General features: G+C 40.1%; 11 gene segments (V, D, J or C); all 11 read left to right on the forward strand.

Moving 5' to 3' along the window:
- The window catches only part of LOC131982969 (Ig heavy chain V region 5A-like), a 434-nt gene extending 272 nt beyond the window's left edge, over positions 1–162 (forward strand). The window contains 1 exon segment of the V gene segment in view: positions 1–162. This exon segment is cut by the window's left edge and continues 146 nt beyond it. Within this exon segment, the coding sequence occupies positions 1–162 (162 nt within the window).
- Positions 163–7,829: 7,667 nt separating this feature from the next.
- On the forward strand, positions 7,830–8,259 carry LOC131983214 (Ig heavy chain V region 6.96-like; the record flags this gene model as incomplete). The annotated part of the segment is given in 2 exon segments: positions 7,830–7,884; positions 7,964–8,259. Coding segments are annotated over 2 exon segments (351 nt in total), but the record flags the coding sequence as incomplete, so codon positions are not given.
- A 3,882-nt stretch (positions 8,260–12,141) lies between these two features.
- On the forward strand, positions 12,142–12,591 carry LOC131982970 (immunoglobulin heavy variable 3-30-3-like). The segment is given in 2 exon segments: positions 12,142–12,190; positions 12,278–12,591. Coding segments are annotated over 2 exon segments (363 nt in total).
- Positions 12,592–15,442: 2,851 nt separating this feature from the next.
- Positions 15,443–15,894, forward strand: LOC131983211 (Ig heavy chain V region XIG14-like). The segment is given in 2 exon segments: positions 15,443–15,485; positions 15,587–15,894. Coding segments are annotated over 2 exon segments (351 nt in total).
- Positions 15,895–17,700: 1,806 nt separating this feature from the next.
- LOC131982972 (Ig heavy chain V region 5A-like) lies at positions 17,701–18,192 on the forward strand. The segment is given in 2 exon segments: positions 17,701–17,740; positions 17,831–18,192. Coding segments are annotated over 2 exon segments (402 nt in total).
- Positions 18,193–24,425: 6,233 nt separating this feature from the next.
- On the forward strand, positions 24,426–24,877 carry LOC131983212 (Ig heavy chain V region XIG14-like). The segment is given in 2 exon segments: positions 24,426–24,468; positions 24,570–24,877. Coding segments are annotated over 2 exon segments (351 nt in total).
- A 1,783-nt stretch (positions 24,878–26,660) lies between these two features.
- On the forward strand, positions 26,661–27,107 carry LOC131983213 (Ig heavy chain V region PJ14-like). The segment is given in 2 exon segments: positions 26,661–26,703; positions 26,800–27,107. Coding segments are annotated over 2 exon segments (351 nt in total).
- Positions 27,108–33,287: 6,180 nt separating this feature from the next.
- LOC131982973 (Ig heavy chain V region 6.96-like) lies at positions 33,288–36,197 on the forward strand. The segment is given in 3 exon segments: positions 33,288–33,336; positions 33,424–33,732; positions 36,136–36,197. Coding segments are annotated over 3 exon segments (420 nt in total).
- A 3,697-nt stretch (positions 36,198–39,894) lies between these two features.
- LOC131982974 (Ig heavy chain V region 3-like) lies at positions 39,895–40,976 on the forward strand. The segment is given in 3 exon segments: positions 39,895–39,940; positions 40,076–40,475; positions 40,970–40,976. Coding segments are annotated over 3 exon segments (453 nt in total).
- Positions 40,977–41,191: 215 nt separating this feature from the next.
- LOC131983215 (Ig heavy chain V region XIG14-like) lies at positions 41,192–41,643 on the forward strand. The segment is given in 2 exon segments: positions 41,192–41,234; positions 41,336–41,643. Coding segments are annotated over 2 exon segments (351 nt in total).
- A 1,199-nt stretch (positions 41,644–42,842) lies between these two features.
- LOC131983216 (immunoglobulin heavy variable 3-23-like) lies at positions 42,843–43,278 on the forward strand (the record flags this gene model as incomplete). The annotated part of the segment is given in 2 exon segments: positions 42,843–42,891; positions 42,980–43,278. Coding segments are annotated over 2 exon segments (348 nt in total), but the record flags the coding sequence as incomplete, so codon positions are not given.
- Positions 43,279–62,290: the final 19,012 nt, after the last annotated feature.

Below are 62,290 nucleotides of genomic sequence, written 5' to 3' on the forward strand. Positions count from 1 at the left end.
TGGATTGGAATGAAATATACTGGAGGTTCATACTACAAAGATTCACTAAAGAACAAGTTCAGTATCGACGTAGACTCTTCCAGCAACACAGTGACTCTAAACGGACAGAATGTGCAGCCTGAAGACACTGCTGTGTATTACTGTGCCAGAGAGCCACAGTGACACAAATCTATTTGTAATTTTGGTCTAATATTATAAGACATATTCCAAACAGCAGAAGTTACAAGCCACATGACACAAATCTTTAAACTTTGAAGAAAAATAATTTCAGGAGACATGAGGTGTTTTTATTTATTTTTTTGCCAATAAGTGGATTTTCATATTAATTGACCTGAAAACAGAATAATCATAATAACATTTAATAAGCTTTAATTTACAAACAGTAGCAAAACTGTGTTGTGTGTATGTTGAATTGGGTAATTATCCACAGATAAAATTAAGTTAAGTTATTACAGTTAAGTAAGCATTATAATATAATGTTATAATAACTTGAGTTAAAAAAAAAAAAGAATGAGTTAGAAGGAAGTGAAAGGATAAAATTAGTTTTGTGGAGAGATTGAATGGAAGACACTGATCAACCAGAAAGGAGGAGTCAATGCAAAACTCAGATGTCTTCCACCTCTACTTATCTGACTGCAGAGAGGAGGACAGAGGACAGTGGACACACAGTTTAACATGATGGATTATAGGACAGGACTGCTGCTTCTAACTGTCTGCTGGGCAGGTGAACAGTTTCTCAGATATTAATAACACGTTTCTTCTATTAGTGTCACCCGCTTATTTCACTCAATGTTTTTTGTTCTATTCACAGGTGTTGATGGTCAGACTCTGACAGAATCTGAACCAGCAGTTAAAAGTCCTGGAGGATCTCACAGATTGACCTGTACAGCCTCTGGACTTGATGTTAGTGGCTACTATATGGGCTGGATCAGACAGGCTCCTGGGAAAGGACTGGAGTGGCTCGCTTTGAATCATGGTACCACCAACTACTACTCTCAGTCAGTCAGAGGGCGGTTTACCATCTCCAGAGACAACAGCAGACAGCAGCTGTATCTGCAGATGAACAGTCTGAAGACTGAAGATTCTGCTGTTTATTATTGTGCTCGAGAGCCACAGTGACTGGAGTTGGTTGAGCAGCTGTACAAAAACCTACAGTCCTCATTCTTACTGGGCTGATAGAACATGAAGTGTTTTTCATCAATTGTTTTTAATTAAATTATTTGTGTTAAATTTAATATAAAAGTGATTTGTATTAAAAATGAATTCATAATTTTCCCTGCATACACATCGTGAAAACCTAAAAACACAGAATAAAGACGACAACAACAACAACAACAACAACAACAACAACAACAACAACAACTTGATTGTTAAATTGAAACAACTAGAAAGTCTTTACATTTCGACACAAAGACACAATAATTTGTGTAAATAATGTGAATCTTATGATTCTGATGTTTGTTTTGTGATTGATCACTTTATTTATGGTCCAAAGTATCCACTATTGTTGTCAGTAAATATAACAGCTTGGTTGGCATCAAGCTCCTGTATATGTGTTTTTACAGGTTAAAACTCCTTCATGAATCTGACCGAGACTTTTCTTAGGATCTTTCTTCAGAACAAATATAAGAAAATACTTTCAGAAGATGTTGGTGAAGAGGCCCATTGTGCAAATCTTTTTATCTTTTTTATGATTAATAAATCATTACTTTCTAACCCTTAAACACACAATTATATAAATGTCTTTCTGTAAATCACTTGGTAACCAATCAGTGAAGTAAAAAGAAAAACAGCTGAATGTGAATGTGGAACCAGTTTCAGGTCATTTGCTCTCTGCAGTCTCCCCCTCTCTGCTTTCATAGTCAAGAACCACGTTTACCCCTTTAATATTTCTGATGTATATAATATATGTTGACCAGTTTTACCTTGCAATATAAATATCTGCATCATAAAATTTTCACATTTCTTCGATATTAACCTGCACTAACTTCACAAACTTTAAGACAGTAAATCAAATCATCAAATTAACTAGACAGATACACCGAAATCGATATATGATAAATTTTTCTTACACCCCAACATAATCTAGACGCTCTGAAGGTAATATAAAAGAAATGTAAATACATGCACATAAATGTTTCTTATAAGGAAGTGTGTGTGTGTGTGTGTGTGTGTGTGTGTGTGTGTGTCAGTGAGAGGACAGAAGAGCTCACATCAGTTCAGCTTCAACATCAACCATGTTCTCTGTAGCTCTGATACTGCTGCTGGCAGCTGGATCCTGTGAGCAGCTTTCACTGGATTCACACTAATGAACACATTAGAAACACTGAATATTCGCATGAATGATGGAGATCATGTTGATTTGTGTTTCCACAGGTGTGAACAATATTGATCTCATCCAGCCAGACATCAAAATAATGCTCTGAAGAACAAGTTCAGCTCCAGCAGAAACACGTCTGCTCTAACAGGGACTCTAAAAGACAGAATCTGCAGCCTGAGGACACAGCTGTGTATTACTGTGTCCGTGTAGCTCCACAGTGATACAAACCACCAACAGACCTGCACAAATACTCAGCAACCATGTGACTCAACCACAAAAACAAGTTCTAAATGTGAACATTAATAAAATAAACACTCTTTACTCAGTATAGAAGAAACTTAAAATAACTTTTGTTTTACCCACAATGCAAAATGTACATGACACATTTAAAAAAATAAATGCATCTGTTGTGTATTTGTAGAAGAGATGAGGAACCACTTTTCCTGTTTTCATGGGGAGCAATAACATCTGATAACTTCACTATAACCTAAACAGCAGCTCTGTCTCCTCACAAATACATAATGAGAGGTAAATCTCACTCTTGTAATTGGGCCAATGTGGAAAATAAAGCTCTAATCAGCTTCACCGTGAGTTAAAGATTGTCATTGTAGATCGTTGTAGTTTAAATATTTTCCATCAGTTCAGAAATTAGTTTCCAGGGCTTTGATATTTGAGTTTCCTCTGCTGTTGTAGAGATACTCTACTGATAGAAATGTGTCACATGTTCCTTTTTAAACCTGCAGAGGGAGGTCTATGCAAACTCTTCCTCTCTTATAAACACACCATCAGAAACTGAGAGCGTTTCTATGTTTCTGAAACACTCAGGTCAGAAAGCTCTGAACTACAGTGTTCATCACAGAATGGACAATACAATTATCTGGAGTTTATTATTTGCAGTTGCTATTCATGGTGAGAAAATCAATGGTGCTTTTTAAATGTCCGACCTGTGATTTACAAGTTTGATGGATAATAATCAAAATGTTTCTACTTCCAGGAGTTTGGAGTGAGATCAAACTGGAGAAGTCTCCCTCTGAGGGGAAGAGACCTGGAGAGACAGTGAAGATGTCATGCATCATATCTGGTTATAGCATGACAAGCAACTATCTCCACTGGATACGACAGAGGTCAGGGAAAGCTCTGGAGTGGATTGGGAGGATGGACACAGGCAAAAACTCTGCTATCTACAGCAGCTCCTTTCAAAGCCGTTTCATCATGACTGAAGATGTTCCCAGCAGCACTCAGTACCTCGAGGTCAAGAGCCTGACAGCAGAAGATTCTGCTGTTTACTTCTGTGCTCGAAGAGACACAGTGACTGAAGACAGTAGAGCAGCTGCACAAAAACCTCCACAGACAACAAACAGCAAAGTGATCTCAATGATATCTGAGTTTTCTCACCATAATCCAGTTAACATCATCTGTGGATTGTAAACACCTTATATTAATGTGTTGTTTGAAATGTCTTTATGGTGTTATTAATTATTTGGTTCTTACCAACAGACAAAAAAAACAACTTACATTTAGAAGTGTTAGATGTGTCTTTCTTTCTTTTTTAGTGTTCAACATGCTTATTTCTAGATTTAACAATCTTAATCCAAAAAATCTTGTCTGGTGAAATTATCTGTCCATGCAGCAAGATCATTTCCCTCAGATTTAGTGTGTTTAAATTTTTTTATCTTGTTTTTAGACACCCCATTTTTGTCGTGCAGTTATTCATGACTAACGAGGAACAAGGAAATGGTTTAAATATTTAATAACACTAGAACCGACAACAGGTGAAATTGACCTGTGGCCATTTTTCAACTGTACGTTACATTGTTTCATTAAAATATTTTATCCTCCCAGTCTTTGACTTTCCCTAAAAGTGCATTATGTAGCAGTCCTGATTGTTAAATTATCAAGATAAAGCTATCTTGATAAAGATAGCTTAAATATAAGATATAAGATAAGATAAAGCCATTTTAAAAAAATGGCCATCAGCCGGTAGAATATGGAAAACATAGCAACAAACCAAGTCATTATCACACTTGAGTTTTTTTTTGTTTTTTTTAATTAAAATTGTATATTATGATGGAAACAGCTTCTGTCTTCTACTGTATCTAACAGAGCTTCATCATAAATCATAGGCTAACCTTTGCTGTGGACAAGAGAAACAGATTCATGAATACTTCTCAATGCTTTCAGTGAAGAAGAGTCAGGTGGTGGGGAGGCCTCACAACTGAAGAAATTACTAAATATAATATATAAGCATATATTGGACATGAATCATGAATTTGTTTTGCTTTACAGAGATACATAGCAACATCTCATGGTTTTAATGAAGATGCTAAACTAATCAAACAGCTTTTATTTTTCATGATTATGCAAATTTGAATGCACATTTTTTAAAATGTATTCAAATTCAAATTGACTGAAGACAGTGGAGCAGCTGCACAAAAACCAATACAGACAACAAACAGCAAAGTGATCTCAATGATATCTGAGTTTTAACAACACGTGCAAAATCACTTGAATATATCCACATTAAATTTTAAATACTTTACTATGAAGTGAGTTTATTGTTCTCCCCGTGATGTTACATCACTCACAGAAAAAGACAGAGTCCCTTTAATTCTCTCAACATTATCTAATCCTGAATTATATCTGTCATTAGTAGTAAATGCTGTAAAATGGTCACATAAGAATAAACAGTGATTTCCTCCCTGTGAGGAGGAGTCAATGCAAAACTCAGATGTCTTCCACCTCTACTTATCTGACTGCAGAGAGGAGGACAGAGGACAGTGGACACACAGTTTAACATGATGGACTATAGGACAGGACTGCTGCTTCTAACTGTCTGCTGGGCAGGTGGAGACTTTCACTACAGTTTGATCCTTTTGATGCTTATTTTATTTAAAATATGTCGTGTTATGATTACCATGTTCTGATCAGACTGTTTCTCTCGCCAGGTGTCAGCAGTCAGACTCTGACGCAGTCTGAACCAGTGGTGAAGGGCCCCGGAGAATCACACAAACTGACCTGTACATATGCAGGAATATCTGATAGTGGTGCTGATATGGCCTGGATCAGACAGCCTGAAGGAAAGGGACTGGAGTGGGTTGCCTTCATTTCTGCTCCGAGTGGAGACACTAAAACTTATTCCACATCAGTCCAGAATCGCTTCACCATCTCCAGAGACAACAACGTGGACCAGGTGTATCTGCAGATGAACAGCCTGACTGCTGCAGACTCTGCTGTTTATTATTGTGCCCGACAGCCACAGTGATGCAGGAAGCCACAGAGCTGTACAAAAACCAGGACAGATGTGACAGAGACAGTCACTGACAGAAAGTGTTGGCTGTAAAGGAGGGATGGACTGTCCTGTCACAGGTAGTCAAAGCTTGGAATTATGTTGAGAGCATTTATTTTTTAATAAACACACGTGAAGGACAATTTATTGGTTATTACAACAAACTCAAAGATTTACATTGACATTCAGATCAACAGGATATTTACCGTTTCATTGACACCATGTTTCTCTGAGTGTGTTGATGATGTTGAACTGAAGTTAATTTCTGTGAATGTGAAAAGCAGAAAGCAAAGATTTGACTTGTTCTGACATGTTGAGAGCAGAGAGGCTCTACAAAAACCTCAAACTAGTTATTCTCACAAGTACCAACAGGTGGCAGTAGAAGATAAGAAGTCAAACTAGAAAATTTCCTCTGGGGAAATTCTGAAAGGGCCACGGGGTCTACTGCCGGTGTGTGTACACTATGATGAGATTATTCAGAGATTTCAAACAATTAATACTAGTAATGTTATGATACTATATTATATACAAGGAGCACACCTACAACAAGCATTCCTTTTCTAGTATTTATTTATACAGCAACCTATGCCCTTAAACCTCAAAATGTGTGTGTGTGTATTTGTGATTAAAATCACACAACATTACCTGTGTGTGTGTGTGTGCGTGCTTACGCGCATGTGTGTGTGTGTGTGTGTGTGTATCTGTAACTGTAATCACATCAAAGATCAAAGGCCATCAGATCAAAGCAATCAACAGAATTAACTGACACCTCCCAATGTTCCGTAATAGAGGTGGACAGAATGGAATTTCTGGCCTCGAACAGAAAGCATTTTTGGCAAAACCATAATACCTATAATTGATCCGACTTCACGTCCTGAGTTCTGCCTGAACAGCTACATATGTTTTTTTTTTAAGAAAAATGAAAAAATTGCTTTGTTAGAGTGATCTAAAAAAACTCATACATCTCCTTTTTTCAGATATCATCCTGTGTTTTTAATATGGGAGCCAATGAGGCTGTTGGTGCGTGTTGGTGGTGCATCTATGCGTCCTACGCCCAAACTATAACTCTGACAGCTTTACCAGAGGATTGTGAGTGAGAAGACAAATTTTCCTACGTTTCTATGTATAAATTATTTCTGTAGAGTGGAATTTGCGGCCTGGAGCGCAGTTTTCAAATTTATTTTTTGACAATTGTTTCTCTCCCTCTACACTCTGGCGATGATGTCACACACTGTGACACGAACATTCCGTGCAATACACACCCATTATAACCTCAGAATTTCTCCAAAAATGATCATGGTCATTGAACAGGGATTGATAAAAAACTATATGACCTATCGAAATGTGGATTAATACACCGATACACAAGACTTGTGTCTACTGTTTTAAGTTTAAATGGTGTCTCTAGGTGAAATTATGCCGGAGAAGTAGACGTTCAAATATCTCCAATTATTGTTCTTTTTTGCTCATTTTTTGTCGGCCGTCCCATTAATTTCAATGCAAAATTTTGGGCAGTTTTTCGCGACTTACGTCGTATTCTCTCAAGAAAAGTAATAGCACACCGATCCCGATCAAACCGCACGTTTTGATATATAATTTGTCCTGCAACTCTTCAAGTTGTAGGACTAGTAGCGGGACGAAATTGCGTCCGGAAGAGGAAGAAGAAGAAATCCACAGTATAACAGTAGTGCTCGGGGCTGGTCCCTACAGCTATTGCTGTATGGGACCAGTGCTCGGTGCGATTGCCCCGAGGCCCTAATGACACGAAAGAGAGTCTCTAAACACACACACACACTATAAGCAACAGTTGATGTTGTTGTTTGTGAGATCCTGTTTCTTAGTGTTATATTTACCAAGAGCTCATTAACATTTTCCCGTTATTGATTGGGGGAATGAAAATTTGAACATGTATCCATGATATATCCAGTAGAAGTATGACTAATTATTAACTGGTGAGCAGCATAAACAATTACAGTCTAAGTTTGGTCTAAAAAAAAGCTGTTGAAAGAGAAGAAAAAAATATCTTGATGAAAAAATATGAAAGAATGGTACAAATTCAGTATTTTTTAAACACATGCATGAGATGTGGTGTTTGTCTCTGAGGAGGGGTCAATGCAAATCTGTGACGTCTTCCATCTCTACATATGTGTTGCAGAGTGAAGGACAGACACTAAATCACTGACATACACACTGCAGACTGGACAGAGACAACTGGCTTTCACAATGATCACACCTGATTATTTGCTTGTTTTTCTCATCCTGTCAATTAACTGGACAGGTAAGAACAATAACTGTTTTTCTGACAAAAACAATATGTCTGCATCACAGTAACTAATGATGTGTTTAAATGTCTGCAGGTACTGAGGGTCAAACACTGACTGAGTCTGAACCAGTGGTTAAAACACCTGGAGAGTCCCACAGACTGACCTGCACATATTCTGGCTTCAGTAGTGATTACTGGAACGCTTGGATCAGACAGGCTGCTGGAAAAGGACTGGAGTGGGTTGCTACTATTAGCGACAGCAGCAGCAACATATACTACTCTCAGTCAGTCAGAGGGCGGTTTACCATCTCCAGAGACAACAGCAGAAAGCAGGTGTATCTGCAGATGAACAGTCTGAAGACTGAAGATTCTGCTGTTTATTATTGTGCTCGAGACTCACAGTGACTGGAGTTGGTTGAGCAGCTGTACAAAAACCTACAGTCCTCATTCTTACTGGGTTGGCAGAGCACAAGCATTAAGAGGTGCTCGGAAGATTTCTATTATATTTTTTAGTTTATTTATTAATTGTATTAATCTATTAATAATTTATTTGCATTATACACATCATGATAACACACATCTATAATGTTGTGGTTTCTAATATAAAATCACTAGAGGGCAGTCAGTGTCAAGTTTCTCTCTCCTCTGTTAGTAAAATGAGACACAAATCAGCTGTTCTCATTGATCTCAACACAAACTCAAACACTGGACTGGACTACAGCTTAATGCTTGACACAGAGAGTTTTTATATATTTTAGGAATAGTAACAGCAATCAAATGATCATTATTTTATACACACACACACACACACACACACAAACACACACACACATACACTGTGAAAGCAACAGTTGATGCTGTGGTTTGTGACTTCCTGTGTTGTCGGGTTAAAAATGGTAAAATAATTGCTGAGCAAGACCTGCATCCATGCGACAGGCTTGGAGAGAGTTGCATCGATGATGGATTTAGAGGATATATAGAGATAGACATCACTGGTGTAAAAGCTGGTGAGAGAAAAGTGGAGACCATGAAGATAAGATTACAGAGGGGTGGCATGTAAACAGCAGAGGACCAAGCATGGAGCCCTGTGGGACGCCTGTTCATGCTGATGAACTGTTGTCTGTCTGTGAGACGTGACTTAAACCAAGAGAGGCCAGTACAGGTGATGTTGAGAGAGCATTCAAGTTGCTGGAACTTCATCCATCCTTCCATGTCAACTTATTCTCAAGGTCACAGAGGACTGGAACCAATCAGAGGTGACATTGGTCTTCTGGACGGACACATTCTGGACAGGTAGTCATTAGAATATACATAAATATTCAAATGTCATGAAATAAAAAAGTATATTGCCAAACCTAATCGACTTGTTTTGGGTTACATTAGATTCCTAATCTGAATTATTATCACAGTGCAAAGGAACAGATGTTGAATTTCAAGAAATATGGATGGTATTGATTGTTGATAAGATGTTTCTCTTCACATTTCACACAAATTAAATTGGCAAAACACATCTATTCCAGTTATGTCCTCCCTCTGATATTTATTTGACATATTTCTTATGTTCTGGTTGTCTTGTGAACCCACTAAACTCATATGATGTATTTTTGTATCAGGTGTTGATGGTCAGACTCTATCACAGTCTGAACCAGCAGTTAAAAGTCCTGGAGGATCTCACAGATTGACCTGTACAACCTCTGGATTCACATTCAGTGATCACAGCATGCACTGGGTCAGACAGGCTCCTGGAAAAGGACTGGAGTGGATCGCTTATATCAGCAGTGGTGGTGGCACACAGTACTACTCTCAGTCAGTCAGAGGGCGGTTTACCATCTCCAGAGACAACAGCAGAAAGCAGCTGTATCTGCAGATGAACAGTCTGAAGACTGAAGATTCTGCTGTTTATTATTGTGCTCGAGAGACACAGTGACTGGAGTTGGTTGAGCAGCTGTACAAAAACCTACAGTCCTCATTCTTACTGGGTTGGCAGAGCACAAGCATGAAGAGGTGCTCGGAAGATTTATATTATATTTTTTAATTTATTTATTAATTGTATTAATCTATGCAAAAGCATAGATATGCATAGCATAGCATATGACATGCAAAAGCATGTCATATTTTTATTGTATTTATATGATATACTATATTTTAATATTCATATTATCTTTTTATATGTTGCCTTGAATGAAATCTTTTACTATATTTTACTATACATATTTTTTCAAACTAATAAATGACCCCTGCATTACACTGCATTCCTAAGAATATTTCCTGAGAAATACTAATAAACTAATAACCATTTCTGTCTTTGTTCCTCCTCACTGGGCGACTAATCAAAAGATCATTGTTGTGTTTTAACAGCAGAGAAATATCTTAAAATGAGAGAATATTGACAGTTTGATGCAAACTGTTTCTGAATATAAAGAAAATGTAGTTGCATCTATTCATGGACAGGAATAAGTTGGCCATAATAGAAATCAGATCATATTCTACTTGACTTGACTTGGACAATAAAAACCTTCAGTATAACACAGACTGCCTGATATTTGACATAGACTTGTTTTTATTTGGGACACAGATGAAAGTGAAATATGCTGATTATTATATAAAAGAACTTCTACATGTCTGAACTACCATAGTTGTCACTAAGCTAAAGGATTTAGTTTTCTGCAGTTTGTCACTTGTTTCAGTTCCTGATCAGCTGTTTGCTGCTCGATGCTTTTCTCTGTATGTCTGTCTGCAAACACTGAAACTATTAAAAGTCTTTTATTCAAACCTGCAAACAGCAGCATCAGACTTAAAGTGTTAATAATATTTACATGATCCTGGCTGCAGGCTCGTTCTCTCTTTGTAGCCAATACAGTAAGTAAGAAAAGTGAATAAATAAATGCAGCAATAGCACAAAACATTTTAAAAAATCATACATTGAAGATAAACATGATTATAATGTACAGTAGGTGGTCACATGTAAACATCTCATTGTGTTTAAATAATATATCATATGTTTGATTGTATGCAAACTCAGTGAGCGTCCTTGTTCCTCAGCTATAAAAACATCCCATCAGGCTGTCAGTGGAGTTCACAGCACGTCACTTTCTACATAAACCATGTTCTCTGTAGCTCTGCTGCTGCTGTTGGCAGCTGGATGTGAGTCTCTCTGCATTTGGTAAAGTCATCACTTCTTCTTTTGCAGATTAACTTTATCATTTGTTGAAAAACATTTTCTTTTTCAACAGGTGTAAAGTGTGAAACGCTGACTCAGCCAGCCTCTGTGACTTCTCAAAGGACTGTTACCTTTAACTAAATCAAACCAATTAATTCTTGATTCTTTGGTTTTCACCAGCTGAAAATATTTGTATCAGAAAGAACAGATTAAAAAATGTATTTGGTGTTTGGAGCATGATCACTCTTTGTGTTTTCATCTGTTGCTTCTTACAAGTAAGTAACTATAATGTTAATACTCCTCCGACTATGTCTAATAATATTTATTATTGTGCTCGAGAGCCACAATGACACAGGAAGGAGCAACACTGTACAAAAACTGAACAAGTCAAAAACCTTTCCTTGTCTCATGAAGCCACCAGAGGAGCCCTCAGACCACTAATGATTTCAACACCAGCTCACTCACACATCATCACTGTATATTTTCCAACAATTGAAACTGAATAACACTAAAATTGTTAAATATAATATGTTTTGTGATGTATTTACTAAGACCTTATCAACATTTTCCCATTATTGTTTTTTTTAAAACATTATCTTTACTGTTTTTCATAACAAGCCAAGGGCTGGATCATCATATTGTGCCAATACATTATCAGATAGAAACCATTCAGCTCTCCCCTCCCCACCATAAACATTTACATGTTCCTCTCTCCCTCTCTCAACCTGACTATCTCAAGGGGAAAGAACATTTCAACAATGTTATTAATACATTTAATTCATGATCAGTAGCAATATACCATTACATATTGGTTGCATTGGACAAAAACATGTAGAATACATAAACATGTTCAAATGTTACAAAATGACTGACAGTAAAATGAAGACAGTGATGACATCAGCTAAAATATTTTAATGAATAAGAAATTATCAGATACAATGATGATTATTTTAAAAAAGAACTCTAAATATAATCAGTGAGGTGAAAGTCATGGCATAAAATATGTTTCCTTCAATCAGAAAGGAGGAGTCAATGCAAAACTCAGATGTCTTCCACTTCTACTTATCTGACTGCAGAGAGGAGGACAGAGGACAGTGGACACACAGTTTAACATGATGGACTATAGGACAGGACTGCTGCTTCTAACTGTCTGCTGGGCAGGTGGAGACTTTCACTGATATTAATAAAACGTTTCTTCTATTTGTGTCACCCTCTTAATTCACTCAATCTTGTTTCTTTTCTTCACAGGAGTTGATGGTCAGACTCTGACAGAATCTGAACCAGCAGTTAAAAGTCCTGGAGGATCTCACAGATTGACCTGTACAGCCTCTGGATTCACATTCAGCAGCTACCCTATGAGCTGGATCAGACAGGCTCCTGGTAAAGGACTGGAGTGGATCGCCTTGATCTACACTGATGGCAGCCAACAGTACTACTCTCAGTCAGTCAGAGGGCGGTTTACCATCTCCAGAGACAACAGCAGACAGCAGCTGTATCTGCAGATGAACAGTCTGAAGACTGAAGATTCTGCTGTTTATTATTGTGCTCGAAGGCCACAGTGACTGGAGTTGGTTGAGCAGCTGTACAAAAACCTGCAGTCCTCATTCTTACTGGCTGTTTGAGGAAAACAATGTCATATTTTTATTGTATTTATATGATATACTGTATTTCATTATGTATATTATCTTTTTATATGTTGCCTTAAATTATATGTTTTACTATACACATTTTCTCAAACTAATAAATGACTCCTCTGCATTACACAAATTACTAAGGGTATTCCCTGAGAAATACTAATAAATTAATGAACATTTCTGTCTTTGTTCCTCCTCACTGGGCGACTAATCAAAAGATCATTGTTGTGTTTTAACAGCAGAGAAATATCTTAAAATGAGAGAATATTGAGAGTTTGATGCAAACTGTTTCTGAACATAAAGAAAATGTAGCTGCATCTATTCATGGACAGGAATAAGTTAAAGAAAAACTGACACCCCCCTTATTTTTTTATTTTGTTCTAATAACTACTTGATAAATGAGTCCCTCTCAGATATAAATCAGTTCCTTTCACATTTTGGGGAAACCTTGCTGTTATTTTCTTGTGACAGCAGGTTAGAACAGGCACAGTGGGGGACAGACAACTTGAGCCTGTGTTGTCATGTGACCGGCAGAATAAAACATGGCGCCAAGTTGATCACAAACACATCACGTGTCTCTGTCCTTACTGCTTCACAGGTATGTTAAATGTGGTTAAAACAGCATAAAATGAGTAAAAATAATGTGTTACATACATGTTCTGACAGTGATATGAGTGAGATGGGCACTCAGAGAAGGTGTGGGTTAATTGGTTTATGTGTTCCACTGCCTCGCTTTAATCTGCTATGTTTCATAGTGTGGAAATAATATGTATTAATGTTACTGAATGTATGACCATATATTTGCTAAAAGTAGTCTGTTTTGGATCCATGAGTTAACTGTAAAACTGTGGTAAATTTGTGGTGTTTTGGAGCCCTGTAATTGTTGATAACGTAGCTACCAAATCATTTTGTCTTATGTAAACAGACTGAAACAGTTCTCAAGGAAAAGCCAAATATATGTTAATGTGTTTTAATTGTTATTTAACTGTTTTGTTTCATTATTGTCATGCATTTGACATTGTAATAATATTCTCCTTGCATATAAGTATTTTTCAGCTACAATGCTGGCACTTTCAGTATTTGCTTTTGCTAAGGAGGTCAGTAAATTTTACAAGTGTGTATTTAAGGCCAGTTGAATGGTTAATGACATTTTGTGACCGGCAGAATAAAACATGGCGCCAAGTTGATCGCAAACACATAACGTGTCTCTGTCCTTACTGCTTCTCAGTCCCTCAGGACTGTGCAGCAAACTAGCTAGAGGCCCAGGTCCCCCTAGACTTGAGGCCGGTAACATAGCTCAACATGGTTAAACTAGAAATATTGTGGATTACACTGTGTGTGTAACTAAAGGGTGTTACATATATATTAGGTCCTCCTCTTTGAAATCCCATGCAAATCTGGGGTTTTCAGAGGGTATACATCTGTCCTCCCACTGACTTCTTCATTAGTGTGTCGTGGTTCACATCCTCAGTCTCAAGATGATGGACAAACTTAGTGTTCTGCTGACAGTGCTCTGTCTGCCATGTAAGTCACTTCATGCTGTAATACCGATCCAATAATGTATTTTACCACTTTTTTTCTCACTCACCTCTTTTAACTTCTGGTTCTTTGACAGGTTTCAATGGCCAGGCTCTGGAGTCCATTCCATCCACTCCTGTGTTGAAACAACCTCAAGAAGCCCTCAGTCTTTCTTGCAAGGGAATTGGATTTGATTTCAGTAATTATGGAATGCACTGGATCAGACAGCCTGCAGGAAAAGCACTGGAGTGGATGGGGCTTATTTACTATGATGCAAGTAAAACAAACTATGCAAGCAGTGTGCAAGGACGAATAGAAATCACCAGAGATAACAGCAAAAGCATGACATATGTGAGACTGTCCAACTTACAGCCAGAGGACTCTGCTGTGTATTACTGTGCCAAACACACAGTGTGTATTTGATCAGAGAGGCTTTACAAAAACCTCAAACAACTCATTTTTACAATCACCACCAGATGGCAGCAAATAAACGGTGTCATACACACACAAACAGAGAAAAAAAAACAAAGTAATGTGAAAGCACCAGCTGAGGCTGTGGTTTATGACTTCCTCTTTTTTAAAATAGTTTTTAACAGCATGTGCTTTGAACATCAAATAACTGGTAAATGATATTCCCATCTGTTATTGTGTCAGGCAGGTGTGAAGGATTTTCTGTTATATTTTAACTGTTAAAAGAAGAAACTGTGATAGAAATTGTAGTGATTGAAAGAACACAAATTAACTAAGCATATAAAATGATTAGACACATATTGAATGACAGAACAACTGTTAGGGACATAACTGATTGTTAAGCATAACAAATTGGCCCTGTCCAGGAGGAAGAAAACTGATCACACTGTAGTATTCAGACTGTTTTGGCCCTAAACTCCCTAAACTTTAGGGAGTGTTGCTGTGAGGATAATTTCTGTAAATATATGCAGGTGGATTTATAAATCCATCAAGTTCAGACTGCAATCATCACCTGCCTGGTCTCTTATTCACAATAAATTCCAACCCCAAATGAAGCATGTAACTATTTGCATGTATTAGATCCATAGACACTGTAAAATTATTATTTTTTTTATTTAATTGTTGATGTTGACTACTTATGACAGGACAGTCCATCCTTCCTTTACAGCCTGTCAGTGTCCTTCTCTATGCAAAGTGAACTTCCTCACAGTCTGCTATAAAGACTTGATATCATGCTGTCATTTGCAGCAGAAGAAGAGAAGCTCCCATCAGATCACCTTCAATACCAACCATGTTCTCTGTAGCTGCGCTGCTGCTGCTGGCTGCTGGATCCTGTGAGTCTCACTGAGGCAGAGACACTGACAGTATGATCACAGCACACTGACTGTTCACTCTTATTACACTCATTCAATATTCAACATGTTTTCCTCCACAGGTGTAAAGTGTGAAACGCTGACTCAGCCAGCCTCTGTGACTGTGCAGCCAGGTCAACGTCTGACCATCACCTGTCAGGTCTCTTATTCTCTTAGCAGCTACAACACAGCTTGGATCAGACAGCCTGCAGGGAAAGGACTGGAGTGGATTGGACTTCACTGTACTGGATGCACTGCATATTACAAAGATTCACTGAAGAACAAGTTCAGTATCGACGTAGACTCTTCCAGCAACACAGTGACTCTAAACGGACAGAATGTGCAGCCTGAAGACACTGCTGTGTATTACTGTGCCAGAGAGCCACAGTGACACAAAGCATCAGTAGAGCTGAACAAAAACCCCTCAGTGCCTGAACACTTGTAACATGAAGCCACCAGAGGAGGAGCCCTCAGACCACTAATGACTTCAACACCAGCTCACTCACACAGCGTTGTTTATTTCCCCACAATGATCTATAAAACTTGTTAAACATTAAACTTTTTATGAGATGAAATAAATTCAGCTGAACTTACTTCAGAAGTTGAATTTCTGCTCTATAAACAGAAGCTACAAGCCAAAAACAAACAACTGACAACATGTTGGATGTCAAAGTTTCCTCCAAACAAATGCAGATAAGTCTGTCCTTATTGTTGTGACACAATGTCTCAACCTGACTATCTCAAGTGGAGGTTCACACTACATGAATAAAGATTCAAGCAATATTATTAATAATTTTGATCCATAAACAGAAGCTATATGCCATTACTTATAAGCTAAATTGAAAAAAAAAACATGGAAAAATAAACATGTTTAAAAGTAACAAAGCGACTGTCAGTAAAATAAGGATAGTGATGACATCAGCTAAAAAATGTAAATGAAATACAGATTTTAATTTTTTTTTTCGTCCAACCAGAAAGGAGGAGTCAATGCAAAACTCAGATGTCTTCCACCTCTACTTATCTGACTGCAGAGAGGAGGACAGAGGACAGTGGACACACAGTTTAACATGATGGACTATAGGACAGGACTGCTGCTTCTAACTGTCTGCTGGGCAGGTGGAGACTTTCACTGATCTGACATTTCCATTTGTGACTAGTTGACAGATTTGACATGTTTTCTTGTTGACTTCACAGGTGTTGATGGTCAGACTCTGACACAGTCTGAACCAGCAGTTAAAAGTCCTGGAGGATCTCACAGATTGACCTGTACAGTCTCTGGATTTTCACTTAGTAGCTACTGGATGCACTGGGTCAGACAGGCTCCTGGTAAAGGACTGGAGTGGATCGCTGCAGAGACCAATAGTGGCAGCAAATACTACTCTCAGTCAGTTCAAGGCCGTTTTACAACCTCTAGAGACAACAGCAGACAGCAGCTGTATCTGCAGATGAACAGTCTGAAGACTGAAGATTCTGCTGTTTATTATTGTGCTCGAGACTCACAGTGACTGGAGTTGGTTGAGCAGCTGCACAAAAACCTACAGTCCTCATTCTTACTGGGTTGGCAGAGCACAAGCATGAAGAGGTGCTCATAAGATTTGTTATATTTTTTAGTTTATTTATTAATTGCATTAATCTATTAATAATTTATTTGGATTATACACATCATGAAAACACACAATAAAGATTCCTCATACATAAAAGGGTCAAGAGACAAGAATCTGAATCTATAATGTTGTGGTTTCTAGTATAAAATCACTAGAGGGCAGTCAGTGTCAAGTTTCTCTCTCCTCTGTTAGTAAAATGAGACACAAATCAGCTGTTCTCATTGATCTCAACACAAACTCAAACACTGGACTGGACTACAGCTTAATACTTGATACAGAGAGTTTTTTAAATATATTTTAGGAATAGTAACATAGCAATCAAATGATCATTATTTCATACACACACACACAAATATATTAATGTACATTGATATAATGTATTCATATTGGTAATTATAGTGATAACGATACTGATTGTTGACACTGCAGTTATATCAGTGAACAGACTCTTGTATTGACTCCATTCAGACCAACATTGATGCTTCATATGTTTGATTGTATTCAAACTCAGTGAGCCTCCTTGTTCCTCAGCTATAAAAACATCCCATCAGGCTGTCAGTGGAGTTCACAGCACGTCACTTTCTACATAAACCATGTTCTCTGTAGCTCTGCTGCTGCTGTTGGCAGCTGGATGTGAGTCTCTCTGCATTTGGTAAAGTCATCACTTCTTCTTTTGCAGTTTAACTTTATCATTTGTTACAAAACATTTTCTTTTTCCAACAGGTGTAAAATGTGAAACGCTGACTCAGCCAGCCTCTGTGACTGTGCAGCCAGGTCAACGTCTGACCATCACCTGTCAGGTCTCTTATTCTGTTGGTAGTGCTCCAACAGCTTGGATCAGACAGCCTGCAGGGAAAGGACTGGAGTGGATTATCAGAGGAGGTGTTGGATACAGCACATACATCAAAGATTCCCTAAAGAACAAGTTCAGTATCAGTTTTGATTCTTCCAGCAACACAGTGACTCTAAACGGACAGAATGTGCAGCCTGAAGACACTGCTGTGTATTACTGTGCCAGAGAGACACCGCGACACAAAGCATCAGTAGAGCTGAACAAAAACCCCTCAGTGCCTGAACACTTGTAACATGAAGCCACCAGAGGAGGAGCCCTCAGACCACTAATGACTTCAGATAAAAGATCCTCAATTTAAATACTGAGACAAATAATCACTGATAATATGCTGCATGCATTTTCCACAGTGAAAACTAAATCACACTTAATCAAACATAAAACACTCAATTAATTAAAATATTCAGCTGACAACTTTATTTAAAGCTGCTCTAATCTAACTCATCAAAACTTCAGCTTGACGTCACATACAGTACAGGTCAATCAAGAAACTTTGTCATCCAACACTTTTGTCTGACTTTTTTGAGAAATGGAAAAAAAAAAGGAGGAAGAATCAATATAATATTAATCTGGAAAAAATGGTACAAATGATGGATTTATTTTACACATATGCATGAGATGTGGTGTTTGTCTCTGAGGAGGGGTCAATGCAAATCTGTGACGTCTTCCATCTCTACATATGTGTTGCAGAGTGAAGGACAGACACTAAATCACTGACATACACACTGCAGACTGGACAGAGACAACTGGCTTTCACAATGATCACATCTGATTATTTGCTTGTTTTTTTCATGCTGTCAATTAACTTGGCAGGTAAGAACAATAACTGTTTTTCTGACAAAAACAACATGTCTGCATTACAGTAACTAATGAGGTGTTTAAATGTCTGCAGGTACTGAGGGTCAAACACTGACTGAGTCTGAACCAGTGGTTAAAACACCTGGAGAGTCCCACAGACTGACCTGCACATATTCTGGCTTCAGTGGTGATATACACGCTGCTTGGATCAGACAGGCTGCTGGAAAAGGACTGGAGTGGATCTCCTTGATCTACAGTGATAGCAGCGGCATCTCCTACTCTCAGTCAGTCAGAGGGCGGTTTACCATCTCCAGAGACAACAGCAGAAAGCAGGTGTATCTGCAGATGAACAGTCTGAAGACTGAAGATTCTGCTGTTTATTATTGTGCTCGAGAGCCACAGTGACTGGAGTTGGTTGAGCAGCTGTACAAAAACCTACAGTCCTCATTCTTACTGGGTTGGCAGAGCACCAGCATTAAGAGGTGCTCGGAAGATTTATATTATATTTTTTAATTTATTTATTAATTGTATTAATCTATTAATAATTGATTTGGATTATACACATCATGATAACACACATCTATGATGTTGTGGTTTCTAGTATAAAATCACTAGGAGGCAGTCAGTGTCAAGTTTCTCTCTCCTCTGTTAGTAAAATGAGACACAAATCAGCTGTTCTCATTGATCTCAACACAAACTCAAACACTGGACTGGACTACAGCTTAACTTGATACAGAGAGTTTTTTATATTTTAGGAATAGTAACATAGCAATCAAATGATCATTATTTTATATACACACACACACACACACACACACACACACACACTCACAAACATACACTGTGAAAGCAACAGTTGATGCTGTGGTTTGTGACTTCCTGTGTTGTCGGGTTAAAAACGATAAAATAATTGCTGAGCAAAATAAATGGGTAACACTTTATAATGAGTACACACTATTAGGCATTAGTTAAGCATTAATAAATACTCAATTCATAATTTATAACGCATTTCTCTGACATTACCACACATTAGTATGTAGTTTATAAACACAGTTAAAATATTTTATTCATTATTGATAAGCACATTAGTTATGGATTAGTAAATACTGAATTCATCATTTATAAAGCATGTTTCTGCCGTAAATACTCATTACTATGTGGTTTATAATGACAATTATAAATGTTTTACTCTTCATTAATAAGCTCATCTATAATGTCCTAACGATTGCATTTTCATATTTTATATATGATGGATTCAGCATTTCTAAATCAAGTATTACATCACTTACTAACCAGTTATATAGGATTTGTCAGTGGTTTGTAATATCATTTAGAAAGTGTATGTAAATGATGAACAAAGTATTTAGATGTACATTTCTGCATGCACTTGCACATCCACTATTCAGACATGTATTAATGATTAGTGACTGTGTTAGCAGATCCTATAAACAGTTATTAATGCAGGAATTCATGAATTGAGGCTGTTATGAAGCACTAACTACTCGTTAATTAAGTATTTTGTGTGAGCTAATCTGAAGTGAGCACTATCTATGGCTTATGAATAAAAAGTTGCCAACATCAACAGTGGATCACAGACGTTTCAAATATGACAAATAAAATATATATATTTTTTTAATTAAAAACTTTCTGTATCAAAAATAAAGTCAGAAAATATTTCAGTGTCACAATTTAACATAATTCTAAATCCTATCTCAAAGAAATGTCTAAAAATTATTTGAGACTGATAAATAAATATGTTCAACACATGATAAAATAATACAGGAAAAGGAATTTTACGACACTACAAAAACAAAGTGCACTGATTTCTTGGACTTTGTCTCACAGAAAGACAAATTCTTGCAAACAACGGTTACAGTGACTGCATATGACTAGTTGTATTTTTTGGAAATGTCATGAATCAGTCTGCCAAATGCACCCTTACAGTGTTTCTTTGAGAGCCATTCATGCCACTCAATCACTGAAAGGTGGTCGGAAAGCAAACTGATTTCCCCTAAGCCTCCAGATCTGCTCCTTGTAGGATCTCCAGGCCCTCTCAAGATGTTGGGTATGGGCACCAGTTTGGGAATCTACATACCACCTGCTGTGGTTGACAGTGTGATGGTTGTACCCTAGTGCAGAGAGTATTCGATAGGCACGCTAATATGAACTCAAAAGGGTTGGAGCAGTGCTCACAGCGCAGACAGGGCAGTTCTTCTCCAGAGACGACACCTTTTCAGCAAAGTAAACCATCTTGTTGCGCCTGGGGCCGATGTTGGGGCCTCCAGAGAACGAGGAGAAGCTGGCAGCTTTCACTGGTCCACACGCTGGAGCTTTCTTCATCTCCCCTCGTTTCCCATCCATTTCCATGGAGACAGGAGCAGGGGCTTCATTGGCGGGAGTGTCCAATCCGGATCAGCGCAGGGGAACGGGGCAGACCAGCGGCTGGACTCACTGCAGCTCACACACACATAGAGCATGGAGGGGCAGCAGTACACTACAGACACACACACACACACACACACACACACACACACACACACACACACATACACACACACACACACACACACAGGTTACTTTATGTGATTTTAGTTACACACACACAAATGCGCGCATAAGTGCGCACACTCCAGATACATATACTTCACACACACACACACATTTTGAGGTTAAAGGGCATAGGTTGCTGTATAAATAAATACTTGAAAAGGAATGCTTGTTGTAGGTGTGCTCCTTGTATATAATATAGTATCATAACATTACTAGCATTAATTGTTTGAAATCTCTGAAGAATCTCATCATAGTGTACACACACCGGCAGTAGCCCCCGTGGCCCTTTCAGAATTTCCCCAGAGGAAATTTTCTAGTTTTAGTTACTGTTCTTCCACTCAGCCTGAATCAGTGCTACTGTACTTCTTACATGATGCACTGATGACCTATGCTCAATCAGAACACTTTTAGTGATGTCTGCTGTCTTTCAAAAGGATACAGTCGCAGTTCTCTAGCGTCACCCCATGTGAAATCCAAATGTCTTCAGGAACAAAAAAGTATAATGAATTTCACTTGATGCTCTTGGGAAATGCGCTCGCTATACTGTCACAGGAGGCTGATGAGTGGACTGCAATAGGTGTGACAGCTGCAAACTGTAGGAGTTTCAAGTTTACTCATCAGCCTCCTGTGGTAGTAGCGAGTACATTGCCCAGAAGCCGCAGCAATGAAGAAGTGTTACGTTGTGCTTTCAGTGGCTGTCTTGTGTTTTCTGCCATAGAAATTCAAGGTGACATCTGATATGTCATTTTGGTGTTAATGCTTCTATTGTTGTTAGGACTGCGAAGACCCAGACATGTCTCATACCCCCATCGGGATCCTGACCGTCATTCCTGAGGACAGACAGACCGCCCCTGACTCGTTGCACCTTGAGTCTCCCTCAACAACTGAAGTACACCTTTGACTTCAACCAAAGGGTGCTTCTCCCACTTGGACATAAATCCCTAAAACCAAAAATACAATGACTCAAAAATCTTCTGATGCAATGAGTGAATGTGTTCACAATGTGAATGTTACGTGACATTATGGGTCACGTTGATACCTTTAGCCTTATTGGAAAAGTGATATTTATTTCTTGTTTGATCCTTTTTTGTGGGAGGGAGCCTCATCACACTTTCAGACGACTAAATGGTTTTATGTTCATGAGGAGAAACATGAACACCTACTTTCCTTCTAGCTTTTTTTCCCCTTTTGTGTTAATGCTGACATGATTGTGGTGATATTGAATACCAGCATCAGGCTCTTTAGCCAGTTATCTCAGACTTCATATCTGTTGAAAGATATATCTGTTGACTTAATATCTGTTGAAAGTCAATCTCTAGTGCAGTTCTAAATTCATCCCCTCAGAATTTAAATCAGAACGCTCTGAGCAGGTTTCAGCAGGAGCTGTCTTAAACATCAGCATTACAGTTGCACATTCAGTTGAAATAGTAATCTTATTTTGCAGTCATGCAATAGGTGGATTGAAAGCAGTTGAGCCATATTTGCTGTTCACTTTATTGATGTTATGATAAATGTTAAGCCCTGTAATTGAGAATTGAGTTTTTCTACAGTTTGGTTAACTATTGACCATAGTCAACAGAGACATTTAAGCAGGGATTCTCAAAGGTTTAAAGACTGAGGGCCATTTTAAAGATTTAATATTAGATTGAAGGCCGCCCTAGAAAAAAGTCACGTGTCATTTCTTTCTGAAAAAGTCTATGGAAAAGTTTGTTTCCGGACCAGTGTGTATGTTACCACACTGTATTTAAGGTAAACTTCAATAGTTTTCAGCCTGGACCCTATTTCTCCATGTATTTGTGTTCAGAACAAAAAAAGTTTAATCATTAAACTTTGTTTTCCATTCAAACTGTTATCTGTTGTCTCTTCGTTTCAAAAACTTATCACTTTCAGTTCAGCTCACTTGAACATATCAAGGCAATCGGTTTCCTGATATTTTGCTAGTAATGTGAACGCTGAAACTTGTAAGGATAACTTATTTTCATGAGTACTGCTTGATTAACATAACTCACAAGTTTAAGTAGTCAAAACTGACATTTTAAAGCCAACCTAACTAATGATTTTGAGTTAACTATTCTCAAGTTTACTGCCATTGTATGACTTGTCTGAACTTATATTTTCTTAGTTAACCCAATTAATGATTTTGAGTTAACTTAACTCATGTTTATTGCCATTATCTGAGTTGCTTAAACACATTTATTTTAGCTATAACACCTTGAAATGAATTAGCTACTTTACTTCGAGATTTTGATGCAATCAGTTTGCTACTGTTTTTTAAGTAAAGTGAAATTATAACAATTTACAGTGTATTTACAACGATGCAAGTAAAACATTTTACTCCAGCAGTGTGCAAGGACGAATAGAAGTCACCAGATATAATAGCAACAGCATGACGTATCTGAGACTGTCCAACTTACAGCCAGAGGACTCTGCTGTGTATTACTGTGCCAAACACACAGTGGTTAAAGGAAGCAGAGAGGCTCTACAAAAACCTCAAACTAGTTATTCTAACAAGTACCAACAGGTGGCAGTAGAAGATAAGAAGTCAGATGACACGAAGGAGAGGATGTCTCTAAACACACACACACACACACACTGTGAAAGCTACAGTTGATGCTGTGGTTTGTGACTTCCTGTGTTGTTGGGTTAAACATGGTTAATAATGTTCCCATTGTTGATTTAATGAATAACAGCAGGTATTGATAATATATTTGGACATTTATACATGATGTGTCTAGAACATGAATGGACCACCATATATGACACAACGAGCAGACAAAATTTTGCTTGTTTTTTTAACCCTGTCAATTAACTGGACAGGTAAGAACAATGAATGTTTTTCTGACAATATGACAATATGTCTGCATTACAGTAACTAATGAGGTGTTTAAATGTCTGCAGGTACTGAGGGTCAAACACTGACTGAGTCTGAACCAGTGGTTAAAACACCTGGAGAGTCCCACACTACTTATGACAGGACAGTCCATCCTTCCTTTACAGCCTGTCAGTGTCCTTCTCTATGCAAAGTGAACTTCCTCACAGTCTGCTATAAAGACTTGATATCATGCTGTCAGTTGCAGCAGAAGAAGAGAAGCTCCCATCATATCACCTTCAATACCAACCATGTTCTCTGTAGCTGTGCTGCTGCTGCTGGCTGCTGGATCCTGTGAGTCTCACTGAGGCAGAGACACTGACAGTATGATCACAGCACACTGACTGTTCACTCTTATTACACTCATTCAATATTCAACATGTTTTCCTCCACAGGTGTAAAGTGTGAAACGCTGACTCAGCCAGCCTCTGTGACTGTGCAGCCAGGTCAACGTCTGACCATCACCTGTCAGGTCTCTTATTCTCTTAGCAGCTACAACACAGCTTGGATCAGACAGCCTGCAGGGAAAGGACTGGAGTGGATTGGACGTCACTGTACTGGATGCACTGCATATTACAAAGATTCACTGAAGAACAAGTTCAGTATCAGCCTCGACTCTTCCAGCAAAACAGTGACTTTAAACGGACAGAATGTGCAGCCTGAAGACACTGCTGTGTATTACTGTGCCAGAGAGCCACAGTGACACAAAGCATCAGTAGAGCTGAACAAAAACCCCTCAGTGCCTGAACACTTGTAACATGAAGCCACCAGAGGAGGAGCCCTCAGACCACTAATGACTTCAACACCAGCTCACTGTTACAGTAAAGAGAGAAACAGTTTTTTCATTTTATAAATGGTTCTCAGTTGAAGTAATTGTATCTTATAATCATATACATGAATATATTTCATCCCATTAGAAAAATGAGTCAAATTGTTATACATCATTAAAAAAGAAAACTATCATGTAATGAAAACCATTCACTCGACAACATTTTTAATACTCAGCATCTAACAATGGACAGTCTATCAGTCAGTGTCTCTTTCAAAATACCATTAAAAAGAGACTAAAAAGAGATATTAAAAAGAAACAGCAACACATGATTGTTTTCAGAGTCAGTCAAATGTGCAAAGGAGTGTGGGTGTGGAGGTTGGTGAGATAAGAGGAGGCCTGGTCATGGAGGACTTTGTGAGTGAAGAAAATGAGGAAAAGTTGAGCAGTTTTTGAAATGTGGCGTCCATACATGAATTAACATGATGAGGTTGTTGGTCAGGGTGGAGATAGGTCAGTGACGATGGAGTCGGAGGAAATCTAAAGGTGCATATAATCAGTGGAGATCATGATGACAAATGATATCACAGAGGGGGGCATGTAGAAATTAAACAGCAGAGGACCAAGCACGAAGCCCTGGGGGATGCCTTGGGACAGAATAAACATGGTAACGATTAAGTTGTTAGGCTGATGTACTGATGTCTGTCAGTGAGATATGGATTAATAATCAATATTGATCACAACCTTAATTCAAGGTGATGATGTATTGAGGACAAGTCCAGTATGATTCTGTTTCTCTGAAAGAAACAAGGCTGGCATCTTCATATCTGGCTTTTAATACAAATTTAAGCAGTCAATGTCAGACAAGTCTTTACGTTAATGTGCAGACTCAGAAGAACGTAAAATTAACATTCCATCGATCAAACTATGCATTTGCAATATTAATTATTCTTGAGTGTAATACAGGCTGCAGTTAAGTCCAGGTGACACTGGGAGAGAAGCGGTTGTGTTAGCAGCTACGACACACATTGGATCAGACAGCCTGCAGGAAAAGGACTGGAGTGGATGAGTAGGGACACGTGAAAGATTCACTGAAGAACAAGTTCAGTATCAGCCTCGACTCTTCCAACAACACAGTAACTCTAAACAGACAGAATGTTATGAATGTTATGATAACATTATATTATATTATTGTGCCACACACCCACAGTGACACAAAGCATCAGTAGGGCTGAACAAAAATAAATAGGAAGTCTACGAACAAAGGTTCTTAAACTCATTTTACAGCAACATTTTATATAAAAAAGAATTTGAAATTATAATATTTGAGCCTCAAGCCTTTCCAACTACAGTAGAAATTAACCCTTTAAAGTCAGCTTCTCTTCCATGACAGTTTTGTTTCAAGAAAATGTGAATCATGTCTGCTTAAATGACTAAATCAATAGTCTTTCGCCATTTTCATTGTGATCAAAGTCAAACCTAACAATCTAAACTGTCAGAGATTGAAGTTCCCCCTTGTCTTTGTTTGAGATGAAGAACAACACCTGAAAGTTTCATCTTCATTTGGAATTATTTGAATATACTTTAGTCAGCTGATTTAGTGTCATCAGTATGTAAATCCGCCTCCTTGTGTTGCCTCATAAAGAAGTGAAGTGAAGTGTGTGTGTGTCAGTGAGAGGACAGAAGAGCTCACATCAGTTCAGCTTCAACATCAACCATGTTCTCTGTAGCTCTGATACTGCTGCTGGCAGCTGGATCCTGTGAGCAGCTTTTAGTGGATTCACACTAATAAACACATTAGAAACACTGAATATTCACATGAATGATGGAGATCATGTTGATTTGTGTTTCCACAGGTGTGAACACTATTGATCTCATCCAGCCAGACTCAATGGTTGTGCAGCCTGGACAGTCTTTGACCATCAGCTGTCAGGTCTCTGGTTATTCTCTGACTGATGACAGCTATGCAACAGGTTGGATCAGACAGTGTAAAGGAAAACCCATGGACTGGATCTCCCATCAGTGGGGTACAAGTGGCTTACGTCAAAATAATGCTCTGAAGAACAAGTTCAGCTACAGCAGAGAAACGTCTGCTCTAACAGTGACTCTAAAAGGACAGAATCTGCAGCCTGAGGACACAGCTGTGTATTACTGTGTCAGATGAGACACAGTGAGAGATTGTAATAGCAGAGTCAAACAAAAACTGCTTCCTCTATTTTTCCACAGGGCACACTCAAGTATATATTTTACATCTATAAAGCATAAAAGCAACAACTCTTTCCACTATGAAACAAGAGACCAAAGCATGACTCACTGCTCTCATTGTTCTAGTCAAGTCAAGTCACGTAAAAGTTTATTTATAGGGCACATTTAAAACAACCTCAGTTGTGCTGTACAGTAATTTAAAAAATCATACACAAATATAGTAATACATAAAAAAATGAAAGCAATAAAATACTAAAAACAATAAAACAATGAAATAGTAATAAAAACTCAATCTAAAAAAAGAGTTAGAGTTAAAAAATAAATAAATGAGTAAAAAGTAAAAAAGCCATGGATTCTTGCCTAGCTGGGACTGAACGCCAAGGAGAATAAATAGGTTTTTAATAATGTTTTAAAGTGAGAAAGTTTGCTTCCATCCATGACTGAGTGTCTTTCAGGCAGTCTAATAAGACCTGCACAGAGGTTTGGTCATTAATTTTTAGCAACAAATATATTTTGACATCATCCGCATATCAATGAAATGAGATGTTCCTGTGACCAGGACCGCAGAGTTACCAGAGTCCACTGTTAAAAGAAGGTCATTTAAGATTCTTAAAAGCTCCGTTTCTGTGCTATGGCGTGACTTAAAACCAGACTGGAACTTCTCAGAGATGCCATTAAGATCAATAAAAGACTGCAGCTGTTCATTGACCACCTTCTCCAAAACCTTAGAAAGAAAAGGAAGTTTAGAGATAGGCCTAAAATTAGATAAAACTGTGGGATCTAAATTATGTTTTATGAGGAGGTGCTGGACCACAGCATGTTTAAAGGCAGCTGGGACACATCCAGACATCAAAGATGAATTAATCAGATCCGTAACAAAGGGCCCAATAACATTAAAAACATCCTTAAAGAGACGGGGAGGGATGCTGTGAAGAGGACAGGAAGAAGGCCTGAGACGCTGGACAACATCAGTTAACTCTGAGACAGACACTGCTCAAATGTGTCCAAACCTGCAGGGCTAGTGGGGGAGACAGCAGGATCTACTGCAGATGGCAAAAGGAAGAACTTAATATCCAAGATCTTGTCAATAAAAAACCTTAAAAAATGTTTACAAAGTATTGAAAAGAAACTGAGGTTTGTGACTATTGACTGATATAAGATTTGATAAAAACTGAATCTTGGCAGCTTTAACAGCTTTCTGATATCGATGTAGACTGTTTTTTAAATGTCCAAAGAAGCGTGAAGGCGATCTGTCTTCCACTTCCTCTCTGCGCGTCTACATGCACGTCTTAAAGTGTGAGTGCTGTCATTAAGCCATGGCTCTGCTGCTGGCTTGGAGCGCTTGCATCTAAAAGGGGCCACCAAGTCTAAAATGTCAGTACAAATACTCTTGAAATGGTTGTTTAAAAACTCATCAGGAGTTAAGACCGCTTAACTTGAGAGTGAGGCAGTGTTACATTAAATAAGACAGCCAAGTGATCAGAAATTTGCGTGTCACAAATCTCACTGACATTTAACTGCAGCCCAAAGGATAATATCAGGTCCAGAGTGTGGCTCTTCTCATGTGTTGCATCACACACAGACTGAGTACGGCTAAAAGAGTCAATAAGATTAAGAAAGTCTTTCACCAGGGGTCCAGATTCACAGCAGACATGGATATTAAAATCTCCAACAACTAAAAACCGATCATAGTTCACTGTCACTCCTGCCACAAAGTCTGTGAGGTCCTTTATAAAATCCTTATTGAACTGAGGCGGACGATAGATTACGGAGCACAAAACGGGTGTGTAGCCCTCCCAACCAACTCCATTTTATTACAGCATTGTCATGGTAAAACCCCTTATACCGAATGACACCTCAAGCATGGGAGCTGAATTGGAGGGAGTCCACGAAAATATTAATGTGTTTACCTCAACCAGAGCATATGAATGAATGAATGAGTTTATTTAAAGGACAGCATGTAATACCATAAATCATTGTCACTTCATGAACAACAACAACAAGATGGTTACATCAGATTTAGCAGTGGTGCTATTTTCCATCCGTAGTCCTTCATTGGGGGGTGGGGTAGGGGGGGATGGTAACATCCTAGAATATTTTTTTCAAGGATAAAACTTTTAAGAGCATTAATAAAATCATGGTGAGTCCTACAAGGGTAAAACTTTTCCTAATTAAAATTAAAATCATGGCGCACATCTGCTCGTAGGTGCATTTTTGTTTAGTTGAGAGCCTGCTTAGAACGATAAGCACGTCTGAATGTAGGTGAATATGGCTCTGACTAGGGTGCAGAGAAGCCTGGTTAGCCTCTTTTATTGTTATTGTGAGCTTTAACACTTCCATGCATACACCTTTAACACACTGTCGCCCTAATAACATCACATTCAATAAACAGCGTGACTGCAAATACACATTGCAACAGAAAGAGTGTTCATTGCACAGGAAGAAAATATAGGCACCGTAATCACCCTTTACTTTTTGACCTGGTGACCCTTTGAGTCAGATAAATAAAATAAACTAAATATACCCGGGTTTTGTAAGTTAATTATGGTACCATAAGTTGGAGCTCATGTATCCTTGTGAAAGTGTACTCACGGACAACCACAGTTTCCTCAAACCCTCAGTTCAGAGGTGTAAGGTGAGTGGAAATGAAGAAAACTAGTCCTGCTGACACGTCCTCCTGCCACAGCAGGTTCTCTGGCGACAGCGTGGATCCTGAGCACCCTCTACAGCAGCAGCAGACCAGCGACAGGCATGCTGGCAGGCATGTAGGTCCGAAGGCATGGAGGCAGGCACACTAAGCATAAATTCAAACACTAATAAACTCACTGTTCGTTCTCATACATTTTCTTATTGTTACCAGTTCAAATAATGTTCATACTCACTCAGGAAACTCAAAGCAAAATATTTCTCCCTCCCACACACGCGGTCTCCTTCCAGCTAGCGGGGACAAGGCTAACTCTAGCTCGATACACAACGATAATGGCGTCTCGGACATTCACTACAATTCCCAGCTGAAACAGCTTTGAACTCGGCTCACTTTCACATTTAACACCGGTAACACACAAACAGACCTTCCGGTTTAAGGTTTTTTTAACAACAGTAACTTTAAACGGTTTCAAATAGCTTACAACTACTTTTCCATGGTGTTGTCACTCTTTTTCCTCGTCTCTCCCCGTTACTAGCCTACGGAGCCCCAGACATGACATGGTAAAAAAAAAAGAAAAATTGTGGCCACAATATAGCTATAACGTGCGCACGAAATATCAGGGCTTGAAGACCTCCGAAGAAGAAATCCGGCTCGGGATTTTTTTTGGTGTTTTTTTTTTTTTTTTAATCATGTTTAAATATATTTAAAAAAAACCCACCAAAAACCCTTAGTTAGATCTGGGTATGACCGGGGAGGGCGGCATTACGGTGGATAGCGTACAGCCTGCCGGAGAAGAAGAAGGCGGCTCATCGGCGAGGGTGCTTTAGACCCACGTCATTACTATTTCTCAAGAAAGTGACAAATCCAGCGGCGACTCCTTACTCTTTTTAACGACCTGCTAACGAGCCGGAGGCCGGCTCGTTAAGAAGAGCCGCCGTTAGCGGCAGTTAGCTCTATAGCAGTACAGTGTGTATCTGCTGCTGCTGCAGGAGAAACAGCGATCTGTTTGTTTACAACAAGCACCGGACACTGTGCGCAGATAGCGCGTACCGTTAATTCACGATCACTATGTTTATGGTGTGTGGCATGAGACTTTCCCGGTGGTAGTCGAAACACGGCTATACGGTCCGTGCGTGCACTCTCCCACATTTCTACCGGGCGCGGAACGGCTCCGCCGCGGGTTTGCTCCGTCCTCTGCCCGGCGTCAGTTCCCACCGGGCGCGTAACGGCAGCGTAGCGAGCCAGCCATATACACGCGAGATAACGAGGACACGGATAATCCTGACCATACGGGAGAGCGCGAGATCCCGTGATAAACTGTGTATAAGGTAAACAACAACAACAAACAGCTTACTTTGCTTCTCCAACGTGGAAGATCTGTTGATCTGACCATCTAGCCTTATAGAAAGAATGTGTTATGTCATCAGTGGCGGACTGGTGGGGGGGGGGGGGGTGCCCTCTAGAGTGGTGAAAATGAGAGAAAGTGCCTTATTGGCTGCCCTTTACACATGAAAAAACTTGCCCTCTACAGTTCCCCTTTATACAATAAATTATGATGTGCTCTCTAGAGATTCTATAATACAGTATCACCGAACTGTGAAAAATGTTATGTGAGATGTTTGCTCTCATTTAGCTCTCAAAATGCACAAAATAGATGCATTTTACTTAAAAATGTACAAATTTTCTCCCGGGGGGGGGGCATGCCCCCGGACCCCCCTACATGGTTCGGTTCGATACTTTTAATTGTCAGTACCATATCATTAATGACTTTGATCTGGATCTCCTTTTAACTTAATGCTAATATTTCATCATACATGATGCATCAGCACTTTTTGTGTGCTTATGGGGCCTCATGTTGTGCAGAATGGGCCCTTTTCATTTTTTTGCCCCTGCCCCTACCACAGTTTGAGTCCGCCACTGTATGTCATAAATGATTGATGCTGTTCCACTTCAACAATCCGACCCTTGTCGTCCATGTCTCCGACCCTCCGAGACCCTTTGATTGATTGATTGATTGATTGCTGATCTGGTGCCAAGACGTAATGTTGATGTGAAGTTGTTTTAGGCTGCATGAAGTGCATATTTTTTTATTTTGAAAGGATTCTGTATTTTCATCTCGTTAACAAGAATGTCAGTTTTCCAGTTATGCCGCCCCCCCCCCCATGCATAAAAAAAATTCAGGCACAGGATTTTTTTCTGCTTCAAGCCCTGAAATATTAATTTGTGGCCACAAAATACAAAATTGTGGCCACGAAATACTAATTCGTGGGAACGAAATAAGTATAACGTGCGCAGGAAATAATAATTAGGGCCTCGGGGCAATCGCACCGAGCACTACTGTTATACTGTGGATTTCTTCTTCTTCCTCTTCCGGACGTATTATGAATTATTATTGTTATCATATAACATCATAATCATCATCATCATCATCTCTTCAGACTTTTGAAAGTTAATTATTTCAAACAAAACGGGTAAATCCTGTGCTTCTCAAAGGATTGTTACCTTTAACTAAATCAAACCAATTAATTCTTAATTCTTTGGTTTTCACCAGCTGAAAATATTTGTATCAGAAAGAACAGATAAAAAAATGTATTTGGTGTTTGGAACATGATCACTCCTTGTGTTTTCATCTGTTGCTTCTTACAAGTAACAATAATTTTGATACTCCTCCAACTACGACTAATAATATGTATTATAATGCCCGACAGCAACACTGTACAAAAACTGAACAAGTCAAAAACCTTTCCTTGTCTCATGAAGCCACCAGAGGAGGAGCCCTCAGACCACTAATGATTTCAACACCAGCTCACTCACACGTCATCACTGTATATTTTCCAATAATTGAGACAGAATAACACTTAAATTGTTAAATATAATATGTTTCTTAGTGATATATTTACCAAGTGCTTATCAACATTTTCCTGTTATTATTTTTTTGTTTTTTTAACATTATCTTTTTTGTTTTTCATAACAAGCCAAGGGCTGGATCATCATATTGTGCCAATACATTATCAGATAGAAACCATTCAGCTCTCCCCTCCCCACCATAAACATTTACATGTTCCTCTCTCCCTCTTTCAACCTGACTATCTCAAGGGGAGTTTCACAATATATAAATTTAAAAAAAACAATGTTATTAATGAATTTAATTCATAATCAGCAGCAATATCCTATTACTTCTCGGTTGCATTTGAAAAAAAAACCAAAACATGTAGAATACATAAACATGTTCAAATGTTACAAGATGACTGACAGCAAAACAAGGATAGTGATGACATCAGCTAAAATATTAAAATGACAGAAATGACCAGATCCAGTCAGATAATTATTTTAAAGAATAACTCTAAATATAATCAGTCAGGTGAAAGTCATGGCATAAAATATGTTTCCTTCAATCAGAAAGGAGGAGTCAATGCAAAACTCAGATGTCTTCCACCTCTACTTATCTGACTGCAGAGAGGAGGACAGAGGACAGTGGACACACAGTTTAACATGATGGACTATAGGACAGGACTGCTGCTTCTAACTGTCTGCTGGGCAGGTGGAGACTTTTCTTAATTTTACACAGAACATATTTGTGTCGCAAATTCATTTAATTAATGTTTTCTTTTATCCTCTTGACTGACAGGTGTTGATGGTCAGACTCTGACAGAATCTGAACCAGCAGTTAAAAGTCCTGGAGGATCTCACAGATTGACCTGTACAGCCTCTGGATTCACATTCAGCAGCTATTGGATGGGCTGGATCAGACAGGCTCCTGGAAAAGGACTGGAGTGGATCGCTGCTATTACCAATGGTGGTGGCAGCCAGTACTACTCTCAGTCAGTCAGAGGGCGGTTTACCATCTCCAGAGACGACAGCAGACAGCAGCTGTATCTGCAGATGAACAGTCTGAAGACTGAAGATTCTGCTGTTTATTATTGTGCTCGAGAGCCACAGTGACTGGAGTTGGTTGAGCAGCTGTACAAAAACCTACAGTCCTCATTCTTACTGGGCTGATAGAACATGAAGTGTTTTTCATTAATTGCTGTGGATATACATTTTGTATTAATGTTTGTTTTAGTGTCTTGTGTTAAAAAATACTTTTTTTCTTATTGTTATGATTTATTTGACACATCATAAAAACACACAAGAAGAAACACACAATAAAGTTTCCTCATTCATAAAAGGGTCAAAGACAGAACAGCAATTTGAAAAACTGAAACTACTAGAAATTCTTTACATTTCTAATTTCACATCAAGAGAAAAGTGTGTGTAAATAATGTGAAAAAGAAAAAAATAAAGTTGTATTTGTCATATCAGGACACAGTGTGATTCTGACATATGTTTAGTGATTGATCACAATATTTATAGACCCAAAGAGACGATTGTTGTTATTAAATATGACAGCTCGACTGGCATCAAATTCCTGCAGAGGTTCTTTTATACAGGTAAAAACACCTTCATGAACCTGATATAGACTCTTCTTATGAGCTTCATTCAGAATAGGCCTGGGACGATAACAAATTTTGCTGGACGATATATTGTCCCACAAATTATTGTCGATAAACGATATTATTGTCAACATGATAATATATCATAATAATGCACACCCTTTCAAATACAATACACTTTTATTTCTCAGTGTTTTTTACGATTGTAATTGTAATTAACAAGAATAAGAATATTTTGACGAACTTTGATGTGGAATAAAAAACGTATTTTCCATAAGTAGTCCAAGATTCATGTATTACTGAACTAAGTACTACCTAGACTACTTGCATGTATAATATGAAGTACTTTTACTGAGTATTTTTCGAGTAATCCTGTGTCAAAATCCTTAATCCTTGAGTGTTCTTAATTTATTCACGCCGTGGATGTTCCTAAAGCCAAAACTTGGCTTGTTCCCATAAAGTGCTATAAAAATAGTATATATTGATATTTTTTTCGACATTAAACATGTCAGTCTTTTAGAACTACTTCAGCTTGAAATATAAATATAAAAAAATATTTTTTTTTGTATGTGTATAGAAAACAGACCCCACTTTTTTCCAGCCCTGTTTTCCTTGCCTGAGCCCAAGCTAGGTTTCGCTCTTGGAATAAATGACCTAGATCAGGTGTAAACCAGGGGTTATCCCTCCCCTTCACCTTACACCTTCTAAAGGGTGCATGTTTATCCACAATGTAAGTGAAGCTGTCACAGAAAAATTTCCAAGCAGTCTCCATATCATTAATTAGGACAATTTGCTCCCAATCACAGTGGTTAAGATCATGGACAAAACCTTGTTCAACAAAGGCCTTCAGATTTCGTTTGACCACAAAAAGAGGTTTAGATTTGGGAACCTTGGTATTTCGGACAGCAGCAATCACACAATGATCACTTATATCATTCGCAAAAACACCTGTCATCGAGTATTTGTGTGGGACATTAGTTAAGAACAGATCAATTAGGGATGACTTATCTGGGAATTTGGAGTTTGGGTGCGTAGGGCTCCCAATAATCTGAGTGAGGTTAAGAGAGATGCATGCAACTTTTAAATCGTCAGAAGAAGGTTTTAACCAATCCCAATTTAGGTCTCCGGACACAATGATTTCGTTATAATTTAATTTACCTATCAACTGGGTCAGTGCAGAAAGTGCCTCAGCAACAGCTGATGGGGGTCTGTAGCAACCAACAATAGTGATGCTAAATCCTTTAAATACTTCGACATTTAGGGCCAGAAATTCAAATTGCTTGACGACTGATACAGACACTAAGACATTAACAGAGAATTTTGACTTAACAAAAATTGCAATGCCCCCACCTCTTTTTGGGCGGTCAGCTCTGAAAACATTGTACCCATTTAAAGAAAGATCATCATCAGGGATCGATTTACTAAGCCAGGTTTCAGACAAGATGATAACGCCAGTGTTTGTTGATTTGGCCCAGATGCGAAGGGAGTCAATTTTAGGGAGCACACTTCGAATATTTAAATGGATAATACCCAGCCCTGTCCTGTTTTTAAAATCAGCAGGAGTATTACAGATAGCAATATCCGGCCCAGGATTAGGCTGTATGTTTCCAGATATCAATAAAAGAAGAAGAAGCAGACCTCTAAAATGAAGGACCCTCACAGAAAAATACACCTCAAAGATCGGAGGCTTAGTATGTGTTGATATAAGTCACCAGTCTTTGAGGCCAGTATGCTAAAGACTATTTGCTACATGTAATAAAGTGGACATGATACGCCATATAGACATCTAAAGAGAAAATTACTATAAAGAATGATTGCCTCGCCCATAACGAGTAATGATCGTCTATTATACATCTACTACAGTATTTCCGAAGAAAAGATCAATTAGATGTTATAATCACTTATTTCATTTTACAGATACAGTGTGACATGTGTGACAGATGGTTCCATGTGCAGTGCCTGGGGATGACTAAGGACCAAGTCAGAGATGCCAGGGCAAGCAAGTGGAATTGCTTGGTCTGCTCATAGGACTTTAGATCTTAACTATGTTGACATTATGTTTGTCTGTTGTGTTATGTCTTTAAATGACAGATTAGTCTTTGAATGACAATGTGTTGAAGGTGTTCATATTGTTTTATTTTAAAAGACACACTAAGTATATTTTTATATTTTTTTTACTTCATTTATTTAAAAAATGTCGAAGATGTAAATAGTATTTTGTATTTGATATCTATTTGAAATAGATCATTCTAATTTCAGAGATGCTTGTATGTGTGTGTTTATTGTAACACGAAAGCAACCTTAAGTAAACTGAACATCAAAAGCAAGAAACAACACAGCAGTCATCCCACAACAACTGTACATGTTTGAATTCTTTGGTACACTCCAGCCACCAGCTTCCTCTAAACTAGTCTTGCTAGCCACACTTGCCCTCGTCCTGCTCTGCCAGCTATAACAACCTATAACTTTCTTGACACTAATCCAGCCCAATATGAAGGTGCTAAACTACTACTTCAGTAGTATATGAGTCTTGGACTATTTGTGGAAAACAAGTTTTTTATTGCACATCAAAGTTGGGTGAAATATCCTTATTCTTGTTCTCTGTTAAGGATTTTGATCCAGGATTACTCGAAAAGTACACAGTAAAAGTACTTCATATTATGCATGCAAGTAGTCTAGGCAGTACTTAGTTCAGTAGTACACGAATCTTGGGCTACTTATGGAAAATAATGTTTTTATTCCACATCAAAGTTCGTCAAAATATCCTTATTCTTGTTCTCTGGTCAGGATTTTGATCCAGGATTACTCGAAAAGTACACAGTAAAAGTACTTCATATTATACAAGCAAGTAGTCTAGGCAGAACTTAGTTCAGTAGTACATGAATCTTGGACTACTTATGGAAAATATTTCTTTTATTCCACATCAAAGTTCGTCAAAATATCCTTATTCTTGTTCTCTGTTAAGGATTTTGATCCAGGATTACTCGAAAAGTACACAGTAAAAGTACTTCATATTATGCATGCAAGTAGTCTAGGCAGTACTTAGTTCAGTAGTACACGAATCTTGGACTACTTATGAAAAATATTTCTTTTATTCCACATCAAAGTTCGTCAAAATATCCTTATTCTTGTTCTCTGGTCAGGATTTTGATCCAGGATTACTCGAAAAGTACACAGTAAAAGTACTTCATATTATGCATGCAAGTAGTCTAGGCAGTACTTAGTTCAGTAGTACACGAATCTTGGGCTACTTATGGAAAATAATGTTTTTATTCCACATCAAAGTTCGTCAAAATATCCTTATTCTTGTGCTCTGTTAAGGATTTTGATCCAGGATTACTCGAAAAGTACACAGTAAAAGTACTTCATATTATGCATGCAAGTAGTCTAGGCAGTACTTAGTTCAGTAGTACACGAATCTTGGACTACTTATGGAAAATAATGTTTTTATTCCACATCAAAGTTCGTCAAAATATCCTTATTCTTGTGCTCTGTTAAGGATTTTGATCCAGGATTACTCGAAAAGTACACAGTAAAAGTACTTCATATTATGCATGCAAGTAGTCTAGGCAGTACTTAGTTCAGTAGTACATGAATCTTGGACTACTTATGGAAAATAATGTTTTTATTCCACATCAAAGTTCGTCAAAATATCCTTATTCTTGTGCTCTGTTAAGGATTTTGATCCAGGATTACTCGAAAAGTACACAGTAAAAGAACTTCATATTATGCATGCAAGTAGTCTAGTCAGTACTTAGTTCAGTAGTACACGAATCTTGGGCTACTTATGGAAAATAATGTTTTTATTCCACATCAAAGTTCGTCAAAATATCCTTATTCTTGTGCTCTGTTAAGGATTTTGATCCAGGATTACTCGAAAAGTACACAGTAAAAGTACTTCATATTATGCATGCAAGTAGTCTAGGCAGTACTTAGTTCAGTAGTACACGAATCTTGGACTACTTATGGAAAATAATGTTTTTATTCCACATCAAAGTTCGTCAAAATATCCTTATTCTTGTGCTCTGTTAAGGATTTTGATCCAGGATTACTCGAAAAGTACACAGTAAAAGTACTTCATATTATGCATGCAAGTAGTCTAGGCAGTACTTAGTTCAGTAGTACACGAATCTTGGACTACTTATGGAAAATAATGTTTTTATTCCACATCAAAGTTCGTCAAAATATCCTTATTCTTGTTCTCTGTTAAGGATTTTGACAAAGTATTACTCTAAAAGTACACAGTAAAAGTACTTCATATTATGCATGCAAGTAGTCTATGAAGTACTTAGTTCAGTAGTACACGAATCTTGGACTACTTATGGAAAATAATGTTTTATTCCACATCAAAGTTCGTCAAAATATACTTATTCTTGTTCTCTGGTCAGGATTTTGACAAAGTATTACTCTAAAAGTACACAGTAAGAGTACTTCATATTATGCATGCAAGTCGTCTAGGAAGTACTTAGTTCAGAAGTGTATGAATCCAAAACTACTTATGGAAACAATTGTTGTTTTCTCACATGTCGTCTTTTACATCACTACCGGGAATAATTACTGTAAAAGTATCGTATGTTTCATGGGTCTGATTATATTTATATTATATTATTATTATTATTATATTTTATTTATATTTAATATTGAGAGACTGCAGTCTGTTCCATCAGTCCAGCAGCTCTTCAGAGCGGTTTCATCACGAATACCGTAAATGTTAGTAGATTCGCGCACTTGAAAAAAATGTTCTGCTGACTTGACCAAGCAAACGCGAACTCCTGCTGGCTTGACCGCAGTGGGAAAACTGGGTCGGGTGGTTCTGCTTTAGATGGGCATGCAAGTTTGTTGTGGTGGCTTTTTTTGTTGCCACCACTTGAACAAATTCGGCATACAGGCTCGTCCGTGTGTTGATGGGCTCACCTTTTTCATTCGGTTTGAAACCGACATATTCCCACACCGGGGCTGTGGCATTTGGCTTTGCAATCATCTTTTTTCCTGGCGTTGCTCCGCACAAGGCTCACCTGCTGCACTCTGTGTGTAGCCAATGCTAGCGGCCCAGCCTTCCCCACAGAGACAAAGAGACTGAATGACTGACAGGAGGGTTCACTCCGCTCATTCTGCTATGGAACAAAAGTGCCCAGGTGCTGAGATCGAGCACAGAGTGAACCCTCTTGTCATCCAGCCTGCTTGGAGGCAACAGACGAGGAAAACAAACACGCATGCGCATGGCGATATATCGAGGCCGGCAAAATTATTGAGTTCATTTAATTTATCGTGCGATTAATTGATTTATTGACTATCGGCCCAGGCCTAATTCAGAACAAATTGAAGAAAACATTTTTCTAGATATTTGTGATTAGGGCCTTTGTGCAAATATGTATTTTGATGTTTTTGTTATTATTACTGTTATTTTATTGTTTTAATTATCTTTAATTAATTATCAATAATCACTTCCAAAAAGTGTTCCTGTCTCTGGATGTGTTATTGTATAACCATTAAAAGGACAAAAATGTAATAAATTATAAATCATTCATTTAACTCTGTGTTTTCAGGAGCCCCTCCCTCCCCATGATGTGCTGATGCAAATGTTCAGTGTGTGCAGTGTACTTGTGTCCTGCTGACTGCTCTTGTACTTTGTGTGGAGCATCAGAGGTCACATCTCCAGCCTCAGGATGATCAACACACTCACTCTTCTGCTGGTTGCTCTCTCTCTGCCCTGTGAGTTCTCCTGCTGACTGCTGTTTGATCTTTGATCAGACAACATGGACTGATGGTCGCTCAGTGATACCAGAAAACTTCCCACATAACTGTCTCACTTTCTTCTGTGGTTCCTCTCTCCTTTCATCTCATCAGGTTGTACAGGTCAGAGCATGGAGTCCATTCCCTCCAGTTCAGTGGTGAAAAAGCCCGGGGAGACTCTCAGTCTCTCCTGCAGGGGATCTGGCTTCACATTTAGCTGCTGCAGCATGCACTGGATCAGACAACCTGCAGGAAAAGCTCTGGAGTGGATCGGGAATGGCTTTTCCGTTGCCAGTAGAAACAATTATGCCAGCAGTGTGAGAGGCCGTGTAGAAGTCAGTAGAGATGACAGCAACAGCATGACGTATCTGAGACTGTCCAACTTACAGCCAGAGGACTCTGCTGTGTATTACTGTGCCAAACACACAGTGGTTAAAGGAAGCAGAGAGGCTCTACAAAAACCTCAAACTAGTTATTCTCACAAGTACCAACAGATGGCAGTAGAAGATAAGAAGTCAGATGACACGAAGGAGAGAATGTCTCTAAACACACACACACACACACACACACAGTGAAAGCAACAGTTGATGCTGTGGCTTGTGACTTCCTGTGTTGTCGGGTTAAAAATGTTTAATAATGTTCCCATTGTTGATTTAATGAATAACAGCAGGTATTGATAATATATCTGGACATTTATACATGATGTGTCTAGAACATGGATAGACCACCAAATGCTGCTGAGCAAAATAAGTGAATATGTTACATTTTACAATTGACAAACATGGCAGTTAAATAATTCATTCAATCATGAATTAATTCATCATTATTACAAAAATAATATGAAAGAAAGATATAAATCATACATGACACAATGAGTAGATATAATTTTTTTCACCCTGTCAATTAACTGGGCAAGTAAGAACAATAAATGTTTTTCTGACAAAGCTCCTGGTACAAAGACAATATGTCTGCATTACAGTAACTAATGAGCTGTTTAAATGTCTGCAGGTACTGAGGGTCAAACACTGACTGAGTCTGAACCAGTGGTTAAAACACCTGGAGAGTCCCACACTACTTATGACAGGACAGTCCATCCTTCCTTTACAGCCTGTCAGTGTCCTTCTCTATGCAAAGTGAACTTCCTCACAGTCTGCTATAAAGACTTGATATCATGCTGTCAGTTGCAGCAGAAGAAGAGAAGCTCCCATCAGATCACCTTCAATACCAACCATGTTCTCTGTAGCTGTGCTGCTGCTGCTGGCTGCTGGGTCCTGTGAGTCTCACTGAGGCAGAGACACTGACAGTATGATCACAGCACACTGACTGTTCACTCTTATTACACTCATTCAATATTCAACATGTTTTCCTCCACAGGTGTAAAGTGTGAAACGCTGACTCAGCCAGCCTCTGTGACTGTGCAGCCAGGTCAACGTCTGACCATCACCTGTCAGGTCTCTTATTCTCTTAGCACCTATAGTACACATTGGATCAGACAGTCTGCAGGGAAAGGACTGGAGTGGATTGGATATCACTGTACTGGATGCACTGCAGTTTACAAAGATTCACTGAAGAACAAGTTCAGTATCAGCCTCGACTCTTCCAGCAAAACTGTGATTCTAAACGGACAGAATGTGCAGCCTGAAGACACTGCTGTGTATTACTGTGCCAGAGAGCCACAGTGACACAAAGCATCAGTAGAGCTGAACAAAAACCCCTCAGTGCCTGAACACATGAAGCCACCAGAGGAGGAGCCCTCAGACCACTAATGACTTCAACACCAGCTCACTGTTACAGTAAAGAGACAAACATTTTTTTATTTTTATAAATGGTTCTCAGTTTAAGTACTTGGATCTTATAATCATATACATGAATATATATTCATCCCTTTAGAAAAATGAGTCAAATTGTGATGCAATTTTAAAGAAGAACTATCATGTTATGAAAACCATTCACTCAACAATATTAAATATTCAGCATCTAACAATGGACAGTCTATCAGTCAGTATCTCTTTCTAAATATAATTCAAAATAGACAACAGCAACACATGATTGTTTTCAGAGTCAGTCAAATGTAGAAAGGAGTGTTGGTGTGGAGGTTGGTGAGATCAGAGGAGGCCTGGTCATGGAGGACTTTGCTCCACTCTCTCTTCTATTCTTCACTCACAGTTTTTGAAATGTGGCGTCCATACATGAATTAATATGGTGAGGTCGTTGGTCAGGGTGGAGATAGGTCAGTGATGATGGATCGGATGGATATATAGAGGTTGATATAATCACTGTAAAAGTGGAGATCATGATGACGGATCATATTAGAGAGCTGCATATACAGCATGAACAGCAAAGGACCAAGCATGGCGCTCTGAGGGACGCCTTGGGACAGAGTAAATATGGTAAAGATGGAGGTGTTCATGCTGATAATCTGCTGTCTGTCTATGAGATATGACTTAAGTCAGGAGAAGGCAGTGCAGGTGATGTTAAGAGAGGATTAAAGTCACTAAAATATTCACAGGAGGAGACCTCAAGCATTATTTATGCTTTACTGAAGTACTTAGTGTATTGTAGGCATTTTAATTGAGGTCAGCCAGACAAGACTAAATTGTGCCAACTTAAAAAATTAAGATTTAATTCATCCATCAGTAAAACTGGCTCATTCTTAAGAATTACATTGGGGCCAAAGTCAACGTTGATTCTGGGCGAGCTTCAGGCTACATCATCAGAAGCTCCCCAATCAATCACAGAACTCAAAGCCATAATTTATTGCCAAATATATCTTGTTGTATCCTCCCTTTGAGGAGGAGTCAATGCAAAACTCAGATGTCTTCCACCTCTACTTATCTGACTGCAGAGAGGAGGACAGAGGACAGTGGACACACAGTTTAACATGATGGACTATAGGACAGGACTGCTGCTTCTAACTGTCTGCTGGGCAGGTGGAGACTTTTCTTAATTTTACACGGACCATATTTGTGTCGCCAGTTTATTGAATTTAATGTTTTATTTTATCCTCTTGACTGACAGGTGTTGATGGTCAGACTCTGACAGAATCTGAACCAGCAGTTAAAAGTCCTGGAGGATCTCACAGATTGACCTGTACAGCCTCTGGACTTGATGTTAGTAGCTACTGGATGGGCTGGATCAGACAGGCTCCTGGAAAAGGACTGGAGTGGATCGCTGCTATTACCAATGGTGGTGGCAGCCAGTACTACTCTCAGTCAGTCAGAGGGCGGTTTACCATCTCCAGAGACGACAGCAGAAAGCAGCTGTATCTGCAGATGAACAGTCTGAAGACTGAAGATTCTGCTGTTTATTATTGTGCTCGACAGCCACAGTGACTGGAGTTGGTTGAGCAGCTGTACAAAAACCTACAGTCCTCTTTCTTACTGGACTGATAGAATATGAAGTGTTTTTCATGAATTGCTGTGGATATACATTTTGTATTAATGTTTGTTTAAGTGTCTTGTGTTAAAAAAATACTTTTTTTCTTATTGTTGAATTATTGAATGAATTTTTAATTATTTGACACATCATAAAACCACACAAGAAAAAACACACAACAAAGTTTCCTCATTCATAAAAGGGTGAAAGACAGAACAGCAATTTGAGTGTTAAACTGAAACTACTAGATATTCTTTACATTTCTAATTTCACATCAAGACAAAGTGTGTGTAAATAATGTGAAAAATAAAAAAATAAAGTTGTATTTATCGTATCAGGACACAGTGTGATTCTGACATATGTTTAGTGATTGATCACAATATTTATAGACCCAAAGAGACGATTGTTGTCATTAAATATGACAGCTCGACTGGCATCAAATTCCTGCAGAGGTTCTTTTATACAGGTAAAAACACCTTCATAAACCTGAGATAGACTCTTCTTATGAGCTTCATTCAGAACAAATTTCAGGAGCCCCTCCCTCCCCATGATGTGCTGATGCAAATGTTCAGTGTGTGCAGTGTACTTGTGTCCTGCTGACTGCTCTTGTACTTTGTGTGGAACATCAGAGGTCACATCTCCAGCCTCAGGATGATCAACACACTCACTCTTCTGCTGGTTGCTCTCTCTCTGCCCTGTGAGTTCTCCTGCTGACTGCTGTTTGATCTTTGATCAGACAACATGGACTGATGGTCGCTCAGTGATACCAGAAAACTTCCCACATGACTGTCTCACTTTCTTCTATGGTTCCTCTCTCCTTTCATCTCATCAGGTTGTACAGGTCAGAGCATGGAGTCCATTCCTTCCAGTTCAGTGGTGAAAAAGCCCGGGGAGACTCTCAGTCTCTCCTGCAGGGGATCTGGCTTCACATTTAGCTGCTGCAGCATGCACTGGATCAGACAACCTGCAGGAAAAGCTCTGGAATGGATCGGCCGTGTTTACAGCGATGCAAGTAGAACAGATTATGCCAGCAGCATGCAAGGACGAATAGAAGTCACCAGAGATAATAGCAACAGCATGACGTATCTGAGACTGTCCAACTTACAGCCAGAGGACTCTGCTGTGTATTACTGTGCAAAACACACAGTGGTTAAAGGAAGCAGAGAGGCTCTACAAAAACCTCAAACTAGTTATTCTCACAAGTACCAACAGGTGGCAGTAGAAGATAAGAAGTCAGATGACACGAAGGAGAGAATGTCTCTAAACACACACACACACGCACACACACACACACGCACACACACACACACACACACACACACACACTGTGAAAGCAACAGTTGATGCTGTGGTTTGTGACTTCCTGTGTTGTCGGGTTAAAAATGTTCCCATTGTTGATTTAAAGAATAACAGCAGGTATTGATAATATATTTGGACATTTATACATGATGTGTCTAGAACATGGATAGACCACCAAATGCTGCTGAGAAAAATAAATGAACATGTTCAATTTTACAACAAACTAACATAGCAGTTAAACCATTTGAAAATGATTTATTCATGATTTAAGTCATACAATTACAATAATGATATAACAGAAAGATGTAAATCACATTTCACAATGAGCAGACCTGATCATTTTGCTTGTTTTTCTAACTGGGCAGGTAAGAACAATAAATGCTTTTGTGACAAAGCTCCTGGTACAAAGACAATATGTCTGCATTGCAGTAACTAATGAGCTGTTTAAATGTCTGCAGGTACTGAGGGTCAAACACTGACTGAGTCTGAACCAGTGGTTAAAACACCTGGAGAGTCCCACACGACTTATGACAGGACAGCCCATCCTTCCTTTACAGCCTGTCAGTGTCCTTCTCTATGCAAAGTGAACTTCCTTACAGTCTGCTATAAAGACTTGATATCATGCTGTCAGTTGCAGCAGAAGAAGAGAAGCTCCCATCAGATCACCTTCAATACCAACCATGTTCTCTGTAGCTGTGCTGCTGCTGCTGGCTGCTGGATCCTGTGAGTCTCACTGAGGCAGAGACACTGACAGTATGATCACAGCACACTGACTGTTCACTCTTATTACACTCATTCAATATTCTACATGTTTTCCTCCACAGGTGTAAAGTGTGAAACGCTGACTCAGCCAGCCTCTGTGACTGTGCAGCCAGGTTAACGTCTGACCATCACCTGTCAGGTCTCTTATTCTCTTAGCAACTACTTCACACATTGGATCAGACAGCCTGCAGGGAAAGGACTGGAGTGGATTGGATATCACCGTGTTGGATACACTGCATATTACAAAGATTCACTGAAGAACAAGTTCAGTATCAGCCTCGACTATTCCAGCAACACAGTGACTCTAAACGGACAGAATGTGCAGCCTGAAGACACTGCTGTGTATTACTGTGCCAGGAGAGACACAGTGACACAAAGCATCCTCCAAGGAGGAGCCCTCAGACCACTAATGACTTCAACACCAGCTCACTGTTACAGTAAACAGGAAGTCTAAGAACAAAGGTTCTTCATCTCATTTTACAGCAGCATTTTATATCAAATAAATAATCTGAAATTATTATCATTGAAACATCATTGTGTGTACAAAAACCTTTCTAAGTACAGTAGAAATTAACCCTTAAAAGTCAGCTTCTCTTCTATGACATTTTTGGTTCCTGAAAATCTAAATCACAACTGCTTTATTGGGTAAATCAAAAGTCTTTAGCCAACTTCATTATGATCAAAGTCAAACCTAACAATCTAAACTGTCAGAGATTCAAGTTCCACCTTCTCTTTGTTTGAGATGAAGAACAACACGTAAAAGTTTCATCACCATTTAGAATTATTTGAATATACTTTAGTCAGCTGATTTAGTGTCAATAGTATGTAAATCTCCTCCTTGTGTTGCCTCATAAAGAAGTGAAGTGTGTGTGTGTGTGTGTGTGTGTGTCAGTGAGAGGACAGAAGAGCTCACATCAGTTCAGCTTCAACATCAACCATGTTCTCTGTAGCTCTGATACTGCTGCTGGCAGCTGGATCCTGTGAGCAGCTTTTAGTGGATTCACACTAATAAACACATTAGAAACACTGAATATTGACATGAATGATGGAGATCATGTTGATTTGTGTTTCCACAGGTGTGAACAGTATTGATCTCATCCAGCCAGACTTTGTGCATCCTGGACAGTCTTTGACCATCAGCTGTCAGGTCTCTGGTTATTCTCTGACTGATGACAGCTATACAACAGGTTGGATCAGACAGTGTGAAGGAAAACACATGGACTGGATCTCCCATCAGTGGGGTGGAGGTACCTTAAATTAAAATAATGCTCTGAAGAACAAGTTCAGCTCCAGCAGAGACACGTCTGCTCTAACAGGGACTCTAAAAGACAGAATCTGCAGCCCGAGGACACAGCTGTGTATTACTGTGTCCGTGTAGCTCCACAGTGATACAAACCACCAACAGACCTGCACAAATAGTCAGCAACCATGGGACTCAACCACAAAAACAAGTTCTAAATGTGAACATTATCAAAATAAACACTCTTTACTCAGTATAGAAGAGACTTAAAATAACTTTTTTTCCCCACAATGCAAAATGTACACGACACATTTTTTAAAAATGCATCTGTTGTTTATTTGGAGAAGAGATGAGGAACCTCTTTTCCTGTTTTCATGGGGAGCAATAACATCTGATAACTTCACTATAACCTAAACAGCAGCTCTGTCTCCTCACAAATACATAATGAGAGGTAAATGTCACTCTTGTAATTGGGCCAGTGTGGAAAATAAAGCTCTAATCAGCTTCACCGTGAGTTAAAGATTGTCATTGTAGATCGTTGTAGTTTAAATATTTTCCATCAGTTCAGAAATGAGTTTCCAGGACTTTGATATTTGAGTTTCCTCTGCTGTTGTAGAGATACTCTACTTATAGAAATGTGTCACATGTTCCTCATTAAACCTGCAGAGGGAGGTCTATGCAAACTCTTCCTCTCTTATAAACACACCATCAGAAACTGAGAGCGTTTCTATATTTCTGAAACACTCAGAAAGTCAGAAAGCTCTGAACTACAGTGTTCATCACAGAATGGACAATACAATTATCTGGAGTTTATTATTTGCAGTTGCTATTCACGGTGAGAAAATCAATGGTGCTTTTTAAATGTCCGACCTGTGATTTACAAGTTTGATGGATAATGATCAAAATGTTTCTACTTCCAGGAGTTTGGAGTGAGATCAAACTGGAGCAGTCTCCCTCTGAGGGGAAGAGACCTGGAGAGACAGTGAAGATGTCATGCATCATATCTGGTTATAGCATGACGAGCGGCTATTTTAGCTGGATACGACAGAGGTCAGGGAAAGCTCTGGAGTGGATTGGGTGGATGAACTCAGGTTCAAACGCTGCTAGCTACGGCAGCTCCTTTCAAAGCCGTTTCATCATGACTGAAGATGTTCCCAGCAGCACTCAGTACCTCGAGGTCAAGAGCCTGACAGCAGAAGATTCTGCTGTTTACTTCTGTGCTCGAGAGACACAGTGACTGAAGACAGTAGAGCAGCTGCACAAAAACCTCCACAGACAACAAACAGCAAAGTGATCTCAATGATATCTGAGTTTTCTCACCATAATCCAGTTAACATCATCTGTGGATTGTATATACACCTTATATTAATGTGTTGTTTGAATAGTCTTTATGATGTTACATTAGTCAGCCACAAAAGAAAGTATCAACACACTGCAAATTTTTTGGTTCTTACCAACAAAACAAAAAAAAAACTTACATTAAGAAGTGTTAGATAATTTATTTTGTTTTAAGAGTTAATTTCTTTCTTTCTTTTTTAGTGTTCAACATGCTTATTTCTAGATTTAACAATCTTAATCCAAGAAATCTTGTCTGGTGAAATTATCTTTCCATGCAGCAAGATCATTTCCCTCAGATTTAGTATGTTTATCTTGTTTTTATCTTGTTTTTAGACGCCCCTTTTTTGTCATGCAGTTATTCATGACTAACAAGGAACAAGGAAATGGTTTAAATATTTAATTACACCAGAACCGACAACAGGTGAAATTGACTTGTGGCTGTTTTTCATATGTACGTTACATTGTTTCATTAAAATATTTTATCCACCGAGTCTTTGACTTTTCCTAAAAGTGCATTATGTAGCACTCCTGATTGTTCAAATTATCAAGATTAAGCAAAATTTAAAAAAAAAAAATGCGGGTATAATTTTTTTAAATTAAAATTGTATATTACGATGGAAACAGCTTCTGTCTTCTACTGTATGTAACAGAGCTTCATCATAAATCATAGGCTAACCTTTGCTGTGGACAATAGAAACAGATTCATGAATACTTCTCAATGCTTTCAGTGAAGAAGAGTCAGGTGGTGGGGAGGCCTCACAACTGAAGAAATTACTAAATATAATATATAAGCATTGTGACGGTCCCCGTCTAGTGTTGATGTGCTGATGTGGTTGACAGTTGTTTCTCCTATGTGTCCTTGAAGGTACCATCAGCAGATTGCGGATTTGGAGCACCTGATTCAGGCGCTCCTAAAAGGATAAAAACCCAGAGTCAATGTGGCTCTTTCTCTCTGGGCTGCATCCCACCAGCAGCACTTTCTCTTTGTTTGGTTTCTGCTTTGTTTCCACTTAACAACTTTTCCACTTCATATTGCTCACACATCCATATTTACATTACTGATGTTACTGACTTAAACACTTCACATGTGTACTTATTACGTCGGTTGTTTAAGTTAATTTAATAAATGTATTAATTTCTAGACATCCTACAGTGTCCTGTTCCGTATTTGTCATAGCCTAGGAGCCGGGTTATGACAGCATATATTGGACATGAATCATGAAGTTGTTTTGCTTTACAGAGATACATAGCACCATCTCATGGTTTTAATGAAGATGCTTAACTAATTAAACAGCTTTTATTTTTCATGATTATGATTATGCAAATTTGAATGCACATTTTTCCAAATTTATTCAAATTCAAATTGACTGAAGACAGTGGAGCAGTTGCACAAAAACCTCTACAGACAACAAACTAAAGTGATCTCAATGATATCTGAGTTTTATCAACATGTGCAAAATCACGTTAATATATCCACATCAGTGTTAATTTTGACAGCAAATTCTGATTTAGTCTTAGTCTTTTGAATAACACACCATTTAGTTTTAGTCATATTTTAGTCATCTGAAATCTTTTAGTCTTAGTCTAGTTTTTGTCGACTAAATGTCAAAAGAGTTTTAGTCTTAGTCTAGTCTTAAGTCTTTTAGTCTTAGTTTAGTCTTAGTCTAGATTTAGACACAGATTGAACAGTTACAGATACAAAACATGTATTTTATTTTGAATTTCAAAACCATTAACTGTGGCTTTGCTCCCTGAAAAAGAAGTGCATTCTCCCTGAATGATATGCAATGCATATAACATTTTCAAGATGTTATTATTGAAATGGATAAACCACTCAAAAAACATTAAGAAAAATAAAGTGCAATTCTCCAAAAAAAAACAAAAACTATTGGTTGTAATGCCATTGCACAAGGTATCTAAATACAGAAAATTCACTACTGTTAACATTACATACGTTCACATACCTCAAGAGAAGTTAAATAACTGCTAGGCTCGAATGCCTTACAAAATCAACAAGATTTGAACAGATTAGTGCAATTCTCAAATGTAGAATAAAAGATTGGCTGTAATGCCATTGCACACACTACCAAAAAAATACTCCTCAATGTTCAAGTAAATGAAAAAACCCTGCTCTCTTGGCATTGGAAGTACAGGTAAAGATCACATTAAACTAAAAAGCAGACTGCTTTTCTTCATCAATTACTCTGATTTTGCACACAATGCACAAAGATTTGAAAAGAAAAAAAACAAAACATATTTAAATGAAATGCTAAGCTGTAATGCCATTATTGCATGGAACAAAAACATCTCTGCTCTCATATTAAACAAAAAACAAAACAAATACCCAACCAGTAACTCTCTAAGCTGTGCACATACTGCTACAGGAATGCTGTAAATAGCAGTGAATACAACGGTTCTATTTGTTTCTGTTCATTTTAAGGAAAGCACTTCGCTCCAATCTGACCCTTCCTCTGTTGCGCCGTCCTCTTGTGAGATCACCTGTGATGCTGAATACCCTTTCTGCAAAAGCTTGAGAAGCTGGCATAGCCAACAAGTCTAATGCAAAAGGTTTCAAACTGTGATAAAAACTGTCACTCTTTTCCAGCCAGAAGTCTGTTCCTGTGTCCTCAGTGATGGGATGTGAAAGTTCTTCCTTGTACTTAATGATCTGCTGCCTGATCCTGGTTGTGGAGGTTTTCTGTTTAGGCCTTGTGGTAGTACGGCATTTTGAAAGAAACCTAAACACCGGATGGCGCTGCTTCTGGTTCCTCAACAACTTCATCATCTTCAGACTCCTGAAGTCCTGAGTCCTCCTGTCTTGTGTGTGGGAAAGTGCATTTGACCACATAGTCTTCTGCCTGTTTCAGCAGTTCCTGGATATTTCCATCAGCTACATCAATATTAACAAGTATTTCACAGACAGTCGGGTTGACAAAGCAGGCAGCTGCTGCAAGTGGTGAGAACTTCTCATCGTTTGAATCCAAAAGGCAAGTAAAACGTAGGTACAGATTTGATCTCAGTTTCTGATCTCAGTTTCTCAGAGTGGCGAGGTCTCTGTACCGAGTGTTCTCTGCAAAGTCAGCTAGGTGGCTCAGCAGATCAAAGAGGGCAGGAACCACTAGGGACATAGATGTAGTGTCACTCTGTAGGGTTTTAGTGTGTTCCGCAAAAGGCAGCAGTAGGTCATGCAATGATGAAAGCTTTTGCCACTCACTAGTAAGCAAACTGTCCCATCCCATGTCATTTGAGATTTGACAGACTGCATCTTTGACTGTGAGGAGTCGTGTGACCATGTTGAATGTGCTTGACCAGCGTGTGGGGCAGTCATTTACAACAATAACACCACACTGGTCCAGTAACCTCTGTGTTGCAACTGAGGACTTGCGAAAGAGCCTCACCACAGACCTTTGTTTCTTACTGCGTCATGTGGACCACAAGTTGTATGGTATGCACCACGCACGGTGTCCGGGCCATTTCCATGTCGACATGATGGTACCTAACAAGAAAAGACAACCAAATAAGTCCAAACCTAATAAAGTGACTGGTGTGTGTGTATATGTAGTGTGTGGCAGGGGGGAAATCATTCATGTGATAATTGATCATCATGTAAAAAAAATTAAGTAAACATGGCTCACCGCTGGTCATCAATGTCAGAGTCACTTTCCATCGAGGACCCAGGGGAGTCATCTTCAGAGCTGGTTTCTTCTGCTGTGGTGTTTTTAAAGGCTGCCACCATGTTACTCCCATTGTCCGTTATTACAGTCAGGATCTTCTCCTTTGGTATGGCCCACTCTTGCATACATTTGTCCACACATGCCTTAATAGACTGTGCAGTGTGTGGGTGAGCTACTTGTTCAAGGGCCAACAATGTGTGCACAGGTTTACTTTGTTCAACACAATGGTAGCATGCGCTTATAGCAAGGAATGAGGCAGTCAGTCCTTTTTTTGTCCACATGTCAAGGCCTATGCTGACCCTCCTGGCAGCAGCCAGTCTTTTTTTGAATTTGTCTCTTTCGTGTTCATATTCAGTTTCAACTAAATTGCTAATTTTTGTTTTCTTTGGAATTGTTAGTTTCTTGTCAATTGTCTCCATCATTTGTATAAAGTCCTCGTCTTCGCATGTTGTCAGCGGTAATCCTGTTCGTCCAATCCTCCTCGCGATGGCCTGCTCCTTGACCAATTGCTCCTTTGAATCCATTTTGTACTTAGAAGCAGTAAGAAAGGCGGTAGTGATGGTCTGCTGGGTTGCACTAGCACTAGCTTTATCTCCACCATGGTCATTTTTATCATCAGACGTCTTCTGTATCTGTGTGAGAGAGAGAAAAAAACTCAACTTGATTTCCCCTTTATTCATTGTTGCCCAATCTCCTCAGATCTCGCCCTCTCTCTCTGGAAGCAGGCTTCGCAACAATGGAATCAACTAAACAAGCTAACTGTCCATGCTATCGCTTTCGTAGGGCCAAAGAAAGTTGTACAACAAGTCGGCTTCTTTTTAAACGAACCGCGAGTTTCCTTTGCGAGCTAAGAAGGCATGGCTATTGCCAATGGCCTTCGAGGAGTCCTGTCCCTTAACGTTACATACACCACAACATATAGCCTAGTAGCCTACACATTTGATTCAATTTGAGAACATTGAATAGTTATACTCCTATCAATTCAACGAGACAATCGTCTAATACAGTTCAGAGGTGGTTTCCTTTAGCGTCTATTTTATTCCAAGTTTAGCGCAAACACGGTGGTTAATCAGATAAAAAATAACCTTGTATGCTTAGCGTGTATGCTTACCTTCGCATGTATCTCTGGATGAGTCGTCTGCAAATGCTGTTTCAAGTTGGTGGTGTTTTTTCCGGATATTTTGGCTCCACACAGTTTGCAGGCTGTCTTGTTGTCCTTAGTGTCATATGTGAAGTGTGCCCAGATATCAACTCTTCTTTTTCGCCCTAGCTGTAACATATCTATTATTCATTTGATTTTTGAAAGGCTCTGCTACGAAAATGCTGCTTCTATGCTTCTACCATACGTGCTCTCTTCTTCTTCTCCTTCTTCGCACAGCTTTGTGGCGCATTACCGCCACCTGGATTTCTTTCTATGGCGGTTGGCAACTAACTTTTGATTGGATTTCTTCCCAACTTGTCCCACAAAAAAAGTAATTCTGATAGGATCACCATTCGTCCCTCCCTAATATTTTAGTCTCGTTTTTATTCGTTGACTAAAGTGTCAGTTATTTTCGTTATAGTCTTAGTCATCATATCTCACTTTTTATTTAGTTTTTATTTAGTTTGCGTCCGTGAAAAAGGTTCGTTGACGAGTATTTTTCGTCATAGTCTTCGTCAACGAAATTAACACTGATCCACATTAAATTTTAAATACTTTACTATGAAGTGAGTTTATTGTTCTCCTCATGATGTTACATCACTCAGAAAAAGACAGAGTCCCTTTAATTCTCACAACATTATCTAATCCTGAATTATATCTGATATTAGTACAAACAATGAATGTTTAAATATTGTAAATAGAGAATAAACACACTGTCAGAAAGCTCATTAGATTTAATGGATTTATATAAATGTAAAAGCTCTCATGTGCTGCACTTTATGCTCAAAGTGACCGATGAGACAAAGAGTCATGATACTCAGATGTTATAATTCAAGACATTATTTTCCCAGTTTCATTAAATATTTCTAGTCCAGTGATTGCCTCCCTTTGAGGAGGAGTCAATGCAAAACTCAGATGTCTTCCACCTCTACTTATCTGACTGCAGAGAGGAGGACAGAGGACAGTGGACACACTAACATGATGGACTATAGGACAGGACTTCTGCTTCTAACTGTCTGCTGGGCAGGTGGAGACTTTCTCAGATATTAACTGTTCTAAATTCCCTTTGTGACCAGCAAATACACCCTATTAATCTGTTAATTTGATTATATTGATATTGTTGATTTATACAGGTTAATAATTATATTTAGGCACTTTTTAGTTCAGTCTGTTTGAGTCGGGCAGGATACAGGGCAGCTAGGTTTACGTTCGGGGTCCTTGGAATCAGAATGTGTTGAATAAGTGTGTGTATTGACCTGCTGCTGAAAAAGTTTAAGATAAAGAGGTTAAAGTAAAAACGGTGTCCTTATTCCCTGACCGGAGTACGCTCACGGGTGAAGAGTCCCAGCACAACACTTTCCCCTTATAGTTCTTTAATATTGGTCCTTCGAGCCGGATTTCCTCACTCGCGACGGAGAAATGGACACACCGATAACAACGGCCGCGGACAGCGGCGCGCTCGGAGCAAGAGAGCGACAGCTTCCAGCTCGCCTAGAAAGATATCAGGTTAGCCTGCCACAGTCCCTCATTCCTCACGGTGCCTGCGCAAAAGACCAAAGAGAGAGCGTCGGCGCACAGCAGCTGCAGTCAGTCAGCCTACAGACCGAGTCTGTGAGCGTAGCGGACCAGATAGCGCACGCTATCCCAGAGCGTCTCTTATCGCCGCGAGCGGCCGACAAGGTGAGCGAGTGGAACATAGCGATGCATAGTAGAGACTTTCCCAGCCAGCTAACAGGCCATATGAGCCAACCATCAGTGGCACCTGAGGAGCGGAGCTATCAAAGCAGCCAGGCTTCTCCTGTCCTCCAGCCACCAGTCAATCTCAATACAAGCATCCCACCATATCAGACACCCTGGTTAAGCTGTAGAGTAGTTCACAGCACCCCTCTGCCACAGCCATCCAACCTTCAGCTTGGATCAGCTAGACTGCTTCAGCATGAGCCGCAACTGTCTACACTGCCACATACCACTTCTACAGCTTTAAAGCTTCAAGCAGCAATGACTCCCACATCAGGTAGTAGACTGGAGAACTACACAATTACACAGTCTCTACCATCAACTGTGACATCTGCATGGGCACCGCCTTTCCCCACTACGTTGAATGTGTCCATGCTGCAGCCTACTCCTCAAATGTCACAAGCAGTGAGTTATACAAGTACACAGATACCAGCGACATCTGGCTACCAGTCTAACCAGCCTCATATACTGATGGTTAGCAATGTACAAGACAGAGCCCCTCCAGCTGCACAGCTGCAATACCTATCCATGCAGACAACACCAGCCAATCCAGCATCAACGCAGCGATACACCCCATTCATGTCTGCAGCACCGGTGCAGCAACACACTCCACTCATGTCTGCTCAGCCAGTTATCAATCCATCGCCCTACAGCCCTGCTATTCCCCCAGGGACCATATATCAGCCTCCATCAACCATCTCTACACAGCCGATATACCAGGTGCCAGCGTCACCACAGAACCAACATCTGCAACTCTACCAGCCTCTGCCTTCCGCTTCAACTCAGCCAGCCTATCAACTGGTGTCTCCCCCTTCAACTCAGCCAGCCTATCAACTGGTGTCTCCCCCTGCTGGTTTCACCCTGCAACAGCCAGTGTCAGCTCAGGTTCAGTACAGCCCCCACTCTCAGTATACACCACTGCAGGTACCATACACCGTCCAGTCCCCCAGACAGCCAGTTCCAGTCCCTGAACTGCCTAAGTTGGTACATGACAGTGAGAGAGAGTTCGCTGACTTAAAAATGGCACTGGACCACCTGCTCAATCCGCACACTGAACTTTCTGAACATTACAAATACCGTGTGCTTATGGAACACTTAGTTCTGGACGAAGCCAAGCTAATAGCTCAGTCATGCAGACATTATGTACATCCCTACACCGCCGCCATGCAGGCTTTGCAGAGACAGTACGGGCAGCCGCATCAGTTGGCACAAAGCGAGATTGCAGCCATCCTGAACTCCCCTGACCTCAAATCAGGAGACCCCAAAGCCTTCCAGAGCTTCGCCCTCAACGTTGATTTGCTGGTGGGAATGTTAACCTCATTGGAAGGGCCAAATGGGATGGAAGTGATGTCTACTGGCCATGTTGACCGGCTACTTAGCAAACTCCCTAGACACATGAGAGACAACTTCGTGGAGCATCTGCAGATTCAAGGGCGCCTCAGCACCAGCAGCTTAAATCCATACAACCTCAGAGACCTTGCAGAGTGGCTCAAGGTGAAGGCAGAAGCTCAGAGACTGTCTGCAAAGATGGCACAGCGCCATCAAGCTGAAGGAGCACAGCCGGCCAAAAGAGACAGACCTGTCCCTACTCCTCGGCCTCGGACCCAGCCTGTCTCTGTGTATCACGGTGCAGACCAGTCCATATCAGCTGACATGCCTCGGCCAGCAGCTAAGCAACAACGGTTTAAAAGAATGTGTCTCTTCTGCAAGAGTACAGAGCACTACTTGTCACAGTGTCCAGACATTATTCAACGTTCAACACAGCAAATTGAGAAGTGGATAGCAGAGGGCAAGCGCTGTCGCAACTGTGGCCGTACTAACCACGAACAAGAGAACTGCACTTTAAAGAAACCATGCAGTGAGTGTCAGGAGATCCACCTGAGAGTGCTGCACGATGTCACCAGGCCAGGCCCCCGTGTCTACCTCATCACTCCCAAAGACTGCACCTCAGCGGCTCACTCTGTGCAAGGAGGGAAAGTATATCTCAAGGTGGTGCCGATCATCATCAGGCATGGGACCAAATCACTGCAGACTTATGTAATCCTTGATGACGGGGCTGAACGCACCATAATACTTCCAGCTGCAGTTCGAGACCTGGGGCTCGGAGGCAGAGCGGAGTCCCTCACCCTGCGGACTGTTCGTCAGGATGTTGTTCACCTCACTGGAGCATCAGTTGACTTTCATGTAGCTTCTCCAGCATCACCATCAAAACAGCATTTGGTTGAGCGGGCCTACACAGCAGACCAACTTACCCTGACAGAACAATCCTATCCAATAGCAGCACTCCAGAGACGTTACCGCCACCTGAGAGGGTTACAACTGCAGAGCTTCAGTAAGGTGCAACCACTGCTGCTCATCGGTGCAGATTACACTCACCTGATCACTGCCACAGAACCTGTGAGGTTTGGCCCAAAGGGAGGACCTGTAGCCATCCGCACAGCACTTGGCTGGACGCTCCAGGGTCCAGATGGTTCACAGTCCCCCGCTGCATCATGCTACTACACCGCCTTCAAGCCAACACCAGATGACATCTACCAACATGTCGAACGCCTCTGGCAGCTTGATGTGCTTCCATTCCGTAGTGAGCGGTTAACAGTGCGCTCCCGCCTGGATCAGGAAGCGGTTGGCGTCCTGGAAGCACGCACTACGAGAGTGAAGATTGGTAACACACTTCGCTATGCTACACCTCTGCTCCGGGTAAAGGGTGCGCCACCATTGAAAGCAGATGTTGAAGCAGTGATGCCAAAGCTACGCAGCACAGAGAGACGACTACTTAAAGATCCTGTCAAAGCTAAAATATATGAAGCAGAGATCCAGAAGCTTATAGATGGTGGGTGTGTCACAAAGCTCCAGGAGGGAGAGAGAAACAGCTCCAGTGAGTCATGGTTCATTCCTCATCACCTCGTCCATCACAATGGCAAACATCGCCTGGTTTTTGACTGCTCCTTTAATTATGGTGGTCTCTCCCTCAATGAGCAGCTGCTCCCAGGTCCAACCCTCGGACCATCTCTCATTGGGGTCCTCCTGCGGTTCCGCCAGCACGCTGTCGCCATCAGTGGAGACATCCGAGCCATGTTCCACCAGGTTCGGCTTCTACCTGAGGACCGGCCGTTGCTGAGATTTGTTTGGAGAAACCGACAAAGGGAGAAGCAGCCTGACGTCTACCAGTGGCAAGTTTTGCCATTTGGTACCACGAGCAGCCCGTGTTGTGCAACGTTTGCTCTGCAAAAACATGTCAAAGAAAGTGCTGCAGGAAATGAAGATGTACTGCAGTCTGTCGAACAGTCTTTCTACGTTGACAATTGCCTTCAGAGCCTGTCAACAACTGAGTCCGCCAAGCTCCTAGTGGACAAGATGCGACAGTGTCTGGCCTCGGGAGGATTCGAGATTCGACAGTGGGCAAGTAACTTCTCATGTGTTGTCTCCCATTTGCCTTCCAGTGCCAGATCTGAAAGTACGGAGCTGTGGTTGGCTGAGAAGAGTAGCGATCCACAGGAGCCAGCCCTTGGTCTGCGGTGGTCTTGTCCATCTGATTGCCTCGGTTACAAGCCGAAACCTCCAGAGAGTGAGACTCCTACTATGCGATACATATATAGGGTGCTCGCCCGCCAGTACGATCCGCTTGGGATCATTATCCCGTACACTACACGGGCCAAGATCCTTGTCCAGAGATTGTGGGCAAAGAAGAGGAGCTGGGACGACCCGAACCTCCCACCTGACATCCTCCAGGCATGGTCCAGCTGGGAGAGAGAACTCCCCGAGCTGGCCAACATCTCCATCCCTCGAACCTATGCACCACTGGAGCTTGCTACTGACACCACCGAGTACACTCTCCACGTCTTCTGTGACTCCTCTGAGCAAGCATACGGTTCAGTGGCATACCTCACCACAAGAGGTGATGATACCGTCCACGTCTCATTCGTCATGGCAAGGTCGAGGGTGGCCCCAAAACGCCAGCAGTCAATGCCACGATTGGAGCTCTGTGCAGCGTTGACAGGAGCCCAGCTGTCCTCCCTCATTCACAGAGAGCTCACCTTGTGTATTGCCCAGACCTTCTTATGGACTGACTCCACCACAGTTCTCACCTGGCTGACATCTGAGTCGTGTAGGTTCAAGGTCTTCGTGGGAACCCGTGTTTCTGAGATCCAGGAATTGACTGCCTCACACACCTGGAGGTATGTGGATACAGCTAACAATCCAGCCGACGATCTCACACGTGGCAAGACGCTAGCTGAGCTGGCAGCACCAAGCCTTTGGATCCAGGGACCAGCATTCCTTCACCATCCACCAGATGAATGGCCATCACGTCCTGACAGCACAGAGCCAGAAGATAGTGGTGAGTTAAAACAGAATGTGTTTTGTGCTCTCACACAGACAAGCTCACCACTCAACATCCCAGACATCACCAAGTTCAGCAGCTGGAGAGAGCTGGTCAAGGCTACTCAGCAGTCTCTTCATGGGGCGGCGGCCGACCTTGCTTTGCCTCTGTGTGACCTTCGAGACGCAGAAGTCCACCTGCTGAAGACCAGTCAAGCAGACTGCTTCTCTGAAGAAGTCAAATGCCTCAGAGCCGGCAAGCCCGTGCCCCGCAGCAGCAGGCTGAGTACGCTCGCTCCAGAATTAGACCCCACAATGGGTCTTATACGGGTTGGAGGACGCCTGTGCCGTTTAGACAGCTCTAGCCCCACTGACATTCACCCAATACTGTTGGATCCACATCATACAGTTACCACGCTCCTCATAAAAGAGATGGATGCTCAACTACATCACCCTGGGCCTGACAGGGTGTTTGCTGAGATGAGGCGTTACTACTGGATTCTGCGGGGAAGGCAGGCTATTAAGAAGTATCAGAGAGCCTGTGCTGGTTGTATGCAGTGGAGAGGGAAGCCAGTGGTGCCGAGAATGGCAGACCTGCCCTCTGCCCGTCTGCGGTTGCTCAAGCCTCCATTCTTCTCAACCGGCGTGGACTGCTTCGGGCCATACATGGTCAAGGCTGGGAGGCGAAGTGAAAAGCGCTGGGGGATCATTTTTAAATGTCTCACGACGCGATGTATACATCTGGATCTGCTCACCAGCCTCGACACAGATGCTTTCCTCCTAGCACTGAGACGGTTCATCGCGCGGAGAGGCACCCCCTTTGAGATCCTCTCTGACCAGGGCACTAACTTCCGAGGCGCAGATAAGGAGCTGAAAGAGGCCTTTGCAGCGATGGAGGCACAGTTGCAGGAGAGGCTCGAGAAAAAACAGATTAAATTCTGTTTTAACCCACCAGCATCTCCCCACTTCGGTGGTGCCTGGGAGCGTGAGATTCAATCAGCCAAGAAATCCCTGCAAGTGGTTGTAAGTACACAAGTGCTCCAAGAAGAGGTTCTGCTCACACTCCTCATCGAGGTGGAAGGCATCCTCAATGCCAAGCCGTTAGGATATGTATCGTCAGATGTGGCCGATCCAGATCCAGTGACGCCAAGCATGTTGTTGATGGGGCGGCAGGATGCCTCTCTCCCACAAGTTGCCTATGCTCCTGACACCCTCACCAGAAGGCGCTGGCGTCATTGCCAGATGATGGCGGACCACTTCTGGACACAGTTCATCAGAAACTACTTACCCACTCTCCAGACCCGCCAGAAGTGGCGGCAACACACAGATCATCTCCTCCTGGACACAGTTGTGATGATTATTGATCCTCAGCTTCCACGCGCTCACTGGCCAATGGGGAGGGTGGTCAAGCTGAATGCAAGTGATGATGGATGCATAAGGACAGCTGAAGTCAGAGTTGGCGAGAAGACTTACCTGAGACCAGTGGCTCGGCTGGTCCAGCTGTCAGCTCTTCCTGAAGATAATCCTGGTTAAAGGACTAATGTTGTGGGAATTTATGTTTGTTTCAAAATAGCCATGCTATTTAGGGGGCGGCTGTTCTAAATTCCCTTTGTGACCAGCAAATACACCCTATTAATCTGTTAATTTGATTATATTGATATTGTTGATTTATACAGGTTAATAATTATATTTAGGCACTTTTTAGTTCAGTCTGTTTGAGTCGGGCAGGATACAGGGCAGCTAGGTTTACGTTCGGGGTCCTTGGAATCAGAATGTGTTGAATAAGTGTGTGTATTGACCTGCTGCTGAAAAAGTTTAAGATAAAGAGGTTAAAGTAAAAACGGTGTCCTTATTCCCTGACCGGAGTACGCTCACGGGTGAAGAGTCCCAGCACAACACTTTCCCCTTATAGTTCTTTAATATAACACTGTTTCTTCAAATTGTGTCACCTGCTTATTTCATTCAATGTTGTTTGTTCTCTTGACAGGTGTTGATGGTCAGACTCTGACAGAATCTGAACCAGCAGTTAAAAGTCCTGGAGGATCTCACAGATTGACCTGTACAACCTCTGGACTTGACTTTGGTAGCTCTTGGATGGCCTGGATCAGACAGGCTCCTGGAAAAGGACTGGAGTGGGTTGCATCTATTGAACATGATAGCGATTATATCTACAGTTTAAAAAGTACAATCTGTCTTTTCATTGTTATGCTGATGATGTCCAGATTTATCTGCCTTTAACACCCAACAACCCCGTACAGTCCTTGCTTCACTGTCTAAATGATGTAAAATCCTGGATGACATCAAACTTTCTTAACCCTATAAAGCCAAGTGTATCATATTTGATACATACATTTTTGAGACCTCTACATCATCAGTGTGATATTTTTTTTCCTGAAAAACCTGATGAATACATGAATTGATGATTAAAAAAACTGAGCAACAAATTTCACAAAAATACCAGATGTAACAAAAATGATTTGCTGGTTCCACTGGTGGATCTGTCATTGCTGCGTGAAAACTTCATATCAGCAGATGTATGATGTTGTTTTATATGGAAAAAATATTTTGTATGTTTGAGGAAAATGTTAAAAGGAAAGTCAAAGTTTTATTTGGTTAAAAATATTAGGTTTTATGTGATTATGTGAGTTCAAGAAAAGCAAATTGTGAGCAACAAATTGCACAAAAAGACCTGATGTATCAAATATGATCCAAATTAAATTCATATATGAAAATTGATATTGAATAAAAAAAAATGTTAGCTGGTTCAACAAAAACTCCAGTTTTGAAAATTTAGAATTTTCTGGCAATTATTTCACGGTTCAGGCTTTATAGGGTTAACCTGAACGAAAGCAAGACAGAAATTATAATGTTCGGTTGTGGTCCAGCAGACTTTCCAGCTGGCTTTCTGGGCCCGTTCACGACCAACATTCGCTCTTCAGTGAAAAATCTTGGGGTAATATTAGATGACAGGCTGAAACTCGATCATCAGGTTAGCTCGGTCATAAAAAACAGTTTTTATCATTTAAGGATTTTAACAAAAGTAAAAGGGTATCTGCCACGTAGAGATCTGGAGACAGTAATCCATGCTTATATCAATACCAGACTGGATTACTGTAATTCATTGTATGTTGGCCTGGACCACTCACTGTTGCACCGCCTGCAGCTGGTTCAGAATGCAGCTGCCCGTCTCCTTACTGGCACACGTAAACGTGACCACATTACACCCGTCCTTGCTTCGCTACACTGGCTCCCGGTTGCTTTTAGAATAGATTTAAAAATGTTATTGTTTGTTTTTAAAGCTCATAATGGCCTAGCCCCTCAATATTTGACAGAGCTCCTTAAAATCCACGCCCCTGCCAGAACATTGAGATCCTCCAGTCAGCTGCTACTGGCCGCCCCTAAAACCAGACTAAAAACCAAAGGTGACCGTGCCTTTGTGGCAGCGG

The sequence above is a fragment of the Centropristis striata genome, chromosome 13 (genome assembly GCF_030273125.1).
Source record: "Centropristis striata isolate RG_2023a ecotype Rhode Island chromosome 13, C.striata_1.0, whole genome shotgun sequence".
NCBI classification, from domain to species: domain Eukaryota; kingdom Metazoa; phylum Chordata; class Actinopteri; order Perciformes; family Serranidae; genus Centropristis; species Centropristis striata.